General features: G+C 37.0%; 1 protein-coding gene and 1 long non-coding RNA gene across 2 annotated transcripts; one reads left to right on the plus strand and one right to left on the minus strand.

The window, feature by feature from the left end:
• Positions 1 to 10,995: 10,995 nt before the first annotated feature.
• Positions 10,996 to 21,093, minus strand: LOC132271538 (uncharacterized). The gene is made up of 2 exons (XR_009469723.1): positions 20,456 to 21,093; positions 10,996 to 17,685 (listed from the first exon to the last, which is right to left on the minus strand). It is a non-coding gene; the product is annotated as an uncharacterized LOC132271538 (long non-coding RNA).
• Positions 21,094 to 30,418: 9,325 nt separating this feature from the next.
• LOC132271539 (protein TRANSPARENT TESTA GLABRA 1) lies at positions 30,419 to 54,418 on the plus strand. The gene is made up of 2 exons (XM_059772944.1): positions 30,419 to 31,690; positions 53,965 to 54,418. Exon 1 carries the CDS (start codon positions 30,661 to 30,663, stop codon positions 31,687 to 31,689), a length of 1,029 nt encoding a protein of 342 aa, XP_059628927.1. The 5' UTR covers positions 30,419 to 30,660; the 3' UTR covers position 31,690; positions 53,965 to 54,418.
• Positions 54,419 to 72,089: the final 17,671 nt, after the last annotated feature.

A 72,089-nucleotide genomic window follows, 5' to 3' on the forward strand; every position in this document is an offset into this window, starting at 1 on the left:
TATGGAAAACTAATATCAACTCTTACATTTTTTTCAAACTACTGAATCGTCATCTATTGACTTTAACATTTTAAAATTAAACAAACAAAAAAGATATAAAAAATATCATCATATCGTTGCTCAAACTGACTACGAATTGAAAAATAGCTTGGTTCACTGTAGGGGAAAAAAAATAAATAAAAAAAGGAAGAAGGAAAAATTAATCAATCTTAAAAATTGTTCGACAGCTTGAGTTGGCTTGTGTTCAACATTCCCATCAAATAGTTTTACCTTAAAAGTAATATAACTTTCATGATACATAGACACTAATATAACTGACAAGTAGTTCAAACACAAATGCACACATAATGTTGGGTTTAAATAATAAACAACATGTAGAAATCAAAATTGATCATGAATTAAAGAGAGGTTTTGATATCATACCTGATTAGAAAATTAAACTTTAGATACTTTTGAGAATTCCTTATCGCCCTTTGAGAGATCTGAAAAAATAAAACGCTTTACCCCCTTCTAAAAGTTATCGATACGATAGGTCTGAATAAGGGTTTTAAAACCCCTATATATTAGGGACGGCTTCTCTACAAACAAGCATACCTAAGTCTCCTTTCCTATCATGGAAACTTAGATATCAATAGTTAGAAATAAATCACACCAAATAAGTTAGAAAACCACAATCCAACGGTATTAAATCATACTCCCAATTAGACTACCAAATTGAAAAGTATAAATCCAATCCATCAAGTATCAATAATCACATTGCAATCTTACTTTAGAAAATGTAGTGCATAGGACCATAAAATAATTTTTATTATTTAAATATATATATATATATATAAATTCCAAAAATCTCCCACTTGGTCCATGCACTATAAGTTTTATAAAATGACACTATGGATTGCAACACACTTTAGAAAAGACGAGTGGCCACTCAATTTGTTTTACAAAAAATATAATTATCGAAATAGATGGATTCATACTTTAGAACACTCTCCTTCATAGGCTTTCTCAATAGTGGATCATAAATGCGTAGACAGTAATATATTAATCTAAACAGTTCCATGATCTCAAAACCAATTCCATCTAGGATTCAAGCAAATATAGTGGTTTTACTGTATTTCATGAGATGTGCAAACTGCATGTGGTCTAAACGCACACCTAACTATTCGTCCTGCTTCATACCATCGCGGTATGTCACCTGAACATATTACAGCAAACTGCCAATATTCTGTTCAGTGTGAAGGTTTACCGATATGGAGCCAATCCCATATATAGCCCAAGCTATCCTCATGGAGTGTGAAATACTCCCACAGACAAACTTTAATCTTTATGTTTGGATTTACCAATGTGGTGTCAATCTCACATCTAGTCCAAACAACCTCATAAGTGAAACACCACTCCCAAACAAATCTTATATTTGGATTTACTGATATGGTGTCAATCTCATATCTAGCCCAAACAACCGTATAAGTGAAATATCACTCTCAAACAACCTTTAATAATTATTTTGGACTTACCGATGTGGTGCCAACCTCACATCTAACCCAAACAACTTCATGAGTGAAATATCACTCCCAGGCAAACATAATAGCACGTACATAAACCATATATACCAAGAAAATAATAATGATGTATCATAACTTTATTTTGGATGCAAATAACTGTCACCATAAGGTGTAAACTGGAGGAAAAATAACTATCACCACAAGGCGTAAAGAAACTAACTGCAATATAGCATATATAGAAGTAATACCGGATATCATAACATAATGACTCTCAAACACCTATCCGAATCACGTGCTTTATAAATACTTTATTATCTTCGGCTGAAGACTTTTAGTGAGATAATTTGCAACAATCTTTCTGTAACCTTATGGGGAAAACATAATGGCACTTAAACTTTTAACTTTCTCACGTTTGAAAATGTACTTTATGTCAATGAGCTTACTGCGCTTAGTCGCCCTTAAATTGTTTCCATATACATAATTAATATAAGCCTTTAGAGAAAGTCCAAGTATTCCAGTAGTGTGATCCCTATGGATCCTAATGCCAAGGACATACTTTGCATACCCATGTCCTTCATGTCAAAACTTTACATAAAATTCTTAATATCACGTATCACATGAATGTCATTGCTACCTTGCAAAATATTATCAACATATATAATAAGGAAAACAAAATAACTCCTACTGAACTTGAGGTATATGCATTTATCCATAACATTCTCTTTGAACCTACAATTGGCAATCATTGTATCAGGATACCACTTCTGTAAAACTTGCTTAAGCCATAAACGAGCGATAATGAAATAATGACTCTTAAAGATTCCTTTAATGAAACTGGAGAAAAAATCTCAAAGAAATCAATTTTTGCTTAACTTTTGCTTAAGAACTTAGCCATCAATTTTTGTCTTATATCTACCAGACACCTCAAAATCACCAACTACAGCATATTTTCAAGCTCTAGAAGATCTCCTAAGCTAAAGTAGCTTAGTAACTTGATTAGAAACTGAAAGAAATGTCTACAAAGGAGAAATAACTGAAAGAGTGGGAAAATGAGTTTTAACTAAAACCACTAAAGAAAATGAAATAAAGCCTGGAATAAATAGAATAGATACTGAAAATACTTTTTTGTAAAAAAAAAACTACAATATTTTAAACTCCCACTGGATTCACCACTCTCATTAAATATGCATGACATATTCCAATAATCTCCATAGGTCAACAAGATAGTAAAATCTCGAATCCTTTAATCTTTGAAGATGTCCAATAAAATAATCATTGACAGTACGAGTATTAAGCTCCTTGATATCTGCATTATATAATTCTATCTCTATAAGATATCCCCACAATTTCTTTTTTCTGTAACTTTATTTTGTGCAGGAGAACTAGGAATAGTGTATTGTGGCACAATGCGCTATTTTTTAAGTATGTACTGAAAGTACTAAGATTTACACCCTCATTACCATTCTCCCAATAAAACTCACCACCTTAGTCTGATCTTAAAACCATAATCACTATACCCAACTACTTTCAACTTTAGTCTGGTATATTTTACACACATCAAGTGCTTTGACTTTTGATGGATTAAGTACACAATCATACCTTGAGAACCCATCAATGAAGACAATAAAATACCTTTACCGCAAATGAGCTACAATAAGAAATGGACCACAAAATTCGGTATATATATAGTCTAAAAAACCAAATGACCGACTAGCCTCAAAATTACGTTTCTCTGCATCTATCATTTGATACAACCAACGCATAAAATTTGTGACCCAATAATCTCACCCTTGACCAAACGTTCAAGTCTCTTTTGAGACATTCCCCAATATCCTATGTATAACATAGATGAATCATCTCTAATCAAAACACGATTTTACTCGAATGGTATCGAGTCAATTGAATAACAAGAAGTAGATATGATCACATTCGGATCCATCTACCATGTCTATACCTATACTTTTACCAAATTTGGCTCGAATATTAACATGGCAATTTTCTTTCCTGCTTTGTTTTTCTTTTTCACCACAATAGCCTTTTCTTTTTTTTGTCTTTTATTTCTACAGAACCAACATTTATCATTCCATGATCAATATATTTTCATGTATTGTTCTGTCTTTCTTTATTTTGTTTAGCCTTATACACTTTCTTGCCGCCTAGTTTCTTCTTGAAACTATTCTTACTGTCACGGCAAGATTAGCTCACTCAGTTTTAACACCCTTGAGTCGCTCCCCTTCAATCACACAAAGTGCTAACAATTGGTTAATGCTATATTTAACTTCTTGTGAATTATAATTCACCTTGAAAAAACTGAAACAATCTAAGTAGAGAATAGATCACTATGTAAACTAATAACTTATCATCAAATATAATTCCCTACTATCTCAAATCATTAACCAGCTTGCACATCATATAGATGTACTCCTTCACTGAACCATTGCCATCATATCTGACTAACATAAACCATGTCAGATAATAGTATTGTCGTTGCTTCTTAATGTCCATTAACTCTTTCTTGATAAAATTATGAAGTCCATTGGCAGTATCAAAAACTAGAATATCACCCTGAATAGTATCACAAATAGAAGCATAAATTAACATAATGGCATGGTAGTTCCTTTAGTCCACCTAAAAATGCAACAATTTGTCTACCTAAGAAGACTCCACACTGGGCATATGGGTTTTTTCCTCAAAAAACATAGACTCGTGGTCTAAGAAACCCAATATAATATCAAAATCTGCCTTCTAGGCAATAAAATTTTAACCATTCAATGGTTCAATCCCTTTGAGCTATCTTTAAAATTGCGGAAGCATCTATAACCTGAATAAATGTTATATTGAATAACATCACATAAACAACATATAAAATAATATGTCATAACTTTAGGGATTATTACTTTAATTCGTGTTTAAGGTTTTAAGCCGAATTTCTTATGGTGTTTTACCATGTGCAAAAACCATCCACCTTGCGGGAACAAATAAAATGCCATCTAAAATCACCTTTTGGCATAATTTTAGATTTTACTTTACCCCCAAATTTGCGATAAAATTGCACATAGACCTATTTGATTATACTTGAAGTATTACTAAACACTTCCACTACCTTTTAGCAAAAGAGTTATTTAGTTATAATTCAAACGCTTCTATTCACTTATCCCACACTAAGACATTGATCACCTTTTGGCAGAACTAATGCCCTTATTTAGGTAAGTGCACCGTGAGACCTCAATAAGACCAATGTCTTTAAATTTCAAAAAAATAATAACCCTCATGAGCGTGTCACTTTTTGGCAGGCATCACCCACTTTGACTACCACATTTGAAACAGTCACTTTACCGGTCTTTCTAAACCCCAAGGAAGAACCTAAACTGCAAAAGTTCTATTTATTTAAGTTTAATAATTTCTTTATAATGCATATAAACTAAACCCAAATATTATGGAACACTTGATTTCACTATAATATAAATGGTTTTAACACAAATAAAATTAAGCCTTCTCATACATATCAAGAAATTACGGTGAACAATATAATAACATGCATATCAATCAGGATTTAAAAATTCTTAGTTCTTTCTATAAATCCTTTAATTAAAAGAAAATTATAAATACTTGATGCATGTATATTATATATTTTCAGTAAACAATTTAAAATACTCGATTCTTTAAATCAATCAAGTTAACACTGATTGCTTATGACACGCAAGTCCCATAGGTTTTTCAACTTAAAATTAAATAATTAAAACTTGAATATTTAAATCAATCAAATTAATAATACTTACTTATGGTACTCAAGTCCCATAATTCAATCAATTTAAAATTGAATAAGTTTCATTAATTACTCAAATATATTAGATGTATGGCTAAACCGCCACGTAACTTCACATTAAACTAAAAATTACTTGTGCATGTAATTCAAGATATGTATCTCATAACAGAGATCTCAAATATAGCTCATGACATCCTTGCCCAAATTATTTTTCTTGAGCAAATCCATAACAAAATATTATTATTTCATTTAATTCAGTTAATGTAAATAAATTTCATGGGAAAACAAGAAAGGTTCTCAGGTCGGTCATATATACGCCAATATGCACATGTTATTTGTTCATGGGCTTTGTGAAGAGAAAGGCAAACTTTTCACAATACTGCAAGTCTGTAACTATATATACACACATATGCTTGAAAGGTAATGTTTCTAAAGAACATGTGTGTCTCACCATATTATATGATTCAAAATAAGTCAAAAAAAAAAAAAAAAAAAAAAGGAAGAAGAAGAAGAGAACTTTTGAATCAAATATAATAAAGTAAACAACCTTCCAACGTAATTCTGTGCCATCATATGCATGCAGTACAAAACCATTTATTGTTCATTATTCATGAATAAATCAATTAGTTATTGTACATATATTAGAACTTGAATTAAATATTTAATTAAAAATTCAATTACTTCACCAAATCACTTAATCATGCAATAGACAAAAAACAATCACTTTGTAAACCATTCAATCATTCGCCAAGCCATAAGGTGCGATTATATGAATCAAACTGCATATTAAAGTCATACACGAAATTCGAAAACATAAATTCACCCTTTTTATCTATATTTGTGCTAGAATAATAACTTAAAAATTGACTCAAAATTGTGATCACTTTACATATATTGGAAAAGCGCACCAACCTAAACTGTAAGAGGACAATTATCTACTTTTCATAATCACAACATATACTAGATACAAAATTAAGGGGCACCGACAACATGAACACTGTGAATTTAATACATAAAATCGAAAAACAACAATTTCGATCCAAACAGTGCAAAACTCATGTACACAATTTGTGATCAAATATATATTTCTTTATTTATCATGTCCTTAATTTAAAATAATATATAATGTGTATTCAATTCATTGATCTTGATTTCTATGACAAAATCTTAGCCCTGATCTGGCTCTGATACCAATTGTTGGGTTTAAATAATAAACAACATGTAGAAATCAAAATTGATCATGAATTAAAGAGAGGTTTTGATATCATACCTGATTAGAAAATTAAACTTTAAATACTTTTGAGAATTCCTTATCGTCCTTTGAGAGATCTGAAAAAATAAAGTGCTTTACCCCCTTCTGAAAGTTGTCGATACGATAGGTCTGAATAAGGGTTTTAAAACCCTTATATATAACAACAACAGGGGGGACGGTTTCTCTACAAACAAGCATACCTAAGTCTCCCTTCATATCATGGAAACTTAGATATCAATGGTTAGAAATAAATCACACCAAATAAGTTGAAGAACCACAATCCAATGGTATAAAACCATACGCTCAATTAGACCACCAAATTGAAAAGTACAAACCCAATCCATCAAGTATCAATAATCATATTGCAATTCTACTTTAGAAAACGTAGTGCATAGGACCATAAAATAATTTTTATTATTTAAATATATATATATAAATTCCAACACATAAACCCTAATTACAAAATCAGAAAAGTGATAAATAAAATTTAATCACTCTCTCAATGTCCTTACTTATCACTTTCTTGATTTTGCAAGTGCAAACTACGTGTGCATTTATAATTGGACCACATCAGCGGTTAGTAGGGAGGTCTTACTCGCCGTTTACATTTGTGATTTGACCACATCAGCGGTTAGTAGGAATGTCCTACTTGTCGGTGAGTAGGCAAATCTTATCCTTTGTTTTTTATCCAACAGATCAAATTGAACAATTGCGATAATGTGGCATAACTTTTCTGAAAAATAAAAATAAAACTTAATAGAGTGATACCAGAAACATAGTTGCCACCTAAAAGACATTAGTCTATATGGTTTTTAAAAGAGATTGAGTGTTGGAATCCTATTAAAGGTAATTTTGCCTATTATATTTGTTAACTCGTCAATTTAATGCTCTCAAACATTACCGGTGTAATCATTGTCGAGTGGTCTTGGGTTAACCCTTGTAATCTTCTAGTATCTGGGCTGGTCTTGTTAGTTTGGACTAGACAATAAGGGTTTGACTGAAGGCTCCATTGCATAACGTTTTGACAACAATATTTAATCTTGCATTTTTTATGAATAAATCACCAATATTGATTTCTCCAAACTTATACATGAAGTTTAAAATAATACAATATTGATCCTTGTAATTTTAATGGAGAAATCGCCGATATTAATTTCTCCAACACTTGAAGTTTTTAAATATTATGATATTAAGTACCAAAAATTTATTTATATTAACTATTTGGGCTAAAAGAACAGGGCATATCTATATGGTATCAATGTTTGATTCTGTAATAAAAGTATATTAAGAAAAAGCCCAAAATATATATATATATAAAATTTCGTAAGAATAGACAATTTATTTAGACATATTTTATGTGTTTTGAATAACGTGGATAGTTAGTTCACCAAAAGCGAAAGTGAAAAGGAAATTGATAAGTATCATTTATTTATCATTATAATTTTTTGAAAAATCCATCATAGAAATGTATTGCACATTCAACCTTATCACACCATGGATAACTCATGCACTAGAGAAATAGTCCATGGATCAATGTCATATCAAGTTTTGTATCATTTTAAAAAGAAGGTTCATTTTGATATGGACTTTGATTCCATCCATTCAATTTTACAATTTAAATTCAATCGTACTGATCAAGTGGTCAAATACTTTCAAATCATGTACTCCACAAACCTCCTTCCAATCTACAAGATAAAATTAAGTTTGAACTATATAAATTTTTGATGATATACATTATGAAATATATATATATATATATATATATATATATATATATAGTTAAATGAAAAATGCAACCATTTGTGGCATTAGAGAGGATATACACTATTGACACACTGATTTTTCATCTTCTCCACATAAAACACAAAAAGCTTGATCAACTAATTTTTCTTGTCTTTAAGTTCAGCAAGACTGGAAGTCTTTTATGGCTACACAGCCAAAGTGTCAAAGAAAGAATTTAGTTTTCCTTAAAGTAAGAATTTTCCAAATTTGTCTCAAAATACTTTCTCTATTCGGTTGATAGCTTGAACAAGCTTGACAGTTGCCAATCCGACACAACATATCTTTTTCATGCCTACAAACATGAAAGGCTCCCTATATGTAGACTTTACTGTAAACCTTCGGTAATATTTCTAATTTTCAGAACATTTATTTTATTTTATTTTATTATTTTAATTGATTGGTTTGTTATACGACTTTGTGTGCATTAATAAATATGTGATTTACGTGTCTATGTGACTCTAATGGTGTACTATGTGGATTGTTATGCGTTTACTTGTTATTTGTTGAAGTAGATTACTTGTTAATTAATTGTTTAATTATTAATTTAATTTATTTATTTAGTCATGGGTTGGATTTAAGTAGTTGGGGCTAAGGCTTGGACTTGGATTGATGGAGGAAAAGGCTTTAATACTTTAAGCCTAGTTATGATTATTATTTAAGGCCTAATGGTATATATATGTGTGTGTGTGTATGCTATGTATGTGTATATATCTATATTAGATATTTATTTATATGTATTATTTATATTTATTATTTGTATTTGTGTTGTGTGATGTCATGTAGGATTAGGGTTGTATGTAGGTATTATATATATATATATACATATATGTATATTATAGTTAAATGAGGGTTTTAGACGTGATAAACAGTGGAGAGAAGAGAGAGGCGATGGTTGGTTTGAGAAAGAAAGAGAAATCGTAGGAGTTAAGGAAGAAGAAGAAGGCTAGAGGAAGAAAGAAGAGGAGGGAGGTCGAACCCAAGAAAGAGGCGGCTAACCGAACCAAAAAGAAGAGACGACGATAACCCGAAGGCTACCGATGGTAGAGAAGAATGCCGGAGAAGAAGGAGGTTGGTTTTTGATCCAAAAACTGTAAAGTAAGTCCTTCGTTCTACTCTTTTCCTTTGATCTCATGTTCTATGCATCTCTAGAATAGCTTTAGGGTTTTAAAACAGAGATAATGACCCTATTTTCATGCTTTAACTCGAACTATTACAGATGTATATATGCATATATATATGTATGTATATATAAATTTAATTTTGTGAATTCATGTTTAGATCTTTGTTTACTTGCTCTAATCATGCATAAGTACTTAGTGTGGACTATTGGGAACGTATTGGACATAGATTACAGGCCTTGGACCCTTAACAGAGGAGAACGAGGTGAATTACAGTGGCTGGAGATGAAGAAGATGATCGACAGCAGCAACGAGTCGGCTCAGTTGTTGAAGAAGTCGACTCGTTTGGGAACGAGTTAGCTCATTTAGAGAATAACCGACTTAATTGGGCTGAGACTGGGGTTTTGTGTTTCGTAATTCCTGATGATGTTGTAGTTCGTTTTAATCGATTTAACTGATTTATAAAGACTTGGTAAAATCCCAAAATGCATAATATACACCAATATGCTAAGATATGAGATGTAATGGACTTTAACTGACTTCTAAGTTATTTACATGATTAATATTACTTTAATTGTAATAACAATTGCAATAGATGTTAACGTGATTATAATCATGCTCTTTATAGTATTTTGTGATCTTATACATGATCCATTGTTGGTTGTTTTGTAGGGCTATTGTCAGGATATGGCTATGTTGTGTTGAGTATAAGTGGATTTGTGGTGTGTCGCTCGAACCGAGTTACACTATAAAGTGTAATGTGGCCAAGTTTGAATTTATAGAATGCCATTACCACTAATAACTATTAAAGTAGTTAGAGTGAGTAAGGATCGTCCCAAGGGAAAGGAGTCGTGTTTTGGAATTAATTATTGGATTAGTAGGTCGAATGATCAAAAAATGGTTTGATTAGATTAAATTAAGATTCAATTAAAACAATGTAAGAGAGCAACATCTAGAAATTAGAGGGAAAATAAATGAGAGAGGGGTCTTAGGGCTTAAAGTTCACCACTAAGTTTTACTTCACCAAACACTAACAATTGTAAATTAATGGGGAAATTCAAGTTGTAAAATGGGTGTGTGTGTCACTAATTGAAAACTAAGCATGGATGATAAATAAGTATAGATTGTTTAGTCAATCTAATGAATAATACAACCTATCAAATGAGACTAATAACCATTCAATTAAAATACAAATAGAACACACACAAAAATCTAGAGAAATGTACTCTTTGCACTCATGAGTATGGAACATCAAGTAACAAGAATAGATTGTCTACCTATCTAAGAAATTAAAGCAATTACACTACATCTGGGCTAAAGACATGAAAATTAAACTAATTAAACTAAAGGTGTAGCACAATCCATCAAGAAACAAGTGTGAACCATCAAATAAACCATAAGAGTATTCAATTAAGCACTATGCTTTGACCATCACTAGATTAACAACATCAATACACATAGACATGCATTAATTTCATTAAATCTAGAGTAAAACACATGAACATTTATTCTAGCATACATAGACATATGGATAGAAATAAATGATCAATTGAAAGCATTAATCCATACAAATCAAGTAAAAATCATAAGATCTATATTTATTCAAGGTCAAAACATTTATTACAACTAAAATCCTCAAAAATGTACAAAAGACTAGGTCTAGGAAGAAAACTTAGGGGCTATCTCTAGCCCCAAGTAAAGGATTTAGCCACTCATTGTAGTGGTTATGGAACCCTCAAGGGCTAGCTTGGAGGTTGGTATCATCATCTTCATCCTTGCTTTTCTTCTCAAAACCCTAATTCTAGAGAGGAAACTATTTCTATATTGATAAAAAATCTGTCTCTATCAATGATACAAGATAATGTTCAATTAATTCATTACATGCCTCTTTGGGTAGGCACCAAGTCAGAAATATAGCCTATGATTGGAGGAAATTTGCAATTACTCGAGTTAAGATTGGCGCGCTGAGGAATTAGACAGCATACTACCAGCAAGCAGTTCGATTGATCGAAGATCTTTGATCGATCGAAGATGATGTGGCATCAAAATATCTTTTGGGTCTTTTCCACTTTGCTGAGCTAGCACCGGCTCGACTTTGATCAATTGGGATTCCCTTCGATCGATCGAAGTTCCTCTGGTGCAATTTTCTTGGCTTCATTCCAATTTTGCTTGTTAGCTCCAAAATTGGGCTAAATGGCTCTTGTTAGCCTGTTTGAACTTTATTAACCTGAAATAGGCAATAACACAAATAAGTACTTAAGATATGAAATTAAGATAGATGAATGGACTAAAATACCTTAGCTTAGGTGCTAAAATGCATTACATTTGAGCACTTATCGCACCCCCAAACTTAGATATTGCTAGTCCATAGCAATGAACTACAAGAAAAAGAAAGAAATAAACAACTAAGTAGCTATGAACTATAAAGTAATGAAATAATAACGCCACTTTCGTAGGGAACATGATTACATTTAGCGTATGCAACAAGCCTTTTAAACCCTTAGGTTACCCCTAGTGGACGAGTGAAGTCTCGTGAGGGTTTCCAGAAATGATACCCACAAACATTGAGCTTTTTCCACAAGAGAGAAACCAATATACAAAACAAGCATTGGGAAATATAATACCCCTGATTTCAAAAGGATAGTCCTGGTATTTATTAAATTGTTTAAATTGCATTTATTTTTATTTAATTGTTTTTTTGTTTTTTTTATTTATTTAACTGGCCTTTTGTTTTTATTTGTTTTAATTGTTGACGCGCTCATGTGTTAGTTGTAATTGTTTTCATTGTGGTGATTTAATGGTCTTTAATTATTTACTTATTTTAATTGAATTGATTTAATTATAGATAATTATTTAACTGATGTAATTTAGTTGTTTTAATTGAATTAAGTTAATTAAATTTAATTGTTTTTAACGTGACTGTATGGAGGCACACATATAGTTATATTAGGGTTTTATTTACACGGATGTAGCCGACTTAGGGTTGGTTTTGTATTAGAATTAGGGTTGTGTTAAAGCCTATAAATACAGTATTATACGTTGGTTTAGAGTTATAAAACAAAACCCTATTCACTGATACTTTTATCGTGAGATAGAGAGATACAGAGAGTGGAAACTAGGACGTTATCGGAGAAGTTCAAGGATACATTGGATGGAGTGCTTCTGGGTTGAACCAAGAGCACCTGAGGTGTAGAACAAGAGTCTCAGACGTGGACAGAACTTTAGAGACAGTGGATTATAGTTTCAAAATCTGAAACTACAGGCAAGTCACTATTTTATTCTTTCCCTTTAATTCGTGTTTTGTGCATGCCTAGTGGACTCTAGGAATTAATTTAGCACTAAAACAAATTAAGTTGAAGTAATATTAATCTTAGAAGCATGTTGAATCGACTGTTAAGTCATTGCATAATTTTGTTGTGTGTAGGACGTTGCTTTGTTTAAAAATAAACTATTTGCGTGAGTTTTAATTTTGCTTAACCTTATGTATTTGGGATTGAATGCATGATTTTAATGGATTCTAGGACTGCAATTGAACTCCTAAATAAGCTATAAAAATTGTACAGAGTTTCTGCACTTTGTCAGAGGCGAAGAAGATGCACAGAATAGGGGATACGGCTCTTAACGGAGGAGAGACGGCTCCACAAAGGGGTAGAGCTGGCTCCACAAGGGTAGAGCCGGCTCCAATAAAGGGTGGAGCCGGCTCCACCAAGGGGAAACGCGGCTCCACTTTTGGTGGAGGCGGCTCCTCTTTTATTTTTTTGATTTTTCATGTTTCTGACTTCCGGTTGGCCTGTAGGAGGGTTTCTGAGTTTCTTTAGGGGCTGTGGATGGTTTATAAAACTGTTCTAGAGTTTTAAAAGGATTGGAAAGCATGTTTGTATTAATTTTAAAGCATGAAATAACCTACAGTTAATTAATACACTGCATGTGGAAGTTATACATTGACATTGCTTGCTGTTCCTATAAAGCACTTTGGTTTCTAGCATAATTTTAAACTGTTGTTCATGGTTCAACTGTTGTATAAGCATATATTACATATTCTGGAAAAATATATAGGTATGCTTAAATGGAAATTAATTGATGTTTAACTATACTATTTATTGCATCAAGTTATGGTACTATTTTAGAGGAGTTAGTTGCTGTATTTTACTCTAACATTTTAAAGGACTAGAATATGACTTCTAGATCATATAATGGATATATATTTGAATCATACACAGATTAGATTGGTTGTATGTTGGTTCTGGAGTATAGTTAATAAATGTATATGGTGCTATTTTTGTTAACTGTGTTGGATGGAGGATTGTATGTACCGGTATGGGACGGTGGCGTACTGGGTATGGACTGTTTTCAAACACTGTGTTCTACCTAATTTGGATTTAATGATGGATTAACCAAAAAGGTCAAGTTCATCTCATATTTGTATCATATCAATAAAACGATTGAATGACCTGTGGTGGTTTTAGGATGGATTGGTGATACATATATCAAACCACAATACAGATGGTTGATATTTTGTATTAAGAGTACAAGGATTTATATATTTACTATATGGTACCATGGTATGAGCTTAAGTCTCAGGACCATGGTTAGAGCGCGTATATCGCCGAGGATGGATAACTGGACATAGGTGTTGTTCCCTGGTAGGTCTAGGTACACATGACCACATTATTGTGCGATTTGCATGGTATCTCTACTTAGGCTGAGACAGACTTACTGGACTAGTGAACGTCCTATAGTGTGTACTATATATATACATATGGACTACTCTAGATATTGTTGAGTCTTCCTAATATGTATCTGCGTATTGGATTACTGTTTGGATCGTAGTAGAATAGGACTTGCATGTGGGCCTGACCCACTCTCTTATTTTTCAGATGTTCGTCAGTTCCAGGGTTAGAGCTTGGACGTGCAGAGCAGATACAGACATTCATTCCTCCGATTACGTAGGAATCTTTTCTATGTTTACCTTAAGTTTCTATTTCAGTTATTTTAGTTTCAATTGGGATTTTTAATAATAAGGGGTCCACTAGATGAATTCTCAAGTTGTAACTTATGGAGTTTTGGAGTTTGGCTTTAATAGATTTCATAAATTATATTTTGAGGATTTCAATTAGTATCCTTCCAGCTTATTGTTATTTTTTATTTCATCTTGTATTCCGTGTTCGGTTATATATTAATTGTTTGATATTTCCCTCGAGTTTGGGCCTGGGCCTGATCAACCCGTGTCTCGGATCCGAGGGGTATCACAAAAATTACCTCAAGTATGTAATTTTTTAACCATTTCCAAGTAATCTCCCAAAATCTCAACATCAAGTAAGCAAGTATGGTCCTTCACACATCAAGATAATGATCATGCAAATCAAAATAACTCTAGAATTCTTTTAAGTGAACTGGTATTAAATATATTACTATCTAAGCCAATCAAATAAATGATCACATCTGGCCTCAAACTAGCACACAAATCTAGTTTTGATCATCAAAACAAAGAATGAACATTTTTATTAAAGCTTTATTCAACTAGGTGCGCTTATTCTTTTCACTCGATTTTTTTTTTTTTTTACTAACCTAAAGGATCAAAGATTGAAGCATGGTGCAATGTGTTAATCTATTAAGTTTTCTAGCGATCTATGAGATCGAGCGTTAGGTCAATGACTCCCAAACCGGACGGCTTTAGGACATTAAGCGTTTAAACACCCCTAAGGACTTACAAGCTCAAATCAACTAGGTTACAAATCAAAACCACCTCCATCTAATCATTTCTCACTTCTCACCTTTTGGGAGAAGTCCTCACTTTTTTTTATTTGCTTTTTGCAAACTTTTTTTTTTTTTTTTTTTTAACCTAAAGTTTGGACCCTTCACCTTTCGACGCGAGAAATTCAGTGCTTGATGAGACTAGAATCCCGGTTATTCAATTAAAAGGGACTGTTATCCACTTTTGTCAATATGAAAGCTTTCAATGCATTACTAGCTCAATTGGGATATAACTAAATCAATAATCAACAAAGCGTATACCCCATAAATGAATGTTAGTGTGCGCCTGTGCTAGTATAGAATCCTACAATAAATCTCAAAACAATCACAAGATCAAGATGATGTGCATCACAAATGTAAGCAAGATATCAATCTTTCGAAAAATTTACTCCTAAATAGCATCCATAAAGCATACAAAGAGTATTGGACTCTTAAGTCAAACAATTTTTAAATTCTAAGTATCATGATCCTCAAAAGATCAAAATCATAACCCAGGACTCTCAAATCATACCACACGCATAAAAATCAAGTGCGACATGTAAAATATGCTAACACACCCCCAAACTTAATCTGTGCATTGTCTTCAATGTGCAAAGAAGCAACAGATAATGGAAAGAGTGTACCAAATGGGTGAAACAAAAGGACCCGGCAGCGGAAGCTTAGCTTTGGAAGGCGCACTCCCAAACTTAGATTTCGAAAACCTGTCTGAAAATGGTCACACTAACAACTGTCAAAACATATGCATCAATGATAAAAATGAGAGGTGAAACTGAAAACTGGGCAAAAATCATGGCATCTAGCAATGTAAAGCTTAGAATATCCAAAACTGATATCAAAATCCCAAAAATCTATATATAGCAAATAAATCCAAAATCAGATATTCATAAATCAATGTAGCAGTGTAATGCAAGAAATAATATCCAAAATATCTAAAAATATCCAAAACCAGTGCAAGTGTCAAAATAGTGCAATAATATCTCAGTAACAGTAGTGTATCAGAATAAATAATAAGTAGGAGAGAGAGAAAGTGGTGGAATCATGGAATGGGATCTAGAGTCATGATGTCAGCAATGTGCTGGAGCATGGCAGACATCTTAGTGTTGTGACGAGTGAGAGAAGCTGTAAGGTCAATCTGCAGTGCTCCAAGCACACCTCTCACTGTAGCTACGTCTGCTCTCAAGTCATCGAGCCTCCTCAACAACTCATCATGTCTCCACACCAGATCGTCATGCCTCTTCGTGACATCCTCATACCACCCAGTCATATTAGCTCTGAAGGAAATGAATTCTGTGTGCAGCTGAGTGACCTCTGATCTGTAACCATAATCAGTTTTGGCATATTGGGAACGAGTGTCGATCTGTGCTATCGGCTCTATGAAAGGGACGAGAAAAGGGTCAGTTTGCTGAGATGAAGTAGAGACATCTGGCTGTGTGCTAGAGGTTGTAGTGGTAATGCGACGTCTCTGTCTGGGAAGAGATCTATTTACGGCATCCTCTGCAGCGTCGTCCGCTGCAGCTGCCTCCTCTGTTGCTCTCTGCTGCTTCGCCTGCAGTCTCTTCATATCCCTATTCGCCCTGTTCTTACGGTAGGAGTTGTAAGTCTTCGTCCACCTTACCTGATCATATGCTCTCATCTCTCTCTCTCTGCATCAAGCTCTGGAATCTCCTAGGGGTCAAACTGATAACCCTGATCTAGTAGCAGCTGAGTAATCAAGTAGCCAAAAGGTAAGGGCAAAGTCGCTATTCTAGTACTGTGTATGTGATGCAGATTTTTCCAGAACTTGTGTATGAGCTCCCAAATCAATGCTGGGACAGAGATCCAATAACCCTGGCTCAAACAATATAGAGCCTGAAAGATCCTCTCTCGCTGTTGAGTGCCATGGCCTGATGGAAATGCATTGAGGTGCAACACGGAGTCAAAGAACCAATACTGGGGATCAATCTCAACTTGGTCTACAAAGGTGTGGCCCTAAAAAACAGCATGTGGATATAATGTAGCTACCATGGGTCAGCTAAGAAAAAGGTGGAGCTGTATGATACAATGGATCCTGAGAATCATCAGCCAATGGAGAAGTATAGGGCATCGACAAGCAGCAGCTATGGCCAGGATAGAAATATCGATCTCCTGGCAGTCAATAGTGGAAAGTAGAAGAAGTCTGTCATCCTCATCCATCCTGAGGTGCTGGTAGAACAGTGCAACCAATCAGGGATAGACAACTGTGTCTGCTGGTGTCATAATGGCATCAATGCCCCTCCGAACGAGCTCATCATAAGACCACCTGGTCTGGTCCAAGGCAGAGAATAGATCTCTATCAAATTTATACTCGGTCTCCCGCTTCTTACTAGCATAAGACTCAGCAAGGACCTCTCGAATAATAGCATGGTCGGCTTCCATAGATGATGGCTCTGAATGTACTGTTGTGGATGCAGAAGATGAAGAAGAATCTGCCACTAAAGATGAATGAGCTCTCTGTACTCTTTTTCTAGCAAGAGTCTTTCGTCTACGCTACATCTGCAAAAGCAACAAGTATAAATCAGTGCACAGGTATAGGATAAGGTAAACAACTGATAAGAAAACACAAAGCATGCCTGAATCAAGTAGAAACAGAGAATAAATAAATAGGATCATGCTTGTGCAAGAAATGATTAAGAAGGTTCAGAATTAGCATTCAACATGCCTCAGCTAGGCAGGATAGATCAAAGCACAATAAACAATGTCAAATAAGCAGTGATGGCATAGAGGGCAGAAAAGTCACATATGGAACATTTTAAGCAAAAATATGATCAACAGGACAAGTATAGGCTGTGATGTACATAAATGATGCAATGTGCATTCACAAACCTAAAACTCAAGTAGATGCTGTAATGACATGACAAGTAGACTCTAGGATAACATCGTATCAATTCCTAGCAAGAATGTCTACAAGTGCAACAGTTAAGATCAAATGGAGCAAACATGATAACATGGAGCATATAATCATGGCAAATGTCAACCTAGGACTCAAGAAGCAGGCATGTCATGTAATAAAGATTAAGTGGAATGCATGGTTGCAAAACACTACAATCAAAGCATGTTATGACAAACAAGATCAATAAAGAATCCTGGACATGGTATGCAATTAGATGGCATATATCTGAATGCTGCATAAATAACAACAACTCCAGACAAAGAAATATCATGTACTGAAATGCAATAAAATCAAAGTCCTATGATCACTCATGGCTCATGACTCCCTCTAAGGCTTAAATGAAACAGAAAATGGTCAACAACTAGATATACAAGAAGTTTACCATCTCAGAGTCAAAATCTGGACCGGAAAGAACCTCAGTCATAAGCCCTTACTTGGCTTTCAAGAATGGATCACAAGTACATGATATCAAAACAATGGCATGCAAATAGACAATTTTCAAAACAAAGCAAACATAGCCTCAGAGTCAAGTCAAATTTCATTTCAAAATTCTATTGAAGCTCAAGAAGTGATACTAAGGCCAAAGAACATAAACCACATCCAAATCATGAATTTCAAACTCCAAAAATCTACCACACACCCCAAAACTTAGTCAAAAAATCAATTCCAAAAAGTTAAGTCCAAAATATGCACTGAAGCTCTCAAAATTGTCAATGTGACATAAGTGTGTGCAAAATAGTGTATATACAAGCAACAAGTTACAATTTTTCCCAAAATGCACACAATTATTCAAAGAAGAACACATTTGACAAGTTTCAAGGTCAAGAAGCAACAAAGGAATCATATGACTTCAAACAGTTTGGTTTACAATGGCAATTCAATACATTTGTCAGACAAGTTCAAAATCATGATAAAGAAGGTTAAAAGACATCAAACTGGTGCCCTAGTATGGCAAATCAAGAATTTATCACCAACAAGTTCAAAAGCACTTAGAGTATGCAATTGGATGGAAATCAATCAAATGGAACAACTTCATCTCAAATAAGGGTATTTTGGTCAACTTTGGAATTTCTCAACACTTTTGGGACAAAATTGGAGTTTTTGAAAACTTTAGAGTCGAAACATTCAATTGCATTGAATAAAAACATCATGACAAGAATCATGCAAAGAATGATCATCAAAAGAAGGAATTATGCAACTCAACTTCTCATTTTGAAAACAAAGTTAAAAAATTTCCTTTTTAATCATTTGAGACCCAACAAGTGTGATCACAAAGCATTTTATCATTAAAAATATCATTTTACCAAAACAATGCACTTGAATTATGAGCAAAAGTCCATTGAAGATTAGAACTTTTCAAAAAAGTCCATTTAAAGCACTTTTGAGCATTTAAGACAAGACTTTGTAATTTCTGGTTCAAAAGTACAATTTCAAGACAAGTCATGCTTTCAATCAATTAAGACAATTTAAGATACATCCATGCATTTCATATTTAAGACAAGCAAATGAAACAAGACGGGACTATGCTCACAACATTTCAATTCTTCATTGCCATTTCAAGTTCAAAGAATATATATATATATATATATATATATATATATATTAGTCTCGAGACAAAAATTTCATTTTGACATTCAAATTTACAATTCAAATCAACAAACATTTTTTAAAATTCATGAAATTTCCGAAATATAAATTCAATCAAGAATCACACATTTCATTTTCAACTTGAGATTTCAAAACTATTTTTCAAAGACTTGAAGATTTTCCTTTTAAAATTCAATTCATCCTTTTAACTTTTAAAAACTCTTTTCAAATTCCATCTCAATTCATAAAACAAGACCATATGCCTTTTAGAAAATATTAAAGTTCTACTCTAAATTTTCGAAAATCTGGCATAGTTTCTCCTTCAAAATGGACATCCAAAAATTTCAAAACACAACAAAAATCACAATCAACAATAAATTTCAATATTCAATAATCAACTAACACAGTCCACAATATCAATCCATAATTAAGCCCGTCCTCCTTTCGATCAACCAATTAGCAACACAAAAAGGGACACAGCCCACAGGTCAAACCAAATCAAAGCCCTTACTTCTTCAATTCGAAACACACTGTCTAATCTCCATAACACAATGTCACAGTCCCAACAATCAATATCCAACTCCCAATTTCAGTCCAAATAAATATTTTTAATTTTCTGATTTCAAATTTTTTTTTTTTTTTTTTATTTTTCAATTGCAGTTTTCATGATTGAACACACATATATACAAACATATATTCATAGAAAAATAAAACTAAAATTGAAAAAAAAGAGTAAAAAGTAAAAATAAAAGAAAAATTAAAATCAAAATAAGAATGCTCACATACCCAAAGAGAACAAGAGATGGAACGAAGAGAGAGACTTTGGGATTTTTTGGAAATTTTTCCGGCCAACCGTGGCTGGAAGTGGTGATCGGTGCTTTGCCGGAATCTGCAGAAGCTTGTTGGCAATGAGATGAAATCTCCTTGGCCTAAATCGGCCAGAGATTGAGACAGTAGAGAGAATACCGAGAGATTGGAGAGAGAAAGAGCTTGGCCGTAGGCCAAAAGCTCTTGCCGAAAATGATGGAGGTTCGGCGGCGGCTCGGTTTGCTTGGGGTTTCTCGCCGGAGTGAAGAAGAAGGTGAGGGAGATGGTGTGGTGGCGGGTTTTGTGAGGTTGAGGGAGAGTGATTGAGAGATGAGATGGGGAAGATGGAATCGGGAGAGGGAGAAGAGAGTTGGGCCGAGAGAGAGAGAATGCGAAGAGAATGGGAGGGAGGAGAAAGAGAAGAAAGAAAAAAGAAAAAGAAAAGAAAAATAGGAAGGAGGGAAGGAAAAGAAAAAAGAAAAAGAAAAGAAAAAATAAAAAAAAAAATTAAGGTGCAGAAAGTTGAACGGCCAAAGATATTCAAATGACGCTTTTTCGATCGATCGAAGGATTTTGATCGATTGAACTCTTAGTTTTGATCGATCGAAATGAACTTTGATCGATTGGAATGAACTTTGATCAATCGAAATGGAATGTGAAAAGTCCTCAATCCAGTGGGTTCGATCAATTGAAGTGGAATTTCGATCAATCGAATTGGAGTTCGATCAATCGAAACCTCACTGGAAGTGCACTAAATGCAAGAATTTTTTCCGAAACTGGATTTTTCAATTCAACTCATATCTAGACGATGTAGAAAATATAAAAACCAGAAATGAGGGAGGAATAGGGTTGGCAAACTTTACGAAACACACTAGTCTTTAACGTCTCTAGTAAGACGTTGGACTCTTTTAGCCCGAATAAAAAATCTTAAAATGCATCCCCTCCTTTGCGGGGTGAATGGTCTTTTGAATCCCACCCAACAAACCATTCCCGAAGGAACTTGTTGGATTTGATTCAAATGAAATTAATGGTCTTTTGTCAACTAAACTCTTGGGCTTTCATGCCCTTTCAACACTTGGTTTGAAAACAACATCTTTTGAAATCATTTTGGAAGATAAACCTTTTGAAATTTCATTGCTAAGCAAAAACTCATTTTTTTTTTCAAATTCACTTTCAAGACATTTTTCAACAACACATACATCTTCATGCTTATCAATTGAACTCGGGGTTAGATTAAAAATGTTCAACTTCACTTTCATGTGGCCAAATAATTTCATTATCCCCATCCTACAATTGATGTTAGCATTAGCGGTTGCCAAGAACGGACGACCAAGGATAACAGAAATTTGGCTCTTAGGATTTGGGACCAGTTCCGTGTTAATGATAACGAAATCAACTGGGAAGAGAACTTGTCAATTTTAATCAAAACATCCTTAATGATACCCCAGGGCTTTTTAATTGATCAGTTGGCCAGTTTCAAAACTACCGACGTCAGTTTCAAATCACCTAAGCCTAATTTAACATAAACCGAATAAGGGAGAAGATTCACACTTACTCTTAAATCCAAAAAGGCCCGATTAATAACATGGTCACCAATGGTGCAAGAAGTAGTAGGTGAACCGGGGTCTTTGAATTTTGGGAGGGTGTTGTGTTGCAAAATTGAGCTTACTTGCTTGGTTAAAACAACTTTCTTTGGTACTTGGCTTTTGTTTTTCCTCTTAAGAGTACAAAGATCTTTCAAAAATTTGGCATAAGCCGGGATTTGTCTAATTGCATTCAAGAGAGGAAGATTAATTTTCACTTGCCTAAACACATCAATGATCTCATTAGCCTTGTTTTGTTGCTTTTCAAGAGAAGTGGATGCTTTCAAAGCATCCGTAAATGGAGCTTTAGGCTCAAAAACTTTTTCAAAATCATTTTTGAAATTATTTTCAACAATAGACTCTTTCACATGCAATGAAGGAAGAATAAAATGTGAGACGGGACGGGTGTCAACTTTTGGTTGCATCGGTTCACTCTCTTCATTGGGAATACCAACTTGATTATTAACAATTTTTTCATTTCTCAAATTGGTCACCGCATTTACATGTTCAAATGTGTGACCTTCCGAAAAGGAATTGGTCTCCGCAACAAATTGTTGCTTTGGTGGTGGATTTAAATGCATTTTCCCTTTCTCTCTAGCATTCAATGTATTAGCTATTTGTCCGACTTGGGTTTCTAGCTTTGCAATTGATTGAGAATGAGAATGAAGAAATTTGGTATTTGCCTCCAAAGTACCTAAAGCGGTTAGAACTTTTTCTTCAAATGCGAGACTCCTTGAATTCCTTTGAGAATATGAAGATTGGTTTCGAAAATGAGAGTTAAAAAATTGGTTTCCATGTGATGCTTGATAAGATGAACGGTAACCTTGGGAACCTTGGCCTTGCATTAGGGTGGAACATACTTGCCTTGAAAACCACTTTGGGGAGGCTTGAGCCTTCCCCTTGGCTTTTTCAAGAGAAGTTTGGATGGTTCCTCCACCTGACATTATAATGAGTGCCATAGGGATTATTCCATTGGTTAACAAAAGTGGCATTTACTTGTTCATGGTGTTCACTTTGCACATGTCCATAAGGACAATTGGAAGTAGAATGTAAAACACTAGAACAAGTCATGCATGATTCATTAGATGGATGATGAACATGATTAATTAGGGGAGGAAGACACTTGATTCACCGAATTTTGGTTAATCAAAAATTGATCAAACCTTTGGGATAAAGACTTCACTTTGGCGGCTATAGCATTAGAATTATCGACTTGATATAAACCGTCATTCTTCTTTCTACCTAAATTTCTACCATTTTTAGATGACAAAGATTGATGTATTGAATTCTCACTCATGCTCTCATATAAGCGCCATACATCATCTTCATGCCTATCAAGATAAGAACCACCCATAGAAGCATCAACCATTCCTTTATAATTATTCGACAAACTTTCAAAGAAAAATTGAACCAATTGCCATTTAGGAATGTCATGGTGTGGACACTTCCTAAGCAAGTCGTTCAAACTCTCCCATGCCTCATGAAACAATTCCCCATCCCCTTGTGAGAATTCTCGAGTTAAAGTTCTCATTGCATTCGTCTTTGATATCGGATAGTACTTTTTCAACAAACTCTTGTTGCATCTCTGCCCAAGAAGTTATCGAAAAAGGCCTCAAATTATTAAACCAGTATTTTGCTTTATCTTTAAGGGTGAAAGGAAAGAGTTTAAGTCTCAAAACCTCTTTCGGCATGTCTGTGTATTTCACGGTGGAACACACTTTAAGAAACTCATCCAAATGCTTGTAAGGTTCTTCACTTGGTAGCCCGTGGTAATTGGGAAGCATTTGAATTTTTTGTGGTTTAATCTCATAATGGTATGCTCTAAATGGAGGTAATTGAATGCATGTTGGTGCATTATACTCATTTGGCACATAGTGATCTCTTAAAGCAAGAGCAGGATTCATAATTGGTGGCTCGACACGAGCACCATGATTTACTTAAACAACGGGAGGTGGGGGTGGAACAAAAATTGGCCGAGGCATTCCCAATGGAACTTGGCCTTGTTGTTGTGGAATGAAAGGTCTTGACATTCCTAATGGTACTTGAATATTGTCATGATGCACATTAGGGTAAAGAATACCTTGTTGGTTGATGTGACCAAGGTCATCCACATGGTCCTTAATTTGTTTCTCCATTAATGAAATAGAGTTACTAGAATTACACCTTCCCCTAGGATTATGAACAACTGATTTAAGATGAAAATTGAGTGGGACAAGAGTAGGATTTAATAACCTACGACCATGCATGCACAATCAAAACAACAACTAGCAACAAGCAAGTACCAATCACTTCTCCTCCGCAACAAATCGATCAACAAACCTCCACATACATTGTTCCCATACTCCCATGCTTTCAACAATATGCAAGAAAAATAAAATGCCTTCACGCGGGCTCACGATTTATCTAAAAAATTAAAACTTGCCTCCACGCGGGCTCACGATTTAACTAGAGAGAGAGAGTTAGAAAAGCTCACAAAGGGTCCTTAAGCAACTTTAAATTGTTTTTTAATTTTTTCTTTGCCTTATTTTGCTTTGCAAATTTTTTTATTTTTAGTTTTTTTTTTATGTTTTTGCTTAGCTTGCTTCTTTGCTTAGAATTCTTTTGTTTCACTTCTCTTGGCTCAATGCACCTAGCTAATCAACAACAAAACACAATAAGTAACCAAAATAAAATAAAATAAAGACACGATCAAAAGAGTACTAATTCCTAATTGGTTCTAAAATACGGCGTTGCCTATCCCTGGCAACGGCGCCAAAACTTGGTGTGTTGCTCGAACCGAGTTGCACTATAAAGTGTAGTGTGTCCAAATTTGAATTTATAGAATGCTATTACTACTACTAACTATTAACCTAGTTAGAGTGAGTAGGGATCGTCCCAAGGGAAAAAAGTCGTGTTTTGGAATCAATTGTTGGATTAGTAGGTCGAATGATCAAAAGATGGTTTGATTCGATTAAACTAAGATTCAATTAAAACAATGCAAGAGAGCAACAATCTAGAAATTAGAGGGAAAATAAATGAGAGAGGGGTCTTGGGGCTTATAGTTCACCACTAAGCTTTACTTTACCAAGCACTAGCAATTGTAAATTAATGGGGAAATTCAACTTGTAAAATGGGTGTGTGTGTCACTAATTGAAAACTAAGCATGGATGGCAGATAAGCATAAATTGTCTAGTCAATCTAGTGAATAGCACAACCTATCAAATGAGACCTATAACCATTCAATTAAAACACAATTAGAACACACACAAAAATCTAGAGAAATGTACTCTTTGCACTCATGAGTATGGAACATCAAACAAAAAGAATGGATTGTCCACTTATCTAAGAAATTAAAACAATTACACTACATCTAGGCTAGAGACATGAAAATTAAACTAATCAAACTAAAGGTGTGGCACAATCCATCAAGAAACAAATGTGAACCATCAAATAAACCACAAGAGTATTCAATTACGCACTATGCTTTGACCATCACTAGATTAACAATATCAATACACACATAGACATGTATTAATTTTATTAAATCTAGAGTAAAATACATGAACATTCATTCTAGCATACATAGACATATGGATAGAAATAAATGATCAATTGAAAGGATTAATCCATACAAATCAAGTAAAAATCACAAGATTTATATTTATTCAAGGTCAAAACATTTATTACAACTAAAATCCCCAAAAATGTACAAAAGACTAGGTCTAGGAAGCAAACTTAGGGGTTATCTCTAGCCCAAAGTGAATGATTTAGCCACTCATTGTAGTGCTCATGGAACCCTCAAGAGTTAGTTTGGAGGTTGACATCATCATCTTCATGCTTACTTTTCTTCCCAAAACCTTAGTTCTAGAGAGGAAACTATTTCTATATTGATAAAAAATCTATCTCTATCAATGATACAAGATAATGTTCAATTAATTCATTACATGCTTTTTTGAGTAGGCACCAAGTCAGAAATACAGCCTATGATTGGAGAAAATTCGCAGCTACTCGAGTTAGGTGAAGATTGGCGCACTCGAGAATTAGACAGCACACTGCCAGTACGCATTTCGATCGATCGAAGATGACGTGGCATCAAAATATCTTCTGGGCCTTATCCACTTTGCTGAGCTGGCACCGCCTTGACTTCGATCGATTGGTATTCCCTTCGATCGATCGAAGTTCCTCTGGTGCAATTTTCTTGGCTTCATTCCAACTTTGCTCCTTAGCTCCAAAATTGGGCTAAATGACTCTTGTTAGCCTGTTTGAACTTTATTAACCTGAAATAGGCAATAACGCAAATAAGTACTTAAGATATGAAATTAAGATAGATGAATGAATTAAAATACCCTAACTTAGGTGTTAAAATGCGTCACATTTGAGCACTTATCAATTTGCTAATAAGTTAGAGATCCATTTTATTTTATGCCATTGTCAAGATATGACTATGTGATGTGTGCTGTGTGGGTGAGCTGGCTAATAAGTTTGGACTCACTTTATGTCATGTCATTGTCAGGATATGATTATGACATTCCATTGTCAAGATATGGCTATGATGTGTTATGTTTGTTATGCTATTGTAAGGATATAGCTATGTTATCTCTCATGTATGTATGTCATTGTTGGGATATGGCTATATACTATATTTATATGTGTGCCCTGATACGAGCTTGAGGTCTCAGGATCAATGGTTAGGACTGAGACGTTTATTGCTGGTTGAGATGGGTAGCTCGTATTGATGATTTGTCAGCCCCGGTAGTAGATGGGACACTAGACCACTTTGTGTGTATTGTTGAGTGATACCCGCTATCAGTTTGAGGCTGCCCTATACAGAGTGAGAGTCTTTAGTGTATATAAATGTCTATCGACTATGTAGATATTGCATGAGTTGGTTAATGATGTATTGTTTATCGGTTCTCTGATTGGGTCATTGTAGATGGACTTGTTCTTGGGTTTTGACCTATCTTTGTTATATTTTTCAGGTGCGTATAAGTTCCAGTCCTAGATGTTATTCATGCTGATAAGAGAGTATTCATCTTCATTCTTCTGGAGTCATTGACGTATGATATTATCCTTGTATAGTTTATTTAATAGACTTGATATATTTGTATTTCAGATATGACATTTTGATTAGAGGTCCATGAGACGAATTCTCGAGTTATATTTTGGAGATTATTGGTATCAGAGATTTATTATTTAGAAAAAATCTATTATTATTTTATTTTATTTTATTATTATTTTTTTTTTCACATAAATTTCCCTACTAGCCTTGTACATCAACTCACCCTTGAAAGCTCTAGATTTCGCAGTGACCCGCTCCCTGAGATATTTGAATGCTTCCACTTTATATCTAGGCATAATAGTAGGCAAACCTAGGTACACATTTTTCCAGTCTTCTAAAATAATCGCCAAAACATTTCTGATCTGACCCTGTGAAGCACCACTGGAATTTCGGCTGAATAGTAAGCATGACTTATCGTAATTCACCAACTGACCACTCAAGGCTTCATAATGGTTTAATATCTCTTTTATCTGGTTGACTTCAGATGTAGTAGCTTTCCACAAAGAACGGCATCATTTGCAAAAAAGAATGTGAGTAATCGGAGGAGAATATCTGCTAATTTTGATCCCTTTAATTAGCCTATGTTGTTGAGCTCTTTTCAACATCAAAGTAAGACCTTCAGTACACAATAAAAACATATACGATGAAATTTCAGCCTCGCCATTAATAATAATGGAATATGTCACTGTTCTAATACATTCCATCATAATTCACACCCATTTGATCCCAAACCCCATCCTAATCATGATTTCTTCTAAGAATGACCATTCCGCCCTATCATAGGTTTTGGCCATATCCAATTTCAATGCAATATAATTTGTTTGGGTATCTTTTTGAGAGTTAAGGTAATTGATGATTTCCTTTTAGAATGTTCTCAATGTATTTATTCTCTTATCTATCCCAACTCTAAAGCACTAACACGGTAATGAGTAAGAATGTCAATAGGATGGGTTCGGGATGAGACACTATTTTTTAAAACCCGTTCCACCAATTTTTTTTTTTTTTTTCCCAACCGCAATTTCAGACTCCCCACATCAAAGTTTGGCGTAGGTTTGAGGCGCCCCAATATGCATATTTTTTAAGAAAAATAATTTAAACTTGAATTAATTTAAGATAAATTTTATAATGTTTTTGTAAATAGTCAAATATTTAACAATCATAATAACTAAAATGTTGTTAAAATTTAAATTATTATAGGAAAAAAAGAAAAAATTATAGCTAATAAAAGAATATTTATTTATATATAAATTATTAATCGGGGCAAGTTCGGGGTTTTGTAGATTTTAAATTCTCTTTTCAAAAATGCCCCTAATTTGATTAGGGTGACTCCAAATTCATCCCAATAGGGATATAGCAAGTTAATAATGAGTGGTTGATATATGTTGAACTTAGCTTGTTTAAGACAACATGGTTATATAAATTGTATCTAATCATTCATGGGCTTGCAATACCAATATTTGTTTGCTTTCATTTTTTTTCCCCCTAAAAACACAAAATCTTACTCTGTATTAATGAAAATCGGATAACTAAAAGTTTGTGGCACAATTCTTTTACAACCTCATTAATCAAACAATGAGGGGGGAAAGTCATCAAAACAAAATAGCTCAAGCTTCTTTATGGAGGTATATTTACTCAAAACGATAGCAACAATTTGCAGCTTGTATTTTTGGTAAAATAATGTTTAATAAAATTTTCATAAAAAACTGAAATTATACTAATGCTAATGAAGAACAAAATAAAATTATATTTCAGTTTTATTAGTATGGTTTGGTAAGTCAATACCAACGCATTTTTATCAAATGAGCAATAACCCAGCTGGTATAAACCAACCTCCCTGAAGGCGAAGGAGAGGTTGGGGGTTGGAAAAAAAAAACACTAAGACATTCTTTCTGACAGGTTACATACTCAAAACAGACCATCACTCCACAACCAAATAACATCATGATCATCTATTTCATAAATGTTGTTGTTCAAAGGAGAATTGGAATCGCTTACCGGATAAGTGTGGGTTCTACACAAACCTAATTGATGTAATAATTTCCTATTTTGGGTGTCTTCTAATTAGAAGCAAAAATTGAAATTCAGTAGAGTACTAACATGGAAAATTACTCGGACAAGTTCTGTGTACCAGGTTTGGAAACAATATAATTTCAGAAATAGATCCTCTCGTTTCATTAAGGATGCTCAAGCTGATCATCGTGGGTACCCATATGATAAAACCATTGCAACCGAGTGGAATTTACCATCATCCTTCTTTGAGCCAAACCAAACAAACCCCTTCTTCACCATATTCTAGTTTGCCCGTGCTCTGTTTTATTGGCTTGAATGTTTGAAATTGATGTTCCCCCATTACTAACTAAGTTGGAGTTTAATTCTGATATGTGGGCTAGATTGGGCCATATGATTGGACCCATTTTTTGATTCTCCTTTTATGATCCTTCTTTTGCATTTTTTGGATTGGACTGTTGCCCTTTCGGCCTCGGGGTATACCACAAGTTTTTAAATACCCTTTATTTGGGCTCCTAGTGGTTGTAAGTTTCCCATCAGATTTGTCAATGGGCTCTTCATTATCATCTTTTTGATGTTAAATGAGACGTGTGGCCTTCTTGGCTTCGCCTTCTCATTGAGGACTTCTCTGGTTCTGTTTAATCTTTTTCTTATTTTGTAAAAAAGTTAAAAAAGAATGAATGTTTTGCTTGTGGATATGCAAGAAAATCAGTCACGTAAGATAATTATTCTATATAATTAGAGTAATGATAAAGGAATTGAAAAGAAATATTCGAATTAATATCGAATTTGACATGATTGGTTATATTTATCATGGGTTAAATAATTATTTTTTAAAAACTGTTTAAATAGATAAAATGAAATAAAACAAGTCAGATTCAAAATTTATTTGAAAAAATCATTCAGTGACTTTATCATTTTCTATATAATTATTATATATATATATATATATATATTTATATATGTTTTCTCTTTTGACTAAATATTAAATTGCTACAAATATAATTACCAAGAAAGTTTTTTCCTCTTTTTTTAACAAGTCTTACTATATTTATATTGAAAATACGACATTCATATAACTTATTGTATCTATAACTTATTGTATCTATAACTTATTAAGCACGTTCTCAATCTTTCAGAATGGATTATATGTATTACTAAAGAATTGAATATACACAGATAATCTTCAAGTTCTACATTCCCAAAAAAAAAAAGAAAAAATTACAACTATCACTAAATTGAAAATTTATTATTGTGTTGTAAAATTACGGTATAAATTTGTTGCATCAATTAAAATAGTTTCAACCGCCCATTTGAAGTTTGTTTAGTTGTCAATTTGAACCCTCTTCTGAATATATTGAATAAAAGGACTGACGAAGGTCAGTCGAAGGTCAGTCAGGCCGTCAGAAGAGAAAAAATGTCAACCGTGGGTAGCTTAGACAGTGTTGTTGCTTTACCTACCCTTTCCCATTTCCCCTAATCACAATTGAAACCCTAATCTTCTATTCTTCTCCAACAATTCGATTCACAGCTCTCTCTCCTTCTTTCTCTCTGAAATGGAGAATTCAACCCAGGAGTCCCAACTCAGATCCGAAAACTCCGTCACCTATGAGTCACCATACCCCATCTACGCCATGTCCTTCTCTTCCTCCACCCGACCACCCCACCACCACCGCATCGCCATCGGCAGCTTCATCGAAGAGTACAACAACCGCGTCGACATCCTCTCATTCGACGAAGAAACCCTAACCCTAAAAAACAACCCTAACCTCTCCTTCGAACACCCTTACCCTCCCACCAAGCTCATGTTCCACCCCAACCCTAATTCCTCTCTCCGCAAGTCCTCCTCCGACCTCCTCGCCTCCTCCGGCGACTATCTCCGCCTCTGGGAAGTCCGAGACAACTCCGTCGAGTCGCTCTCCGTACTCAACAACAGCAAGACCAGTGAATTCTGCGCTCCGTTGACCTCCTTCGACTGGAACGAGGTCGAGCCTCGGAGAATCGGGACGTCGAGCATCGACACCACGTGCACGATTTGGGATGTTGAGAGAGGGGTTGTGGAGACTCAGCTGATTGCTCACGATAAGGAGGTTTACGACATTGCTTGGGGTGAAGCTGGGGTTTTTGCCTCTGTTTCCGCGGATGGGTCGGTGAGGATTTTCGATTTGAGAGACAAAGAACACTCCACCATTATATATGAGAGTCCCCAACCGGACACTCCGTTGCTTAGGTTGGCTTGGAACAAGCAGGACTTGAGGTACATGGCCACCATTTTGATGGATAGTAATAAGGTTGTGATTTTGGACATTAGGTCTCCCACGATGCCGGTGGCGGAGTTGGAGAGGCACAGGGCGAGTGTGAATGCCATTTCTTGGGCTCCGCAGAGTCCTAGGCATATTTGTTCAGCAGGGGATGATACACAGGCGCTCATTTGGGAGTTGCCCACGATTGCTGGACCCAATGGGATTGATCCGATGTCGATGTACTCAGCTGGCTCTGAAATTAACCAGCTACAGTGGTCGGCAACTCAGGCTGAATGGATTGCAATTGCATTTTCCAACAAAATGCAGCTTTTGAAAGTTTGAGGTATGAGAACAAGTACAATTTGCAACTTAAGATATAATCTGAATAATATAGATATCAATTGCAGATATGTCTAAATATTACCCAATAAGATGCTTGGCATGTCTCTTTCTTTTTCTATTCAGTGGTAAATATTTCCTGTTTAATGCTGTGGATTTAAGCTAATTTAAGAAGTATTTGCTTCAAATATAATGAATAACCACCGGTTAGTAGCATGAGCAATATCTCTTGCCCCCTACAAAACATGGCTGGCTAAACTCGTAGTTCACTGAAGCCTTTGCCTAGAGCCTCGTGTAAAGGATAATTGTAGGTTTATTTGTTCCATAGGGAAATGACATTGACACTCAACTTTAGTATTCTTATATGCATTCCATTTAAAATAGTTAAAGGACACAATTGTCCTTCAAAAGAAATTTCACACTCCACAATTATCCCAAGAAATACTTTTGCAGTCTATTTTTGAAGGCTAATTGTGTCTTCTTCGTTCACAATCAAATGAAGTGCTTGCGTAAAAATAATTAAATAAATAGTACCAATATCATACTTATCAAAAAAAAAAAAAATAGTACCAATATCATAACCCATTACTATAATATGGATTTTCTCCAATTTTCATTCTTATATGGGTTCATATCAAGAGTACTACAAAAGTGGAATGTCAATATTATTTCCTTTAATATATTAACAGTAGAAAAGGCCTCAATTCTTTTATTTCTGCCTTGGGCCTTAGCTTATGGCGTGCTCCGTAAGTGGAGATGCAGGGTTAAAGTGCTAGTTGGGACACGTGCAGTACTTATAAAATATATTATATTGTTTAAATTAAGTTTCTCATCAAAAGAAAATCAAATGTATAATTTTTTTCTCAATCAAATTAAGTGCTTGTTTTGATTAGAAATTGGGTAGATTCTAGAGGTTTTTAGTTCTCATTTATGTGACCTGGACCAGGGTACTTGTGTTGAGTACATGTATGTATCCACGTGTTGAATGTCAAATCTTTCAATAGAAGGACACATGGACACTGCTAAATATTCATACTATTTAATATTTTTATTTTATATTTTAGAATAGAGTAATATGCTTATGTAACATAGTGTCTAATATTAGTATTTCACTCGTTTTGAATCAATAATATAATAAAATTGAATTATTGGATGTGTTTTTTTTGGTGCATGTCCAACCAAAAGTGTCGGACATATATCCCATAACCATGCCCAAGTATTGTGTGTTTGATACAAGTACATCACCTACTTTTGAAGAGTCCATATAACATAGGTTCTCATCTCTAAACCAAGTTACACATAGTGGAAAGATCATTAACCTCTTGTTTTTCTTTTAATTGTTTATTATTTTCATTTCCTAAGATTGAATAAGGTGCAGCAACTTAGTATGAATACTAGTTTAGTCTGAGAAAAAAGATATCTGTTTTGTGTCTTCATGTTGCAACACTGTTGAGATTTCATCTCTTGAGCACGTCAACTGACCTTGTAAAAGATGAAAAAGTTGAAAGTTTATGACATAGCTAATGTTTAGTCTTTAATGTTAATGTTAAACACAATCTTCCATGTAATGTAAAATTATGATGGATCAAATAGCTTGTTAGGGATAAATTATTATGTTATATAACATTATGATGGATCAACATAGTTATGCATCTGAGGTTCTTTTAATTCCTGATTCATTTTTTAGGAGTATTTTAGCTCCTATTCATGACAGACTTTAAAAAAAAAAAAAATATATTTGTTTCTAACGAGTATTTTCACTCTTTATGTGAATGTGTCATTATTTTTGGTACTTCTTTTGGGTTCAAGTGGGGGCTTGCACTTGTTTCACAAAGAGATCATATTGAGTCATACTTCTCCGAGACAAGAGTCGGAGAAGTATGGAAGGACCAAGCCATAGTCATGCAACATCTATAGTTTGTTAGCAATCTTCATGATGATTTCCCGACAATAGATGTGTTTCAAGATGCAGCTCCAGTCCTTGGCCAGCAAATCTCTCAAGCCTCGATGATGTGACAATTAGGTTGCATCTCTGATGACTAGTTGTGGAGGGAAAAAAACTCTCTCCAATAAGAAGCGTACACGTCATCACTACACATATCTACATTCCAAGGACATATAAGGCCCATCATGCTCAAGCCCAAATTGAGTGTATTTTTAGTCCAAGACCATTGTTATTTGTCTTCCAACTTCCATCAAGGCCGAATCAAGAGGTCATCAGCCCAACTTGTTAATATTTAACATCCGGTCCGTTACTCAAGCCCAGCCGGATCAAAGTATGTTCAGCCTAGTTATTCAAGAATGCACAAGTCCTACCAGTTGAAGGATTTACCGTAGAAGGAAAATTCTGAGATAGGAAGTTCTGTACAAGGCAAGTTCTATGTATGGAAAATTAGACAATGGAAAGAACTCTATTAGTAAAGAATGTTTATATAGAAAGAATTGGAGGACAAGCAACGCGAGTCCTACCATAATTTTACAATCTTTTGTATTAGACTTCCAACAAAGGGATCAAGCAATTCTACGCTTCGACATATATTGTTCTTGTTTATTTTTACTATTGATTGAGTGAGTTGTTTTATTTTTCTTAATCATTATTGGTTGAGCGAAATTCTGCACCTACACTTTGGCGCCGTCTGTGGGAATCGTATAAAAATATACTCCCACTTGTTCTTCAAATCAAATCCTTAGTCGTATCTGGAATGTCAAACGGAGAGTCAGCAATGAATCAACAGATAGAATTGATGCAAAAGATGCGAGAGGAGTTCTTGCACCAATTTGAGACACTCCGGCAAGCAAACGATACGAGTGTTGCCCAGATAGCTGCGCTTCAGTAGCAAACTCATACGCTGCACACGGTAATGGCCAGGCTAACGCCACAACCACCACCAGGCGATGCTGCAGCACCACCCCCCACCCAGAATTTACCTCCAGTTCACGAGCCTCCGGCCAACGGGACACCACCCAACGGGGCTCGACCTAATGAGGTTCAGCAACAGCAAGGGACAAGGTCCGAGGCGGTTGCTTCGGATAATCTCCCGCGTCGCACACAGGACGAACAAGCCGAGTCCAGCCATAGGCTTACGGTATGGTCCAATGGCGTTCCAGATGGCGCATGCGTACAAGATGCCTTCGACAAAAAGAAGCTATTAAGAGTTCAGACACCAGCCGAGATGGCTAGAGAGCACAAGAACTCCTTGGTCAAGACCCCCTTTACTGACGATGTGTACCTTGTGGAGAGACCAAGGAAGTTCACTATGCCATCCTTCACCCAGTTCGATGGGGCAGGAGACCCCTCTCGGGATCTCGATCATTATGCGCAAAAGATGGCACTGGACGATCATAACGATCCGTGGATGTGTAAGGTTTTTCCTACCAGTTTAACCGGAGCAGCGTTAGAATGGTTCAGGAATAGGCCACACAAGTCTATCCCTGATTATGAGACCTTGTGCACTATGTTCTTAGCCTAGTATTGCGGAAATAAGAAGCAGAAGAAAAGTATCGCCAGCCTTTTCACCATAAGGCAAAGGAAGGGAGAAACTCTGCAAGATTTCTTATCCAGGTTTAACATGGAAGCCTCGGAAATAGCAGATTGCCACCCTGCCACGGCAATCGAAACATTTAAGTTGGCAATGATCCAGGGAACCAAGTTTCACACATCCTTGATCAAATATTCCCCCCCGGATATGCAGACTTTGAACGCTAGGGCACAAATCTACATTCGGTTGGAGGAAAACGTAGCCCACCGTGCACAGCACGCTACCCTCGTCACGGTGGAAAACAAGTCTCGAGAGAAAGCTGCAAGCACAAGGATGCAGAAGGTTCCTCATGCCGCCACACAAGTCACCCAAGCGCCTGAGAAGAGGCAAAGGACAGAGGACAAGCTTACCCCTCTCCGTACTACCTTAGCGCGCCTATTCCAAGAGAATAAGACGAGGTTCGCAACTCCTCAGCCCATGAAACAACCCTCGAAGCAGAGGGACAAAAGCAAACATTGTGCCTACCATAGAGACTATGGGCATACCACCAATGACTGCAGGTCCCTTCAGCGACAGGTAGAAAGCATGATAGCGAGAGGAGAGTTGATGGAGTATCTCGCCACGAAGGAGTACGTAAAACCTCGGGAGGTTAACCCTCGACGGGTAGAGGGCGGTCAGGTAAAGGTTATCCATGCCATACACGGAAGGTCAGAGGATGATGAAGAGTCTGAAGAGTTGTACAGATCTAGGCTGAGAGAGGCTCATAAGTTACGAAGATTGTCTTCGGTAAACACGGTTGCACCAGGCAGCATCAACATTGGATTCGGTAACAATGATCTGTCTAGAGTCCAGCGCCCGCATGAGGACCCCTTGGTCATTAGCCTCCTAGTAGCGAATTATATGATCAGGAGGGTGCTGATAGATCCGGGAAGTAGCGCCAACATCATTACAAAAGCAGCTTTCGATCAGCTGGGGGATTCACCATCGTCCATCAGGCCAACTTCCAGCCTCCTAATGGGGTTTGATGGTACTAAGGTGAATCCGCTTGGGGTGATCGATCTATCCGTTACTGCAGCAAAGAGGACTCTGAAGGAGAACTTTGTCGTGACGGAGATTCATCCATCTTATAACCTCATTATGGGGAGAGGTTGGAGCCATCGTATGAACGGAGTCCCCTCTACCCTTCATCAAGTAATGAGGTGTTTATCCCCAGATGGCAGGGAGGTCATCGACCTCTGGGGAGACCAGGTTGCTGCAAAAGAATGTTACATGCTAACGCTATATGAAGCAAAGAAGGCGTCGAAATCACCTCAGTCAGAGGCGAATCCCAAAGACGCAATCAAATAGCAGTTACAGTATCCTCTGCCCAAGTATCTCAAGGCAGTGGAAGAAGCCGAGGCTGAAGCACCTACCGAGGAGTCCCTCGAAGCTATAGAGGTAGTCCTCGGAGACCCTCAGAAGGTCACCTACATTGGCTCATCTTGCACAGCCGAAGAGAAGGAAGCATTGATCAGGGTCATTCGGTGCAATTCGGATGTCTTTGCCTGGGATCACTCGGACATGGTGGGGATCGATCCTACGGTCTCATGCCATAGTTTGAGGGTTAACCCAGAATTCAGGCCAGTCAAGCAGAGGCACCGACGGTTCGCACCTGAACGGAATCGCATAATAGCCGAGGAAGTAAATAAACTATTACAAGCAGGATTCATTCGAGAGGTGCAATACCCACAATGGCTCTCAAATGTAGTAGTCGTTCAAAAGAAGAATGGGAAATGGAGGGTATGCGTAGATTATACCAACCTTAACAAAGCTTGCCCAAAAGATAGCTTCCCTCTGCCCAAGATTGATCAAATGGTGGATGCTACGACAGGTTATGAGAGGCTCACATTCCTCGATGCATACTCCGGCTATAATCAGATTCCCATGAATCCTGACAGAGTGATGCCCTTCGGTCTAAAGAATGCCGGAGCCACCTACCAGCGACTTGTCAATAAAATTTTCAATAATCTACTGGGGAATACAGTTGAAGCCTATATCGATGACATGGTGGTCAAAAGTATACGGAAAGAGGATCACTCGAAACACTTCCAGGAGGTCTTTGATACTCTCAAGAGGTACAATATGAAGCTGAACCCCACCAAGTGCTCCTTCGCCGTCTCTTCAGGACAGTTCCTCGGGCACATTATAAATAAAAGAGGAATAGAAGTAAGCCCAGCTCAGGCAAAGGCACTCATACAGAACCAAGAGCCAAAAACCCGCAAGGAAGTGCAAGTTCTAACCGGCCGAATTGCGGCTCTCAGCCGGTTCATATCCCGATTATCTGATAAGTATAAACCTTTCTTTGATGCTATTCGATCCAAAAACAAAGATATGTGGGGACCTCAGCAGCAGGAAGCTCTCAATCAATTGAAAAGCTATATGACAAAACCCCCAATCCTTTCTGTTCCAACGCCCGGAGACACTCTCATCCTGTACTTGGCAGTATCAGCTGTAGCAACAAGCGCAGTGTTGATCAAAGAAGGAGGCAAGGTTCAGCACCCAATCTTTTACACAAGCAAAACGATGACGGATGCCGAGACACGGTACAGCAAGACGGAAAAGGTAATCCTGGCGTTAATTTATGCCAAGAGGAAACTTCGACATTACTTCGAATCTCACAGCATAGTGGTACTTACAAATCACCCTATACGGGCTATCCTAGCTAAACCAGACTTGTCTGGTCGAATTACAAAATGGGCTATTGAACTTAGCTCTTTTGATATCACTTATGCACCAAAGGTATCTCACAAGGGGCAGTCAGTAGCGGATTTCCTACTGGAGTATGAAGATCAATCTGAGGAGCCGACACTTCAAAAGCCGTACTGGGAGTTACGGGTTGATGGCTCTTCCAACCAGAAAAGGGCAGGGGCCGGGATTGACATCACAACACCCGAGGGTACCAAGCTGCAGCAGTCAATTTGGCTAGATTTCCTAGCTACTAATAACGAGGCCGAGTACGAGGCATTGCTTGCCGGCCTTCGGCTAGCTAAATAGTTACAGGTACGGTGCTTAAAAGTTTTTAGTGACTTACAGCTTGTGATCAATCAAGTGACAGGGCACTATTATCCCAAGGAGGAACGTATGAAGTCATACAAAGATGCTGTAGAGAATGCCATCCGGGAGTTCGATCAAATCGAATTCCATCAGGTACCACGAGATGAAAATGCCGAAGCAGATCGATTGGCCGTAGCCACATCATCTTCAGACGAAGAGTTGATTCGGCTTGTTCCAATCGATGTCCTCGAAGAACCTAGCATTAATCCCCGGCAAGAGGTGATGGTGATCCCGGAAGTTCCACGCGAGCCATGCTGGATTGATCCAATCGAGGCCTACCTCAAGGAGGGAGTTCTCCCAAATCAAAAAGCTGAGGCAAGGAAGCTTAGGCTTACCGCGGCTAAATACTCAATCATCAATAACCAGTTATACCGAAGGTCATTCTCCGGTCCTTATCTCAAGTGTTTAACCCCTACTGAGGCTCTCACAATTCTAAAACAAATTCATGAAGGAGATTGTGGAAATCACTCGGGAGGAAGATCCCTTGCACACAAAATTCTAACCCAAGGCTATTTTTGGCCATACTTGGCTCGGAATGCCGAAGAATACTCAAGAAGATGTGACAAGTGTCAGCGCTATGGTCCAATAAAGCATCAACCTGCCGAAGGTTTGCACGCCATGGCTAATCCATGGCCGTTCGCCCAATGGGGGATTGATGTAGTAGGACCGTTACCCAAAACCGTGGAAAAAAAGGAGCATGTGCTTCTGGCTACGGATTACTTCACCAAGTGGGTGGAAGCTGAAGCCTTCTCTAGCGTCACCCACGAAGAAGTAAGGCATTTCATTTGGAGCAACATTATTTGCCGGTTTGGGGTACCAAAAGTCATCGTAATGGACAATGGTAAGAACCTCGATAACAGAAGTACAAGAAAGTTCTTTAACGAACATGGAATCCTGCAAAAATTGACTGCAGTTAGTCATCCACAAGGCAATGGGCAAGCTGAAATAACTAATCGCACGATATTTGGGTGCTTAAAGAAAAAATTGGAGAAATTAAAGACAAAATGGTACGAGAATCTCCCTCAAGTGCTCTGGGCCTATCGAATCACTCCAAGACGACTCACGGGAGAAAGCCCATTTGCTATGGCATATGGATCCGAAACTGTCATTCCTACCGAGTCCATAATCCCAACCCTTCGGACATCCTTGGTACTGGAAGGGAACAATGAGCAACAACTCGAACATAGCCTTGATCTTGTGGACGAAAGGAGAGATGCAGCAGCAATTCGGCTCGCGGCATACCAACAGCAGGTGTGTAACAGTTATAACGCGTCAGATTCAGGAGCTTTGTGGTAGGTGATTGGGTTTTGAAGCAAGAGACAGCTCATGTAAAGAAACTGGAACCTACTTGGACCGGACCCTACAGGGTTACCGAAGTAGTGGGGAAAGGAGCATATCGTTTGGCCGAAGCTGGCGGACGTCCCATTGCGCGTCCTTGGAACGCAATACACCTTAAAAGGTATTTCCATTAGATAAGTTTGTCAATTTTGCTACAAATTCTTCACAAATAAGGCTGAGTATGTCCACAGTCAGCCAAACTTTTCTTTATTTTGCTTCTATATTCAGTACAACTCTACTCTATTTATTTCTTTCTATAAAAATGGGGGCCATACTACTCTATGATTATGCAACTTTTATGCATGCGTCGCATTAGGCAATTTTTATGCATGCCAAGTCGCACTATGCAATTTTTATGCAATTAGAAGCAAGCTGTTAAAAAGCATTCGTCACAATGATTTTTAAGGAAAAAAAAACATAAGTTATGGCCTATGGTTAAAACTTTCTATCCCACATCGACAAAAAAGTATGTGCTACATTCTGTTATATATGGGAATATTCAAATAGTTAATTACGGTGTAAGGAGGGCCCACTGGTATTTAAGGCTGTCAAGTTCGATACCAGAGGCATTCCTTACACCGACCTTTTTGACAAAATTTAGTCTATATCCCACATCGGATAGAAATAGAAAAGAAATGCGGTTCATATATGTGTAGTCCACTACATTTGGTTGCCAAGAAGGGAGTATCAATGGAGGAGGAAAGTTTCCAAAGTCAACAAATAGGAAACTTCACAGCCACTGTTACTCGCTTTCTTGGCCTCTTATCATTTTTGAATCCTCGGCCTCATGATAAGTTGTTTGAGAAAAAATATAAACAAACTTCCCCTCAGGCTCAGCGTCGGGGAGTAGTTCATTCGCCTCGGACCCTAAGTGTCTGGCTCCGCAAAAATCTCGCCTCGGACCCTAAGTGTTCGGCTCGGCAAAAATCTCGTCTCGGACCCTAAGTGTCCGGCTCGGCAAAACCTCCCCTCAGGCTCTGCGCCAGGGAGTATTTAATTTGCCTCAGATCCTAAGTGTCCGAGACAGCTTCGGACCCTAAGTGTCCTATTCAGCACTATTCCTCCACGACTCAGTGCCGAGGAACAATTCGCCTCGGATCCTAAGTTTCCAAGACAGCTTCGGACCCTAAGTGTCCTATTCAGTAATATTCCTCCACACTCAGTGCCGAGGAACAATTCGCTTCAGACCTCTGGTGGCCGGATCAGAACTTTTTCCTCCGGACTCCAACTGTTTAATACCCTGTGGATGTGGATACATCATAAGTTCATCATGATCCACCCCACATCAGGAACACACGAGAAAGAAAGAGTATGTATACGTCTACTGCAGGCAAGTCAAAGGCAAGAAGAGTTCACTTAACAGTTAGATCATTGTCCATATGAATCATCCTGAGATATCAATTAAACTGTTAAAAGGATCTCCTTCTTCCCACCATCCTTGCTTTTTCTCGGATAGCATAAATCCGAAGCATAAAGACAATGTGTTTTGTTTGTCATAAAAACATTACCAGTCAGAAAAGTATGAACAATATCAAAAGCATACAGCAAAAACAAATCAGGTATTGAAAGCCTAAAACAAAAATTATATTTATTATTCCAAACATACTGTCAATAAAAACGAAATACATGGTTCTACTTCCTCTTCGGATCGAAGAGAGTAGATTCAAAAGCATCCACTACAGTAGGACTTGGGGTAGGAGGAATTGAAGCCGCAGGGGCAGAAGAGCTAGGAGTACCCTTCAGGTGCGCCTTCACCATCTCGGCAAAGCGGATTTTAGCTTCCAAAGCTTGTGGACCTTCATCATATGGGAAGTGCACCCCCACCTGCTTGTCAAAAGCGTCCGGATCCATCGTCCTCTTCGGATCGAAGGGAGTAGATTCAAAAGCATCCACTACAGTAGGACTTGGGGTAGGAGGAATTGAAGCCGCAGGGGCAGAAGAGCTAGGAGTACCCTTCAGGTGCGCCTTCACCATCTCGGCAAAGCGGATTTCAGCTTCCAAAGCCTGTGGCCCTTCATCATATGGGAAGTGCACCCCCACCTGCTTGTCAAAAGCGTCCGGATCCATCGTCCTAGGGCCTGAGCCCTGATTATAGCCAGACCGGAACGCTTTAGCACTAGCCAGGTGTGCCAGACAGGAGTAGCGCCCCTGCATTTGCTTCCCCGCCTTGAAGCAAGTAGTAAGAGCCTCGGTCAGGCGTTGAATTTCGGCCTGAAGAGAATCCACCTTAGCCTCAGAGGTAGCCAACTGCCTCTTATACACATTCTTGGCTTTAGTAGCTATCTTCAGATTGGTAGAGGCAGTGGTGGCTCCCTTCTCTGCATTGTCAAGATCCTTCTCCAGCTTCTTGATGGAGAGGGATTGGGCTTCAGCAGTGGCGCAGAGGGCCATGGTGTGGTATAGACTCTGTAAAACAGAGGAACAAATATGAGCATAAATGGAAACATGAGTAAGCAAGAGTAACATAATTCTGAAGGAGCAATACGAACCTCTATGGCCCGGACCGGGGCAGAGGGGAGTAGTTGTTCCAACCCCATTTGGCTGATGGCTTCCTCGTCCTTTGGGAGCCACATCCCTCGGGCCACAGCCAGTGCAGCTGAAGGGTCTGTGATCACAGAATCCCCTGAATGCAGGACTGACTTGTCAGCCCTGGTGAAGGAAGGAGTCCAAGGAGCCCCAGTTTCAGCCAGAACAAATGCCCTGACTTCATCTTCAGGTTCAGCCTCTCCAGCCTTTTTCCCTCTGCTTTTTGAAGGGACCTTGCCTTTGCCAGAGGATGGGGGTTGAGGCGAGATTTCTTCATTGGTGGTTCCTTAGCCTCCACCTCACCCTCGGTAGACCTAATAACGACCAAGGGTTGGGCATCTTAGGCTTTCTTTTTTAAAGCCTCAGCCCTCCGTATCTCCTCCTCAGTCATGGGGAAACTATCAAAGGATGGTAGAGACAGATCCATGAGGTCTGCAGCAACAGCACTGGAGGCAATATCCTTGAGGTTTGAAGAATTTAGCAGGTCCTCGATAGGCGAGGGGTCACTCCAGACTCGTTCCTCAGGTCTGTTCCTTGCTGCGGAGGATGGGAATGTAGCTGAAAAAACACCAAGAAACTCATAAGTACGGCGAAACATTAAGACTTGGTAAGGAAAACAACCAGAACACTTGGTATGAAGGGAGGTTAAGTATTCTATACCTAATTTCCCGAACTTGCGCGGGATGGGGAGCGTAATTGATTAGGGCACGAACCATTTTCCTTTAACTATAACCATCCTTTCTTTCCACTTCTTCTCGGATGAAGGAAGGTTCGTGCATATCCTCTGATGAAGGGGAGAGGTAAAAAAGAAGCGACCAGGCTCGGTCCCATGCTTAGATATATTATAAGTAAGCAGAAGGTCGGCAAAGGTCAAATCCAGAGCCTTTAATTTCCGGCGCACCAACAGTGCCGAAAGGATGCGAAAGAAATTAGGATTTACCTGAAGGGGGGCAAGACCTAACTTGTTGAAAACTAAATGATAGAAGGGGTGAAGAGGGAACCGGAGGGCGCTAAGATGCCCGACTGAAAGAAGCAACTTACTCTCTTCAATTCCCTCGCCGGAGGTAAAATCGGCACCCTCGGGATATTCTACAATTTCTACTCCCTCAGGAATATCAAATTCTTCCATTACCGAAGCAACAGAGAACTTGATGCGGCGAATAGAGATGATTGCTTTCCTCTCTTCATGAGTAAGAACATTATCGGAGCCTGAGGTGGATGTCTCGGTTGGAAGGGGGGAAGTACCTAATTGATTCAACGAAAGACGATCTGTAGAAACCCTAGGAGGGGGAACCCTAATGCGAACGGGGGAAGATGAAGGTGTGGATTCAGCATCCCCAATGTCTATACGTTCGGGAGTAGATGAAGTACTCATAATGAAAGATTGAAGAGAAAGATGCGAAAAAAAACAAACCTGACAAGGCGATGGAATGAAGAACGCAGGAGTGCAGCTAGGGCGAATGTAACTCTTGCAGAATCTTGTACGATGGAGTAATAATGAAAGTCCTCGAACCGTCTCTGAAGCAAAGTAAAAAACCGGTTTCAATTCCCTCTTTAATGGGAGCCGTCACTCAATTAAAAATGAAATTTGGGGCAAAGTGTGGAGGGAAAAAAACTCCCTCCAATAAGAAGCGTACACGTCATCACTACACATATCTACATTCCAAGGACATATAAGGCCCATCATTCTCAAGCCTAAATTGAGTGTATTTTTAGCCCAAGACCATTGTTATTTGTCTTCCAACCTCCATCAAGGCCGAGTCAAGAGGTCATCAGCCCAACTTGTTAATATTTAACATCCGGTCCATTACTCAAATCCAGCACGATCAAAGTATGTTCAGCCCAGTTATTCAAGAATGCACAAGTCCTACCAGTTGAAGGATTTACCGTAGAAGGAAAATTCTGAGATAGGAAGTTCTGTACAAGGCAAGTTCTATGTATGGAAAATTAGATAATGGAAAGAACTCTATTAGTAAAGAATGTATATATAGAAAGAATTGGAGGACAAGCAACGCGAGTCCTACCATAATTTTACAATATTTTGTATATAAATAGAGGCTTAGACCTCCAACAAAGGGATCAAGCAATTCTACGCTTCGACATATATTGTTCTTGTTTATTTTTACTATTGATTGAGTGAGTTGTTTTATTTTTCTTAATCATTATTGGTTGAGCGAAATTCTGCACCTACACTAGTGTAAAGATTAACTGTAGATCAGAATCAGACTCAACCTCAATATGAAATAGAGCCAGTAATTTAACTCTAGCATTGAAGCACCAACCCAAGCTGTTGGAGAAACTGGACGATCACTGCTCACAGCAACCACGGAAAGGACCAACCATGGAGGGAGGCCTCTATTTCCCTTCAGAGTATCCATATTTAGTTTAATCCAGCTAGATCATCGGAAAACCCAGGCCATAATTATCGCTGATTTATGGTTATCAGCACCTCCTTTGGCATGAAATTTTCCTCAGCATGCTTGAAAATGTGCTATTACTGAGATTATTAGATAAATAAAAATCTTTTTCTAACCCTTTCCTTATCCTGTCATTTCCGCTGCTACCAGCAAGCAAATTATAAGTCAAATTACAAGGCTATCCATTAACCATAGCTTGGTTATCTTTTTATTTATTCATTTATTTATTATATATTAGCAGCAATCCATTCAGCCGAGAATTTGAAAAGAAATTTATGGGAAGGTATTATACAAGTAGATGCTCCCATTTAGCTGCAGCCCTAGGATATCTGCCAAGGACATAAAGACTATCTTAACAGGAGTCATTACATTCTTCGCAATATGGATCTTCCATGAGATTTATAGACGTCCTTGTATTCATATTTTTGAGAATCTAGTCTTTACAAACTAATTAAATGAAACTGATGATATGAGACTAGTTGTTCATGGTCTATATTGGCTTTCAAAGGTGAATCAAGAATTAGATGAGGTGTTGAAGAACTTAGGTTTCAATAAGGGGTGGAGCCAGAAATTTTAGGTTTGGTTGTTAGGGGGATTTGTACTATGTAGCTAAAGTTTGAAAATTTTATAAATCAATTGTAATATGATTTTGTTTAAATACTAGTCATAGTATATATACTTTGAGAAATTTCAAAATTGAGAAAAATACAACTTAATAGTAGACGAAAAACTGAAATTAGAAAGGAAAATATAGAGAAAAAAACGATGAGTTACAATTAAAAAGAGAAGAGGTAAAGAAATAAGCATTGTCAGAGAACCAATTATCCATCATCAATTGTTTCAGGTTTTCAAGAATCCAATTTTTGGAAGAAATTTTTTTAGTATTTTTTATTTCACTTGGGAAAGATATACCTAGATGAAAGATTAGAAAAAAATAATGAATTTTAACTAAACAAAATAATTTTAAATTAAACAAGATGTCAATAAAGATTGTTATATAATTCTAGATATTTTTCTTATTAATATCATTTTACAAAAATGTTTGACAAAAAATGCTTGAAGCTTTTTTATTAAACATAGGGAACCTTAGTGATTTTTATCCTCTTTTTTTTTTTTTTTTTTCTTCTCTCTCTCTCTCTCTCTTGAATTAATATTATAGATATTGTACATGTGTATATGTAAATAAATTAACAATTTGTTGCAATAACAACTATAATAATAATGAGCTTCTTCACAATATTTTTAGAAGTATAGTTAAAAGGGTTCAAGTTGAATTTTTTTTAAATTTCAAGGAGACGTATACTAAATTTATTTTCGAACTCTCTATTTTGGGGCCAATTTTCAAACTCTCTATTTTGGGTCAATATGTAAGTGTTTTGAAAATATTGGGGGGACCAATTGAAATTTTTAATGAATTTTAGAGGTAATATCTATAAATTAATTAATATTTAGGGGATACAAATAAAAGTTTTCAAGAAGTTTTTTTTTTTTTTTTTTTTGGGGGGGGGGGGGGTAGCTCCGTCCCTTGGTTTCAATGACGGAGATTCCGTTGAAGCATTCCTCTGTAAAACTCTCTGGCCCAGAGACTTGCAACTTCCAGCCTAGCTTGGCAGGCGAAGAAGCTTTTATATCCTTAATTTTCTTCTACTTGAGACCATCCGTAACTCGTCCATTTCCACCACGGCTGACTATTTTTAACCCTCTCACAAGTATTTTTGTAAGTCCCCTTACTGACTTTTCTATGCAATAACTTAAGTCCCATGCAGCTGCCTAAATTTGAAGTTAATGGACTCCCATTTAAGTAGATTTCTATCATGATTACTTGAAGAGAACATTGTTTTCTATTTAGACAGACTTCTTGCCAGATATATTGCAACATCTGTTAAGGAAATCGTTATAAGTCCTCCTTGCTCCCTGAGCATCAGGGAAAAGAACTAGATCATCCACAAAGAAGATTTGTGATATTTTAGAAGTTAATGGACTCCCATTTAAGTAGATTTCTATCATGATTACTTGAGAGATCAGAAGAGAACATTGTTTTCTATTTAGACAGACTTTTTGCCAGATATATTGCAACATCTATTAAGGAAATCGTTATAAGCCCTCCTTGCTCCCTGAGCATCAGGGAAAAGAACTAGATCGTCAACAAAGAAGATTTGTGATATTTTAGAACCCCCTCTAAAAGCTTGCGCAGGTTTTAATTTATTCTTGAGACTTTTATAGTCATACAAGAAACAAATAAGTATAGCTACAGTGGATCGCCCTGATGAAGCTGTCTCTGGTTGGAAAATTTCTGTTTGTTCTCCATTTCATATGACTGCCATGCTAGGGGAAGTCAGACAACTTATTATCAGCTTCAACCAACGTTGATAAACATTCAAATCTTTTACTGATTCAATGAATTTTCACCTAAGCGATTGCAAGCTTTCTCCAAAATAAATTTCTAAAGATTTCCTGTTCTATCACTATATTGTCGATAGTGCTCTTACTGGCCTAAGGCTGCTGTTGTTCTTGAGAAATTGACTTGAGTAATAAAGGCCAATTCATAGTTGTTAAAGGCGCCGAAGGCGCGCGCCTGAGGCGCAAGGCGCCTCCAGGCGCCACCTTGGCGCCTTGATTGACTTAAGGCGAGTGGTTTGGGATAGGCGCGCGCCTCTTAGACAAAGGCGCAAGGCTACAGCCGAGATGCAGGTGCGCCTGTGTGAAAAATGGGTTTTTTTTTTTTAATTATCTTGGTTGTGTTACTTGTTTTTTTTTATTTTTTAATTTGTTTATTTGTTGTTTTTATTTGTTTATTACAAAATCTACACAACTTGCAAGTTAAAAAGCATAAAAAAAAAAAGAAAAAGAAAAGAAAAGAAAGGAATAAAAGAGCAAAAGGAAAGTGGAAAGAAGAGAGTCAAGACTGAAGAGACAGAGAAGAGAGAAGTACGAGTGATCTGCGAAGCGCCGAAGACTGGATCTGCCAGATCTGCATCTGCGCCGAAGCCTGGTAAGTTCTCCTTCCCTCTCTTCTTCTTCTCCTTCTTCTTCTTCTTCTCTCCTTCTTGCTTCTTCTTCTCTTCTCAGTTCTCGGCAAATTTTTTTTTTTCTCTTTTCTTCTTCTTCTTCTCTTCAGTTTTTCTTCTTCTCTCGGCTCTAGTGACTCTAGTCACTCTCTTGCTCTTCTTTTTATTTTTTTATTTTATTCTGCTTTGAGCCGAGTCTAGGCTCTTCTTTTTTTATTTTTTTTTCTCTATTCTTCCTTGAGCCGAGTCTAGGCTCTTCTTTTTATTTTTTTTTATTTTTTTCTTCTTTGAGCCGAGTCTAGGCTCATTTTTCTTTTTCTTTTTTTTCTTTGAGCCGAGTCTAGGCTCTTCGTTTTTATTTATTTATTTATTTATTTTCTCTATTCTTCTCTCTTGGCTCTTTCTAGTCTCCTCTTCTTTTATTTTTTTATTTTTTATTTTTCCTCTATTCTTCTTCTCTTGGCTCTCTCTAATTTAACTTTCCTATTTCTAATTTTGTGGATTTAATAGGATATATTCCCAATGATATATGAGTGTAACTGATATTTTTAATTTGTTGATTTAATGGATTCTAGTAATCTAGTTCGTTGATTCAACTTAATTGTGTCACAATTTATTTTGCCTCATCTTTCTAATATGCCGATAATTAGTGAATAATGATAATTAGTGAGATAATGATTTGTTGGCAGTTGGCTTACTCACCTAAATTTGTCAAAAAAAAAATAATCCGAATCTCTTTACTTCATACTTTATATAGAACAATCAATGCGTTTCTGCTTTGTGCATGAAATTTCTTTAGTTGAACAGACTTGGATCATCACATCACCCATTCCTTGTAATCCCAATTGCACAGTCTCTCACACACACAACTGCAGGTCTTCATTGCATCATTAAATTAACCTTGTCACCAATATAAGATCAAGGTTGAAGGTGCATCAGTCTACACTTACCAAATTTGGTTTTTTCTGGTCTGTGCAAATACAAAACCACAGGAAAAGCAGAGTTACAAACTTACAAGAATATATATGGACAGGGGTAATGAAATTAACTAATATATATACATATTATTTTAATATTGGTTCGTAGACTTACATCTAGCAAACATGGATATCAAGGTTTTGGCATCTTTACGTTGAATATTTAACATAAGTAATTTATTTAGTTGACTTTTGCATCTTTATATATACTATTGCATCTATAATACTTTTTTGGGTGGGTTTTGTTTTTTTTTTTTTTCAACGTGCGCCTTGGTTTAGTCGGGCGCGCGCCTCGCCTTGCGCCTCAGGCTCCGGGAGGCATTTGCGCTTTTGTGCGCCTTGAGCCTTTAACAACTATGGGCCAATTGTTGACCAGGACTTTTGGTACTATTTTGTGTAGACCACATTGCAGAGAACGGTTGGTCTAAACTGTTGGATTATCCATGTTAGGATCAAGGGTGATGCAATTCTTTGAGGTAATTCCAAGTATCAAGTTGATATTTGGTTCGCTGGCTCTACCTTTTTTTTTGACCTTTTATTTTATAAATAAAAGTACACACAACACACACGCCTTCACTAGGGCTTGAACCATCAACCTTCCCTTTGGGGAGGTATAGCACATACCACTCTACCCAAGGCTTTGTGGTAACTTTTCCAAGTTAGAAAAAGGCTTTGTTGAGCAATTGACTCTACTTTCTTCATTCAATTTTAACATGAGATCTTTGAGTGATGCTTTTTCCTGTCTAATATGATCAGTCTTTGGATGCTTCATATTGTTTCAGCAGAATCATTTATGATTGGATCGATTGGTCAAGTGTTTGAGGTATATGCAAACATAGATGTGTATAAAACAGAATGAAAATCCTATATATACACACGTGTATATATATGAATGGTGTGAGATATAGCTTGTGTCAAAGGGAGGCACTTATCTGATAGGACGATTATCGTCGGAAGAGCAGGAAGGCATAGGAAAAACGGAAGAGAAGAGTCAAGAGTCAGAAGACAAGCTTTTTGCCAGTCTTGCAGCTGAGTATTGGGAGATGATCAGAGGTTTGGAAGGTTTTTCCTCTTTCAAGGAGGTAGATCGTGGAAGAGGGGAGAAGCAGAGCATGAGGGTGTGGGTGTGGGTTGATTAGTGCTTTACAGATCAGAGATCCAGACCTCCCTCCACTTTTCTCAGATGGGGTTTCCTGTACCTCCCATGTTGCGTAAGGAGTGTCTAAAGACAAGTTCTATTTGATCCAGTTAGGATTCTTCAGAATGTTTTCAAACTCCCCTTCTTGAAAATGTGAGGGAGGGAGAGGCAAAATGTGAGGATTTTGTTTCTGTGTTTGGGGGTGGGGGGTGCTGGGAGTGTGTTAGGGTTAGTTATGTGAATATTTTATTTTCCCTAAATAGTTGTGTTAATATTTTATTTTCGGATGCTGTTCAGGCCGCTCTGGCTAGGGTTACGTCGGATCACATTCCTTTGGTTTTAGACTGTGGAGGGTTGAGTTCACGTCGTACCCCTTTCAGATTTGAGAATATGTGGCTTAGAGCGGTGGATTTTCAAGGGTTGGTGCGGTCTTGGTGGGAGGACGATTTGGTTGTGGGAACTTCGAGCTTCATTTTTAACTTCGAGCTTCATTTTAGCAGGGAAGCTTCGCCTTTTAAAAGATAAGCTCAAAACATGGAATAAGGAGGTCTTTAGTAATCTGGAATGGAGGAAGAATAGAGCCCTCACTGAAATTGCAGAGTTAGACAGATTAGAAGCAGTTAGTGGTCTTGTTGAGTCTCAACGTAACAGGAGAGCAGCTTGTCAGGCTTAATGTGGCGAAATTGCGATAATGGAGGAAATCTCGTGGCGACAAAAAGTCTCAGGCCTTGTGGCTCAAAGAGGGTGACCGTAATACTAAGTTTTTTCACCGTACAGCTAGTGCCCATACGAGGGGCAATTATATGGGGCGGATGTGTGTGGATGGAACAATGTTGTGTTCTGAGGAGGAAGTACGTTCGGGGATTGTTTCTTTTTATTAGAGGTTGTACACTGATCCTCTTTGTTGGAGGCCATGCCTCGATGGTCTTCATTTTGATTCTATTTCAGTGGTGGATAAGGAAGGGCTAGAGAGACCCTTTTCGGAGGAGGAGGTTCTTTTGGCGTTGAGGAGTTGCAATGGTGACAAAGCCCAGGTCCGGATGGTTTCACTATGAGGTTCCTTCTGGAGAGTTGGGAGGTGGTTCGTCAGGAGGTTATGGGCACGTTCCATGAGTTCCACTCTAATGGGAGGTTCGAAAAGTTGTTGAATTCTTCTTTTATTGCTCTTATCCCTAAGAAGGGAGGGGCAACTGACCTTAAGGACTTTAGACCCATTAGTCTGATTGGGTGTATTTATAAGCTGATCGCTAAAGTCCTTGCGCTTCGCTTGTAGGGGGTTTTGGACAGCGTTATCTCTGACTCTCAGAATGCATTTGTTGGGGGTAGACAGATCCTGGATTCAGTTCTTATTGCCAGTGAATGTGTGAATTTATGACTCAGTAGCGGGATTCCTGGTGTTTTGTGCAAGCTGGACATCGAAAACGCCTATGATCATGTTTGTTGGAATTTTCTGTTCTATTTGTTAGAGAGGATGGGTTTCGGAGAGAAATGGAGGCGATGGATAGTTTCTTGCGTTTCATCTGTCAGATTTTCGGTGTTGGTTAATGGATCCCCATCCGGGTTTTTTGGCAGCTCCCGTGGTTTGAGGCAAGGGGACCCTCTCTCCTATTTTTCTGTTCATTATTGTCATGGAGGCTCTTAGTAGATTGATGAGGAGGGCTGTGGATTTGGGGTTCATACGGGGCTTCAAGATTGGTTCAGATGCAGCTCATCAGTTGGAAATCTCTCATTTGCTCTTCGCGGATGACACTCTGGTTTTCTGTGAGGCTGAGGTGTCCTAGTTGAGATATTTGCGATGTGTCCTTACTTGCTTTCAGGCAGTCTCTGGGCTGAAAGTCAACGTGGGAAAGAGTGTTATTGTCCCTGTGGGGGATATTGAGGAGGTGGAGTCTCTCACAGCTGTTTTAGGGTGTAGGACGAGTTCCTTCCCTATTTCTTATTTAGGCTTGCCTTTGGGTGTCTCGACAAAAAGGGTGGGAAGCTGGGACCTGGTGATTGAGCGATTCGAGAGAAGGCTGGCAGGGTGGATAAAGCAATACCTTTCGAAGGGGGGAAAAGTTACTCTAGTGAAGAGCACTTTATTTAGTCTACCAACTTATTTCCTGTCACTCTTCTAGATCCCTTCTGTTATTGTTGGAAGACTTGAGATGCTTTAATGGAATTTCTTGTGGGGCGGTAGAGGAGAGGAGTTTAAGTATCATCTTGTTCGATGGGAGCAGGTTTGTGGGCGCCTCAGGTTTGGAGGCCTAGGGATTAGGAGATTGGCCCCTTTCAACAGGGCCCTCCTAGGCAAGTGGCTCTGGAGATTCGGCAGTGAACGTAATAGGTTATGGAGGAAGGTTGTTTCTTGTCAGTTTGGAGAGGAAAGGGGGGTATGGTTAGCTAGACAGGTCAGGTCTGCTGTGGGTGTGGGGGTTTGGAAATCCGTTGGGAGAGGTTGGGATGATTTCTCAAAGCAAATTAGATTCAGAGTCCGGGAAGGAAGGGATATTCGATTTTGGGAGGATGCTTGGTGCGAGGACCGTCTTTTGTCTCATCTATACCCAAGGTTTTTCAGGATTGCTGTTGATAGACATGCTATGGTTGTTGACTGCTATCGCCTTGATAGCAGTAGGTTGTCTTGGGATGTTCAGTTCCGGCGATCCTTTCATGATTGGGAGTTGGATGATGTCATTGGTTTGTTGGATCTTTTGTATCAACAAGAGGTGGATGGCACCGGGCCTGACTCTTTGACTTGGGTGCTTTCTCCTCGGGGGAAGTTTCAAGTCTGGTCCTATTTTCACCAGCTTTCAGATTTTCGTGGTCCTACCTTCTCGTGGAAAACGGTTTGGCCCTTGATGGCTCCTCTAAGGATGGCTTTTTTTGTGTGGACAGCTGCTTGGGGCAAGATTTTGACTCTGGACAATTTGAGAAAGAGACGACATGTTAACGTTAACCGGTATTGTATGTGCATGAATGATGGAGAGTCTGTGGATCACCTTCTCTTGCACTGTCCGTAGCTCACGATTGCTGGAGCCTTTTGTTGGGTCTCTCTTTGGTGTGCAATGGGTTATGCCCTGGACCTCAAGGGATCTGATTGATGGGTGGAGGGGTCAATTGGTGGGAGCGCGCGCTCGTATTTTCTGGAGGGTGATTCCCCTTTGTATTTGGTGGAGTTTTTGGAAAGAATGCAATCGTAGATCTTTTGATGGGGAGGGGACCTCCATTGGGGCTTTGAAGTTCACTATTCTTTGCTCCCTTTTTAGCTGGGGTATGGGGCGAGATTGTATTTCTTTGGATGAGATTATGGACCTTTTGGGGTCGTTGGGTTCATAGATCTCATTTTTTCTCTTTTTTCGTATTTGTACAGTTCTTGGGACGCGTTCCCCTTTTGAACGCCTTCTAATACAATTTTACTTATCAAAAAAAAAAAAAAAAAAAAAAATTATGTAAATATAGAATGTATGTGTGTGTGTAAATGTATATATATAGAGAGTATTTGATCTGGGCGGGATAGAATAAAACCCATCTCTGCCCGTAATTCGTATTGGGTTTATAATCTTTTTCCATACCCGTCCCAGGGGTGGGGCGGAAACCTGACAGGTCAGGTAAAACTGTCATCCCTTTCAAATATATCTCAATTTGTATATGCTCTTGTCCTGTATTGCTTAAATGAAACAGTGCGTCATTCTTGTTTGAATGTGAATTCTGACCTTCAACGTCTCCGCTTCATCCTGTTTCTTCCATCATATGGATGTCTCTTACACCCATTTCATAGTTTGCTTAGGGTTTCCAAGTGATATTAATGTAGGATTTGACTTATAAAAAACCATATTAATGAAGGATTTGAAAAGCTCTTTGTTTTTTTGTTGTTGTTTCTGTTTCTATTGGCCCATTGAGGAAATGTGTTATGTATGATGGTAACTTTTAAGGCAGTTGATGGGATGGGCATACCTGGTTAATTTATCATCTGAGAGTTGTTGTAAGTTGCAGCAAGGGACTGCAGTTTTAAAGATGAGACTGCGGATTGAAATCTGGCTTGTTATGGGACGCCTAATAGGAGATTAGAAGGCCCCTTACTGGGAAGATGGTCATTATGTGAGGCATGAAACAACAATTTAAGCACTAGAGTCAGATAGTGTGCGAGCTTCATAATTGGATCCTGTAATCCATGTTATCAGTTGTAGGACGCGTACAAATACCTTAAACATGATTTTTGAAATACCTTAGACATGATTTTTGAGAATCTCTTTGATTTCTTAATCTGATTATTCTAACGTCCAATGTGTTACAATGGTTAAAATGTGTTTATTTTCTATGCAGATCCCGCAGGATGGCATGATGAATAGGATGTTTAACCTGTTGTCTTCCTCTAAGCTTAATTTTTGCTTACACAAGCACCACAAATAACTTGACGGAGATTGATCCTCGGATGCTGGTGAGGAATGTTGTGGTATTCAATTTAAGAAATGATGGATGGAGGTAACTGTTACAAGTTTAGTTGTTCCTTTCTTTTTTCGGTTAGTAAGTTTAGTTGTTCCTTCGGTCATTGTGTACTGCATATTCCAATCCATTGCTTAGGTTCCACCCTGTTTAGTGTACATGTTGAAGGACCTTAGTTAGTTATTGTGACGTGTGGGATTGCTGATTAAATTTCGTCAAATGTGGCTACTTATTTTTGTAACCAAGTGTACCTGTTATGTCGTACGTCTTCCTGCTTCTAATGTAGTAATGTTGAAACTCGGTGACATTCTAAAAATTTCAGGATATTATTCTACATTATGCTCTTCCCTGGATTACTATTAGAACAAAATAATTTATGCTCTTGGGCCGAAAGCATACTTTACCGCATGGTTTATTGATACCATTTCCAGGATAATCTTTCTACTAATCCCGCATGCGACTTTCATTTTGGCCATTTAAGTGGAAGTCATTTTGAAGCAGATAGTGTCTGGAAATAACTTTAGGGAAGAAATAATACTAAAGATCTTTTATCCCGAAATTTACATCTTATAAAGGATTCGACGAAGTCCTGTGGCTTGTGCACGAAACAGCTGTACAGTTGTGGAACTTCACTTGTAGGATTTTTCTGGGGTTGCTTAGTACTTCCATGTTATTTTCCCTGTTAAAACGATTTTTTTTTTTATTTTCTTGGTTAGCGAAGGACTATCTGTGAGTCACAGATATTTTAATTTAGTTTAAATGTGATAAATCAGAGATTAAATTAGAAATTATCATCATTGTGCATGTTGAGTGGAGACCATAACATATCTGGGTTAAGTTACTTGATAAACAAACACGGTCAGCAAATTGGCATGCGAGTGATCTGTTATGAACGGAAGCTCCTCTGCTTCTAAACTCCTCCATGCAACAATTAACTGGTCTTTGAAATATTTTTCTATCTTCACAAAGTGTTTTTGCTAAGAATTAACTCGAGTCTAGGTGGAGTGACATGTGGAATTAAACGCTGCTTTTGAATGACAAAGAAAACAACACAAAAATTCTGTTTGCTTCAGTTTTCAGAGAATAAAACAGTAAATTGAAAAATCAAAACTTGTTTGGTTGTTAGTTCTTTGAAAATTTAGTTAAAAAAAGGTTTTGTTTTTAGAGAATTAGATAAATTGAATCAAACAGACCCAAAACGTTCTCAACAATTTGGTTTTGGATGAACTTTGAATGACAATGGTTATATTGCTGCTTTTAGGTTGTGACAGAGGAAAACTAAGGTGTTGTATATCTTGAGCATTTTCTTAGGGTCTAAGGGAAAATTTTAATTTTTTTGGATGGAAAGTGAAAGTTTTTGGGGAAATTAAGTTTCCCGGCATTTGATAAATTTTCCCAATTTTTTTTTCCCTCCGCATAAAACACTTCATATTTGTCTCTCTTCACTAGATTACAGACTTCATTCAAAATGTGAGTTTCCTTGTGTAAATTGCTTGTTTATACAATTATGTATTACTATTAATTTAATTGTTTGTATTTTTATGTGTACATACAAAATTGATTTATTTTTTCCTTCCATTATTGAATTATGATAATGATCAAGAGTTGTATGTAAATACATAAATGCTTATATATATATCTACTATTTGTGTGAAAACTATGGCTAGTGTTGGGATTGTCGGCCAGAGGAGAACCGGTTTGAAACTCATCTATCGTCCTCTTATCTATCACTTCAATTTCTTTCAAAACTCGACACATATTCATCTGGTATCACAGTCCTCTCTCAGTGTTCAAACCAGAGCCAAAACCCCAGCTTTATAACGCAAATATAAAATTGCATTATATAACATAAAAATTGACTTGGGTAATGTTGATCATGGGTGTTGAGAGGGACAAATTGGATATAGACCTAAATATAAATAATTATATTATTATTTTTAATAATTCTTGTCAATGAAAAAATTATTTTTAATAATTCATATTTTATTATTTCTTTGTTAAAATAAACAATGGAGTGTAAAGAGTATTTATCTAATACAAATTTATTTATTTTTTTAGTATTTTAAATTATAAGTGTATTTTGGTAGGTATAAATGTTTTCTTTTCTTTTTCATGTTATCCAAACTAATAAAATAATATATTCTCACAATTTTCTTCAAAAAATTTCTTACTAACCAATTGTACAATGAAAACTGGATTTTCCTTTATCCTCTCCCCTTTCTCTTTTCTTTCCCTTCACTTTCTTTTCCTTTTATTTTTTATTATAAATTTCCATCTATCTAAATAGACCCTAAAGTCAAATAAGAATGCTTGAAAATAGCTTATTATAAGTAAATATCTCTGCATTCTTGCAAAGTTTTGTACAGTTACCATTCAAAGCGATCGTCACATCTAGGGTGGGATGGAGTGTACCTTGTATGTTTTAATATCAGAGTCCATATCAGTCCAAGTATAATTAATATTGTGGCAAAATTCTTGTTTAATCTTGCATGGATGATCCTAATAATGAATTTTTATTTGCATCGAAAATTTCATAGCTTATCAACAGACCAGCTCTGACGCTAGCACTTACAACACTAGTCTACAATATATGGCAAGAAAGGAATAATAGGCTTTATAAAAACCTACCTTCATTTGCTGGTAATTGACCACCTCCAAGACCTCCAGACTAATTGGATGAGGGAGATCATCGATTGCTCTACAACCTCACTGGATTGCTCATAAATATCCGTTGCTAACTGTTACGGAAGCAGTAATCAACGACTATTTTTGCACCACCATTATAACTGACCATGGTCATGGGTAACTTGTTGGGTTTGGGCTTTGTAAGATGGCTTTTTATTTCTATGGTATGCCTGGTTAGGCTGCTTTGGGCCAATTTGGCCTTGTAAATCTTTGTTTATATATATATATATATATATATATATTGTTTGACTGAGAAAAAAATCATTGTGTGCAATTTGGATGACACTCGTATTATCACAATAGATAGGAGTGGTAGTGGATGAGGAAACCCCCATGTCCTGAAGGAGGCAACATAACCATATAAGCTTAGAAGTAGCATCAACAAGTACCCTATACTCAGTTTCTGCATTAGACTGAGAAACCACGGTATGTTTCTTGTTGGGCCAAGAGATGAGTGAATCACCAAGAAAAAAACAAAAACCCGTGGTGGAACCCAGTTTGAATACGAATAGGCACGAAGAATAAGTGATGATTGAGAAGAGAAATGAAGCCTATGAAACATAGTGTCTTTGAGATAGCGAATGGTGTGAAGAACTACGACCAAATGAGTTGATCTAGGGGCAACCATGAACTGATTTACTATATGAACAACATGAGAGACGTCTGGACGAGTGACAGTGAGGTATACCAGATTACCAACCAAGTGTCGATACAAGGTGTCATCATGAAAAAGTTCTCCATTATGTGGATTAAGTCTCACATTGTGCTCGAGTGGGGTATTTGTAATTTTACTGTCAGTTATCATAATTTTCGAGAGAAGATTTGAACTATATTTGGCTTGAGTAAGGTAGTAACCATCAACAACTATAGTGATCTCGAGACCAAAAAATAACTGAGAGGTCCAAGATCCTTCATCTCGAATTGATGACAGAGAAATAATTTGAGCTACTGAATTCCCGTCAAATCATCTTGAATGATGATTATATCATCAACACAAAATAAAAGAAGAATGATACCCTAGTCAGTGTGTCGAACGAATAGAGCTAAGTCGTAAGAGCTAGTAAAGTATCTAATATGAGAGATAGTCTAGCTGAATTTGGCAAACCAAGCTCGAAGTGCCTATTTGAGTCCATACAGAGCATGTATGAGCCGAAACACCTTATTAGGAGGATGATGATAACCTGGAGGATGCTGCATGTAAACATTCTCAAGTAAATCACCATTAAGAAATGTATTTTTAACATCCATCTAAAAAAGTCCCCAGTGACGGGAAACAACCACATTAATAAGAGTGCGAACATAGGGAAGCTAGACATGCAGTAGGAGCATATGTTTCCTCATAATCAATGCCATATTTCTGGGTGAATCCTCTGGTTATAAATTGGGCCTTGTAGCACTTATTAGAACTATATGAGCGCGTCTTAATCTTGTATACCCATTTGCATCCCACAACAGACTTTCTAAGAGACAAATAAACTAGATCCTATGTTTGAGTTTTGGCTAGTGTATCTAACTTTTCTTTCATTGCTGCCACAAGGGGTCAGATGATACCTCACGAAAAGTGTGAGGTTCATGTAAGGTTGCAAGGACGTGTTAGCAATGAAAATCACTAGGATATGCAGGTGGAGCTCTTTCCCGAGTGGAATGACAAATATCCAAAGTAGATGTATTGTCAGGTACCTCAGGTGGGCCAGATGACTAGGGATCGATCGAAGGAGGATTAACTGCTCCTGATGATTATGAAGGTTGAGAAAAAGAAAAAAAGACTTATAGAGAATGTTAATGGAGGAACAATAAATGTATTATCAAAGATATTGAACTTGGACAATGAATGAAACATCTTGTATTCTCAGAAGACAACATGACGAGAGACTCAGAGTCGTTTAGAAATTGGATCATAACATCGAAAGCAACAAAGTTGAGCACCTGGTTGCAATTTTGCGCATTCATGGGTTGGAGAAGAACAAAGTAGGCACACCTGAAAACTCTAAGATGAGTGCAGTAAGATGATTTGCCAAAGAGGAGTTCATATGGTGTTTGGATGTGTAAGAGAGGTGATGGTACACGATTGATGGTGTATACATTAATGAGAATTGCTTCCCCTTAGAAAGATGTATGAATAGAAGTAGAAAGGGTGAGTGACCAAGAAAAGTCTAGAATATGACGAAGTTTGTGCTCAGCTCGACCATTTTGTTGTGATGTGTTTGGACAAGATGTATGTGAAATAGTGCCATAATGTTTGAGTGTTTGAAAAAAATGCATTTTGTTAATATTCAATAGTATTGTCAGAATGATTTTTTTTTTTTTTTAAATGTTTTTGAAAAAATGAGTTAAAATCATTTTGGCAAAATCACTATATATGTTAAGCAACTCAGAATAGATTTTCATGAAAAATATCCACGTGAATTGTGAAAAATCATCAACAAATATCACTAAATACTGTGAGCTCCCTATGGTAGACAAAGATCCTCACATACATCAGAGTGAATAAGGTCAAAAGTAGAAGAAGTACAAGAATCACTAGTAATAAAAGATAACTCAAGTTGTTTGCCTGACTGATATGAATCAAAATTTCTAGTTTTAACTTAACCTAACAAGCCTTTAGAGACTAAGTTTAGATATGAGACAAAGAAGCATAACGTAAGCGAGAGTGCCATAATTCAAGATAAGGGAAATTGACCTGTGTAGATGCAACAGAGATAATGGGAGTAGGCAGATGAAAAGACGAGAGTTCGAACAATCGACCAATTTTACACTCAGTCCCAATAATTTGTTAGGTTTGAGGATCCTGTATAACACAACCATTAGAAGAAAATATTATATTCAAGCTTAACTAGGTTAATTGACCAACAGATAAAGGATTGAGAAAAAGTTTTGGTATAAGATAGACGCCAGGAGCAAATAATTGAGAATGAGAAACAGTTCTTGTATGACTAATGGTCATGGTAGATCCATCGGTTGTGTGGATGACAAGTGAGTGAGGTGTAGGAGTTTGAGTGGTATGAAAAGTGGAGTCAGATGCCATATGATTTTAGCAAGTAGAGTCAATATACCAACATGAATTCTTACTTGGTGTGGTAGAAAAGGAAGAGGAAGATACATCTTTGTTGGCCTAAGAATTTTATCTAAAGGTCAATCTGATGTTTTGATAATTATAAACCATTAATGATGTTTAAGATATAATATTTTCATTGAGTGATGTATAGATGATCAATATTCAATCCTCAATGATGAGCTAGAAGATCCATTCCAAGCATTCCAAACACTCAAGCAATGGATTCAAGTAAGCTTCAAAGTTGCAAGAAATCAAAGAAAAACTCGGATTTCAAAGATCACACAAAGCATTTCAAAGAAAGAAAGCAAGTCTTCATCAAGCCTAAACGATCATGGTCAAAGAATGAAGAAAATGGTAGATAGGATGGTTAGAGCTTAAGTTTTAATGTCAAAATTCATTTGAATATATTTTGAAGCTCAAAATTATAGTTCATGCATAGACATTCTCATTTCATTTTTCAAAGAACATAAAATTAGCTCATAAAGTTTATGAACACATTCACACATGAGCCACACATCATATGAAGTGTAGATAGGACTTAAATAAATTTATTTTAAGTTTTATACAGTAATGGAGTAGGCTCTATGAAAAACAGAGCATGCTCCATGAAAGACAAAGCATGCTCTTAACATTCCAGTAGGCTTTTTTAACAAAAATTTAATTCTTCCAACCAAAGAGCAGGCTCTCAAAATACGGAGCAAGCTCTCAGAGGCTAGGAGCTGGCTCAATGCAATGGAGAGCCGGCTTTCAAGGCTAGGGAGTCGCCTCCTCTTGTTTACAAGAGCCACTCCTTCTAGGGTTTTGAACTGCAATGGAAACTTTTTCATTTATTGCTTTCCAACCACCTCTAACAGCTATATTGAGCGTAATATTTCTTTATATATAGATGGTTGGTCTACAGAAGTAAATACATCATTAAAGAAAGCATTCTACAATCCTTGAAGATCATTAAAGAAGCATTCATTGAGCTTTCATTTTTTCTCTTACATTTCATTCCACCGTAGTGATTCTGAGCTTCATATATATATATTCATCTTTACTATAGTTGTGAGCTAAACTTTGTACTACTGTTTTTGAGAGATTCATTGTACACTTCATTTCTATTACAAGTTATTGTAAAGGGTTGGTGTGACCCAAAAAGAAAGATTAGGAGAAGGGTGTTCTCTTAGCAAGGAAAAGAAGCAAGGTTTTGCTTCAAATTGAAGGTTTACTCTCCACCATTAAGGAGAAGTTTTAGTGAAATTGGGAAGTCTCAAGGGGGACCTTAAGCCGAGGAATAGGAGTTTCCGAACTTAGCTAAATCGCCGAGTTATTGGTTGCAATTTCTTATCTCCATCTCTTTTATATACTTGTCACTTGTGATATATGTTGCTTGAATATCTCAATTGATTATTGCATGATAGTTAGTTGAAAATACCTTTTTATAAATTGCAAAAATCGGACATTGACTCTATTCACCCCCCACTAGAGTCAATTAGTTACTAACAATTGGTATCAGAGCCTAATCTCTAGAAAAAGATTTAACCATCTTAGAGAACGACCATGGCCAATACAAATTTTCATCAAGAAGGTCAATCTAATAATAGACCTCCGTGGTTTGACGGAAATGACTACAACTATTGGAAAATAAAAAATGAGAGCATTCCTAAGAGGTGTAGATATAGATGTTTGGAAAGCCACCGAACAAGGAGACCATGTTTCAACTAAAATAGTAAATGGTGAAAATATTCCAACAACTGATATTGAATGGACCCTTAATGACTGTAGGCTTGTACAATGCAATGTCAAGGTTCTTACTAATCTCTATTGTGCCTTAAGCAAAGACGAATTCAATAGAATTTCGGATTGCGAACCGGCCAAAGAAATTTGGGATAAACTTGAAGTTACCTATGTAGGTACTAGTCATGTTAAGGAATCCAAAATGAATATGCATGTCCATAAATATGACCTTTTCACTATGAACAACAAAGAAACTATTAGTGAAATGTACTCTCGTTTTATTAACATTGTGAATCCTTTGAAGGCTCTTGGAAGATCATATACATCGTCCAATAATGTGAGAAAAATTCTTAGGTCTTTGCCTAAAAATTGGGAAGCCAAGAAGACTGCCATCCAAGAGGCCAAAGATCTCAATACACTCCCCATAGATGAACTCATTGGTTCATTAATGGCCTATGAGCTTGAAATGAATGATAGAGATGAAGACAAAGACACTCAAAAGAAGGATATAGCTCTTCAAGCTACTACCAAAGAAGTCGCAATTGATAAAGCTCCTAATGATGATGAAGAAGAAGAAATTGCTCTCATTACCAAAACCGTGAGAAGAGTCCTTCAAATGAAGAAGTACCAAAAGAGTAACAACTTCAAAAGAAATGGTCCATCAAGTGAGTAAGGAAAAAGAGAAGCACTTACTTGTTTTCATTGTGGAAAACCAGGACATTTCAAATCCGATTGCTATACCTACAAAAATGAAAAGGAAATGAAAAAGAAAGGCAAAGCCATACGAGCTACATAGGAGGATGATGATTCAAATGGATCCGAAAGTGACGATAAACTCAATGAATTGGTCAATCTTTGTCTCATGGCCGATGAAGATGAGTTAAATTCTAATCATGACTCATTTGATTTAGAAACCTCTTATGATGAATTGGTTGATGCATATAACTATTTGCTAGATGCTTTTAAAGAATTACATGATGAATTAGGTAAAATGGTTCAAAAATGTGCTAGCCTTAAAAAAGAAAAGCTTATCATCTCTCAAAATCTTGAAAAATCTCAACTTAAAAATGAAACTTTGAAAAAGGAAAAAGAATTAGCTAAAGAATCGGCCTCAATTGATTTAATTTCTAAAAATGAATCATTGAAAGTTATTATTGAGGATCAACTTGTAACTTTAGCCAAATTCACAAAAGGTAGAGAGAATTTAGGCCTCATACTTGGATAACAAAGAAATGCTTATGCTAAGGATGGGCTTGGATATGATCCTCATGACAAAGATTCTTGTTTGTTGAAAAAGAGAAAACCTTTGAACCATTATTTTGTTAAAAATTCCTTTTCAAGTCCAAAATGCAATTATTGTAAAAAGCTAGGACATAAGATCAATCATTGTCATATTAGGCCATGTATGACAAAAGAAATTTGGGTCATTAAATGGACATATATGCCTCTTCCTAACTCTCATAGACCCAAGAAAGTGTGGGTACTAAAAGAAGATTACTCAAATTCTTTTTGTAGGTTTACTTGAAATCTTCATATTCATCCAAGGACAAATGGTTCCTTGATAGTGGATGCTCAAGACATATGACGGGAGATCAATTAAAATTTCGCTCCATCAAACCTCATAAAGGAGGAAGTGTTACATTCAGTGACAATTCAAAAGGCAAGGTCATTGGCATTGGAACTATTGGTATCTCCTCTTCCTTATCTATTGATGACGTTTTATTTGTTAAAGGCTTAAAACATAACTTGTTTAGTATTAACCAACTATGTGATAAAGGATATGATGTTTTGTTTAAATCGGATAAATGTATTGTCAAAAAGTGTGATGACCCTGGTTTTTAGGCCAGCGTGTCATGTGATGAACCGTAAGGATAATCCGATAACAGATCTGAATGCGGAAGCGAAAACAGAAAACAAGACTCTAAGAAGTCAAAGTGACCTTCCATGAGGTCGTGGAACTCAACAAGAACTGATGCCGAAGCAAAAGATCGAAAATATAACAAATAAGCCCCTAGGGGCAAAATAGTCATTTCTAAAAACTGTAGATTCGGGTGCCACTGAGCACACTGCTGGAAGGACAATGAAAAACTAATCAAGATGGACTCAAGAATTGCATGATTCGAAGTCCGGACGAAGGAGAAACGGCATGACGAAGAAAAACGAGCACTTAAAGCAAAAAGGGTAAACTGGTAATTATTCAGGAAGAACTGGGTGCAACTAAGCATATCGTTGGAAAGACAGTGAAAAATTAGTCAAGTTCAAAAAAAAATTCACTTGAATCGGAGTCCGGATGAAGGAGAAAAGCCCAAAAGAAGAATTGACGTCGCGGCGGCTCGACTAGGGGCCATGAGAGCCCCATGCGCACGCCCATGCGCGCGCCCATGCACGCTGTGCGCGCGTTGAGTGCACCATGGCTGGCAGCAGCAGCCCATAAAGCTGCTCTGGGCTTATTTTCCAGAAAAGTCCAGAACAGAGGTTGAATTTGGAGGCCTAGATGAATTTTTTTGCAAAAACACAATGAAGAAACCCCCCTCAAAATTGAGTTTTCTATGTGACTCACGAGAGAATTAAAAAAAAATGGAATATAAAATTCCCGAAATGCCCCTCCATGAAATCTGGTCATGGAGGTCCAAAAAGCTGCTAAGTTGGAAAACTGAGAGCTGAACTTCGTAAGCAATTTCCGATATCAAGACGACATTTTCTGGGAAAATACGGAAAAGAAAACCCCCCTAAAATCATGTTTTCTATTCAACCATGTTGAAAGAAGAAAATAAAACCACTATAAAAGGTCCATAATGCCCCTAGATCAGAATATGTAAAAAAAAAAATGCGAAATGAATTCACAAGAGGCTCAAAACACAAACGATAAGGTTTTGCTCGGAAACGACCATGCACGCAAACGTAACTTACCTATTTGGACGTGCTACAATGGTCCACGACTTCAATATACCACCGATACAAAATCCGACCCCCAACGGGCAAAAAGGCAAAAATGGAACTTGGAATGAAAACTCGGAATCCAAAAATACAAAACGGGATCAAATGACCGTTTGGCCCTTGGCCACACTTCATACAAGATTAATAAGACCCTATGAAAGAATGAAAATGGAATTCCCACACCCGATGCCACCATGGTGAAGCAATGACTTGCGATTTTTCAAGGTTTTCATAATATTTCATGAAGTTAAAAAGTTGTATAGAATACAATACACATGTCATTGGCCTCCGGCCTCATCTCATACATGTCAAATACATTGAAAGGAGTGTACTTATGTACACATTATATACATGGAATCAAATATACATATTTTGACATATAAGTCTACAAAATGACATTTCATGCTAACATTTGCATGAAATGGAAACTTGGAAGCTACACGACATCCAAGGAATGCTAGGCGTCACGAACCAAGTCTTCGTACCTGAAATATGCCCCAGTATCGTAGGAGTGAGTAACATAAAGCTACTCATAGGAGATGAGCATGCATCGACCTAGCATTTTACAAATTTATCACCTTAAGGTGAAACATGTTAAAGGGGCTCATGCCACCTAACGTTTATGTCCAAGTGAGACTCGAGGAGTATCCTAAGCTACTTTAGAGTCTAAGAAACAAGAATCATGATATACATACGTGTATGAAACGAATCATGGTTGGGATAATCCAAAGAACACGACAAGAAGAATGCTTGAGCATAGATTAACATGAATTGCATTTTCAATACAATTGAACTAGGTCTAGAGTAATCCATACAACATGACAAAAGCATATTTGAATACAAAGTTAACAAGAATCACATTATCCATGCAATTGAATAACAAAAGAGCATGTTATACAATGCAACAAGGTTTAAGCTCTCAAAGCCATCAACTTAGAATCTAAAGCACAAAATAACAGTAGTGGTTCATGCCACCTAACGTCTATGTTATAAATCAATCAATAGGATCAATCCTAAGCTTTATTAGAACGTCAAAACACGATTTTCAATATCGATGCAATTTAACCTACATTGGAACTTCCAATACAACGCATGAAGCACAATTTCGCAAAGTTAACATCCTGTAACTTAAAATGGAACGACAAATAAGAAACAACAAGTTACAACATCATCTAGTTATCAACTTGAAAATGAAATGCAAAATCAAACAAAGAGGATACTCAAACGTCACGCCGGATCAGACTGACAACATAGTTACTTTAGGGTTACTAGCCCATGGGTAACCTCTCTATGTGCGCACTAGACTATATATAGAGGGACTATCCCCCGTACTAGAACCACGTCCTAGCCATAGTTAAACAACGACATCCCCAAGTTTCCAAAATCAACAAGTTGTGCAACAACGCATATATCAACAGGAATATGCAAGATAATCAACTATCTACTAAGCACAACCAAATTTGTATACAATACATGCTCTAAATCCACAACTAATATGATATGATGAATGTCGAATCTTCAGTGTGCGATTCGTTACACGCTATGCATGAAAGATGTTAAACACGAAGTGTGCAAATCATTACACATGGCAACAATATATTCCATAAGGAAAACATATTCTCAGGAATACAAACATAACAACTATGTTATCCAATGTTCAAAACATAACCAATTGAATATACAACAAGTCCAAGTCCATGATTTGAATATAGAAATCACTTCTAAAACACAACTAGATCAAGGAGCAAATTGATAGAATTTAAATAGATAAACACAATTAAATTCTTTAGATTCCGATTCAATTCCAAATAACCTCAATTTAATACATGTTAAAGGACATGGCATGGTCATCACCTATATCCATTCTAAAACTCAATTAGGTTGTTGGAATAACAAAGTAGAACTTTAATTAAATCATGCTAATTTAATTACCAAGGTTCTAAAGTAACTTCAAATGGTCCACAATTAATATATACTAGTAAACAAGTCATGGCCAATACAAATATCAAGTTAAAATCTTAATTAAGCTAATGGGACCTCAAAATAGATTTTAATTAATTCTTTTAATTAAAATCTCTAGATTTTCAAACTTAACCAAATGCTCTCAATTTAACATACCTTAGAGAACGTGCCAAGGACTAATGTAATATCACATTACAAGTTTATTTCATTCAATTTACGACCATGCGAATTAAACTTTCACTAAAGTTAAATATAAAACAAAAGTTGCAATTCTCATGCAATAAATCCCAATTTAATACATGTGAACAACTATACCAAAACTTAATTTTCTAATATGCCACAATACAATTCCAAGTTGTATATCACCATGAGGATTAAATCTTAAACATGGAATTTAATTAAATAAAAAGTTTCAAAACCTAACCGAATATTTTAAATCAAATATATGTGAAGCTATATGGCATGTAAATCAAGAATATCAAGTCAGAATTTAAATAGAGTGAATAGTGCACTCGGGGCAAATTAATTAATAATTACTAATTTTCAAAACACCTCCAATCACTTTCAAATTCAACTATGTTGGAGAGCATGCTAAGGCCTAATTTAATATGCTAACACATATTGATTTCAAGCTAGTTAAGGCCATGTGAATTAATCTTTCACCTAAGATAAATATTAAATAAAATCTTTAATACTTATTCAAATGTTCCAATTTTAAAACACGACAATGAGCATATCAAGGGGCAATATAAAATCATGCTACATGTTTAAACTAAGTCATGAGTAACCGGGAAAATTAGATCCCGTACAAGAAAAGTAAATAATAAAATCTCTAAATTTTATATTTAATCATGCAAACAAGTAGAATAAGTATCACAAGCATGCTACATAACAAGAATTTAAACCTAGAACATCTCCTACCTCAATTTGAGATGAAAATCTCAAATCCCCACCGAAATGAAAGTGCTCCGAATCCGACTATATCGAGAGGTTTTGTCGGGGACTACCCCGGGAACAAGAATCCGCAAGAAGCCCCATGAAAATCTCAACTTGACTCCAAACCCGAACTCGAAAAATCGTCGAAAATGAATTCTAATAAGGGGGAATGGTAGAGCACGTCGAGGGGAGCGACAGACGTTAAGGCCGAAGACTTTCCATCAAGGAAAAGTGAACGAAAAGAGGAAAGAGAAGATGGCAGCACCCCTTGGGCTGCCATGGGATCTCCAGGTCGTGCATGAAGAGGGGAGAAGATGAAAAATGAAATATCTCATCCCCCTTTTATAGAAATCTCAAAAAGTGCCTCGAACGGGCTCTATCGGGTCCGAAAAAGTAAAATTTGAGCAGACGCGCTCAAATGGTAAAACTTTGTGAACAAAAAAGATTCAAAATGATATAATATGAATAACAGAAGAAACGGCGTCGAAAAGTGAGTCCCGAACAGAAAGTTATGCCTAAAACAAATTTGGCGCAAATTGGGGCCAGAAACCCTGAAACTGGAAAACATCGACCAGGAGGAAATTCCAAGAGTACACAACTCGACGAAATGTGAAAATGAATCCCGTATGAGGGCTCAAAACAAGACATTTTGCAATAACTTTCATTAATTGCACAATGGCCCTTCCAAAAAGTGAAAACTGCACTTATGGCCCAGAATAAAAATATCTTCCAAAAATATTTTCTTAAAAACCCCTGAAATAAAATATCTTCAAAAGATATTTACGAAAAACACCCCAAGAAAAGAAAATAATTTCAAAGAACTTTGCATCCATGCCCCTATGGACACCGGGAGCAACTAGAGTACTTTCTTGCAAAAGTAAAGATACGTATTTCAAAGAAACCACTCAAGATGAAGGCACGTGAAGTCAAAAACCAGCTTTGAGCATGAGAAGTGAGGTTATGCCAACAACTGACAAATGGAGATAAGACGAAATAGGGAAAATGACAGAATAGGGAAAAGACGAAATAGTGCATAGTGTCCGAAAAATGAAAAATGCGAAAATGACTCGGTCCTCAAAGGAAGTTGTCAATTCACATGAAAGAGTCTCAGAAACCAATTCTGAGCACTCGAGATAAAACTAAGCGACACGAAACAGAGCTCAGAAAAGAAAATTAAACGAAAAAAATTAATTCGTAAAATTTCAAGAAAAAGGAAAAGGAGGCAAATGACCGGGTCGTTACAACCTACCCTTCTTAAAGGAATTTTGTCCCCGAAATTAGGAACATACCAGAGAGAACAAAATAATAACCGAACAAAAGGTCAAATCAAAGGACAGCTCACAACGCACTGAAGGACAAATCCTGAAGTCTAAAGATCAACTGAAGGAACGCGAAACCATGAACTAAGACAACACCTCATACGAATCGGCACGTTAACTCAACGTCAACTACTGAGAGAATCCCAAGACAAAAAAACGTTGAAACATGATAGAAGAAGAGAGTAACAATGTAGTACGAATAGTGACCAGAACTCGCCTATACTTACTCGTCAGTATAGTAGCATGACAGTATAAGGCACTAGTTCATAACATGCTCTGGAAGGGAACTTTTCGATACAAATGACATCAATGTCAAAAATGATCATTACCAAAAGCACTGCGGGAACCAGGCATCTGCGAGAGTTGGGGTAGCTAATCCCAAAACTCTGACAACAATGACACTGGCACCATTATGCTTAAGGCCTTAGATCTAAAAGCCACGATGGAAAAAGAAATGAAACGGTGCCTCCCTGGCCCACGTCACACTCCACCAGACAAGGAAAATGAAATGAATCGTAGTCGTTTACGCTCACATGAGCCTCACTCGCATCAACCAACAGAACAGACAAGAAGGTTCCCTACATGGGTCCTCACAGAATGAATTTCTCCTATCTAAGGAAGAAACTTGTGAAACAAGAACACATCCAAGGGATACGACAGATCCTAAGAGACAATGCAAAAACCTGACATAAAATAAACAAGTAGCATGCAACATAGCATAACTATCTACTCACACAAGTAGTAAACAAGTGCCACATAAGCAAATAGGCATGTTATCAAATCAAACATGTTATCAAGAAGCACGCAGACATGTTATCACACTAAAACATGATAATGACACAGAACATATTATCAGGAAGCATATATACACAAAAGCATGCTCAACCAATGATAGATGTCTCAAAACACCTGAACATGTTATCGTACAAGACATGTTATCAAGATATAAATGACAAATCAAAGCAAAACAACATGAGCATGATATGCACCTAAAACCCGTCGTCCAAGGTATTTGAACCCGGACGCTCTGATACCACCTGTGACGACCCTGGTTTTTAGGCCAGCGTGTCCTGTGATGAATCGTAAGGATGATCTGATAACGGATCCGAATGCGGAAGCGAAAACAGAAAACAAGACTCTAAGAAGTCAAAGTGACCTTCCATGAGGTCGTGGAACTCAACAAGAACTGATGCGGAAGCAAAAGATCGAAAATATGACAAATAAGCCCCGAGGGGCAAAATAGTTATTTTTGAAAACTGTAGATTCGGGTACCACCGAGCACACTGCTGGAAGGACAATGAAAAACTAATCAAGATGGACTCAAGAATCGCATGATTCGGAGTCCGGACGAAGGAGAAACGGCATGACGAAGAAAAACAAGCACTTAAAGAAAAAAGGGTAAATTGGTAATTATTTAGGAAGAACCGGGTGCAACTGAGCACACCGTTGGAAAGACAGCGAAAAATTAGTCAAGTTCAAAAAAAAATTCACTTGAATCGGAGTCCGGACGAAGGAGAAAAGCCCAAAAGAAGAATTGACGTCGCGGCGGCCAGATGAGGGGCCATGACAGCCCCATGCGCACGCCCATGTGCGCACCCATGCACGCCGCACGCGCGCTGAGGGCACCTTGGCTGGCAGCAGTAGCCCATAAAGCTGCTGTGGGCTTATTTTCCAGAACAATCCAAAACAGAGGTTGAATTTGGAGGCCTAGATGAATTTTTTTTGCAAAAACACAAAGAAGAAATCCTCCTCAAAATTGAGTTTTCTACGTGACTAGCGAGAGAATTAAAAAAAAAATGCAATATAGAATGCCCGAAATTCCCCTCCATGAAATCTAGTCATGGAGGTCCAAAAAGCTGCAAAGCTGGAAAACTGAGAGCTAAACTTCGTAAGCGATTTCCGATATCAAGACGACATTTTCTGGAAAAACACGGAAAAGAAACCCCCCCTAAAATCATGTTTTCTATTCAACCATATTGAAAGAAGAAAATAAAACCATCGTGAAAGGTCCATAATGCCCTTAGATCAGAATATGCAAAAAAAATGCGAAATGAATTCACAAGAGGCTCAAAACACAAACGATAAGGTTTTGCCCGGAAACGACTATGCACACAAACGTAACTTACCTATTTGGATGTACTACAATGGTCCACGACTTAAATATACCACCGATACAAAATTCGACCCCCCAACGGGCAAAAAGGCAAAAATGGAACTTGGAATGAAAACTCGGAATCCAAAAATACAAAACGGGATCAAATGACCGTTTGGCCTTTGTCCACATTTCATACAAGATTAATAAGACCCTATGAAAGAATGAAAATGGAATTCCCACACCCGATGCAACCATGGTGAAGCAATGACTTGCGATTTTTCAAGGTTTTCATAATATTTCATGAAGTTAAAAAGTTGTATAGAATACAATACGCATGTCATTGGCCTCCGGCCTCATCTCATACATGTCAAATACATTGAAAGGAATGCACTTATGTACACATAACATACATGGAATCAAATATACATATTTTGACATATAAGTTTACAAAATGACATTTCATGCTAACATTTGCATGAAATGGAAACTTGGAAGCTACACGACATCCAAGGAATGCTAGGCGTCACGAACCAAGTTTTCGTACCTGAAATATGCCCCAGTATCATAGAGGTGAGTAACATAAAGCTACTCGTAGGAGATGAGCATGCATCGACCTAGCATTTTACAAATTTATCACTTTAAGGTGAAACATGTTAAAGGGACTCATGCCACCTAACGTCTATGTCCAAGTGAGACTCGGGGAGTATCCTAAGCTACCTTAGAGTCTAAGCAACAAGAATCATGATATACATACGTGTATGAAACGAATCATGGTTGGGATAATCCAAAGAACACGACAAGAAGAATGCTTGAGCATAGATTAACATGAATTGCATTTTCAATACAATTGAACTAGGTCTAGAGTAATCCATACAACATGACAAAAACATATTTGAATACAAGTTAACAAGAATCACATTATCCATGCAATTCAACAACAAAAGAGCATGTTATACAATGCAACAAGGTTTAAGTTCTCAAAGCCATCAACTTAGAATCTAAAGCACAAAATAACAGTAGTGGTTCATGCCACATAACGTTTATGTTATAAATGAATCAATAGGATCAATCCTAAGCTTTATTAGAACGTCAAAACACGATTTTCAATATCGATGCAATTTAACCAACATTGGAACTTCTAATACAAAGCATAAAGCACAATTTCGCAAAGTTAACATCCTGTAACTTAAAATGGAACGACAAATAAGAAACAACAAGTTACAACATCATCTAGTTATCAACTTAAAAATGAAATGCGAAATCAAACAAAGTGGATACTCAGACGTCACGCCGGATC

Source organism: Cornus florida, unplaced genomic scaffold, assembly GCF_030987335.1.
Source record: "Cornus florida cultivar Cherokee Brave unplaced genomic scaffold, ASM3098733v1 CherokeeBrave_3.0.0_Hap2_Chr08, whole genome shotgun sequence".
In the NCBI taxonomy this organism is placed as follows: Eukaryota; Viridiplantae; Streptophyta; class Magnoliopsida; order Cornales; family Cornaceae; genus Cornus; species Cornus florida.

Coding starts and splice junctions, on each gene's coding strand:
- LOC132271539 (XM_059772944.1), top strand. CDS start 30,661: ATGGAGAATTCAACCCAGGAGTCCCAACTCAGATCCGAAAACTCCGTC.